Here is a 71,356-nt window from a genome sequence, read left to right as displayed (position 1 = left end):
TACTTTTCACTTGCTAATATAATGAACATATATCATTAATAGTTTTCTTCTTTAGCTTCTTAAATAAAGATCTTAAGGTTATGTTTTGTATAGCATTTTCCTACATATTATAGAGTAGCACGACCTTGCATAGTTAGTTGCATGTGATCCACTCGCTAGTTCGTATCCAGGCCAATTTACCATGCATGTGAGTTGATGCAGAAATAAATACTCCCTCCGTCCCTAAACGACCCATTTGGTCTAATTTTAGTCCTAAAAAGAATGACCGATTTGTTTTTCCCAACATCTATTAAAATCACAAAATTACCAATATATCCTCAAATATTTTTGTAATGTAGCTCCTTCTCTCTATTTTATCCTTGTATTTTTTTAGGATCTTTGTGCCATCTTCTCTCTAAATTTCTAAACTTTTTTTCTCTCTTTTGCCACCATTAATTTTTTTGTCCCCCTCTTTCTCTCTCTTCATTTTTTCTGAGGTTTGGGTATTTTCTCCGGAAAAACCCTAGTTCATCTTCTTCTCTTTCCTTAATTCATCCTTTTTCATAGACAATTTGGAGCAAAAAAATACAGATCGGCGGTCTAAGTGTGTTTGCGAATCAAAGCCTTCCAAAAAAAATCGAAAGTGAAAGATTTGCTGCACTTGGTATGCGTATCTTACCATTTTTTTATTTTATTTTTTTATTTTTTTTATTTTTTTTATTTTTTTTTTGTATTTGTAAACTATTATGCTTAGTTTGTGTGATTTGTAATTTGTGATTGTATAACTTTGATCGATGATGATTTTCGTTTTATCTTGATTATTATAGTGTTTTCCATTTCAATTATACGAGTTTGGAATTTGCCTTGAAAATTTGTTTGATGTTATGTGTATAATACGGATTATATGTTAGGGTGATTAACTCATGTTAGGGATTGACATGTTTATTTGGGTGATTAACTCATGTTATGGTATGATTACTTTGGGTGATTAGCTCATCTTAGGGTTTGATTATGTCGGGTTAATTCATGTTATGGACTTATGTATTTGGGTGATTAATTCCTATTATGGTATGATTACTTTGGGTGATTAATTCCTGTTATATATAGAGAGATGAATTTGGGTGATTAATTTATGTTAGATGTGATTAATATGGGTTTTATTATTCCTATTATGTTCTGATTAATTCCTGTAATGGTTTTGATTCATTTGGGTAATTCTTTCATGTAATTGTATGAGTAAGTTTGCTTAATTCATGATAGTGTTTGATTAACTATGCACATGGTTTGATTAAATCTGTTTAATGCACATGGTTTGAAAAAATTGTAGTACATGCAGAGTAGCAAAAGACTAAAGTAAGCTTAATTAGTCCATTAAGTAAAAAAATACATGTAAAAGCCCAATAAATTACAAACATCTGAATTCTTTTTTATTTACTTACTAGAAAACTCAATTCCAATTCCCAATTAAAGCCTGACACTCTTCCCTCTTTACTTTTACTATGCTCACAAGTCACATAATATTTTTGTCCACTTATCCCAAATTTCCATTCAAGTGATTTAATTATCAATTACAAACTTTTAAAAAAATTGGGTGTACAATAATTATTGTACATTAATTATAAAGATATTATAAAGTGATTAAAAGTTACCCTTGAAATGAATAAAAGTTACCCAAATATGCATAAAAGTAACCCAATATAAATAAAAATTATCTACGCTTTATTAGTAAAGAATCACATTTTAAATGACTAAAAATCAATTATAGTGATTGAATGTAATTAAATTACCTTTATAAAACTTTTCTTATTGTCTATTTATATAAAAATTGTATTATGTTTAAAGTTACTCAAAAAAGGCAAAATGTTACCATAAAATTAGCTAAAAGTTACCCTCATACTGCTCGATGTACACTAATATTAGTGTAAATTGGGTGTATACAAAAGTTTTCCTTATCAATTAACAGCAAATCAATTCTGTATAGTTTAATTAAAAGTTTTTTTTTCAACATTGTTTCAATTCATGTTATTTTTTTTATTGTATGAAATTGCAACAAGATTGGTATACAAGTTTGCACACTTAAAAAGTTTAAAAGAAATTTGATAATTGCACGTCATAAGAAGTAATCAATATTAATCATGCAATATCTAACATAAAAGTATATAGTTTTGTGTTGTTTGTATGTCTTGTTTTTGTTTTTCGTAATATATAACAATTGCCGATTTCTTTTTACTCTTTCATTACTCATGAATCGTGACACAATGATGGTAAATAAATTAAGTTTCTAATGATTAATGAACGCATGAACTTAGGACAAATTCATTGGATTTTTTTTATATGTTATTATGTTAAAAATTATTGGCCCCGAAAGAAAAACTTTCAAGGTCCGCCACTAGTTATATACACAAATAAGTAATTTAGTAGAATTAGGCCAGTTGTTGATTTTCACGAATGAGGTGATAGAGAATGTGCAAATATTCTCTGTATATACAATACACATTTTGTTATTATTTTGTAATTATGTAAACCTAGATATACAATAATATTCTTTACATATATATTCTGTTATATTATTATGTAACCCCTAGGTGTACAATAATACAGAGAATATTTAATAAAACATGTTGTTTCAAGAGTTGTGTGATGCTCTTAGACCCAGATCGGGCTGCGGCTATGGTGGCTGTTATTTAAGATTAATGGACATCACGTGATATAATACACCTAAAATTGGGTTAAGAGGTTGTTATGAGTATAATCAAGTGAGCCATGAGTTTTAATAAAGGTAATGTTTGGGTCCAATTTAGTCCAATTGGGCCTAGTCGTTAAATGATCCAATTAAAAGCCCAAGGTCAAGGTTCGACTCTCCAATTGTGCTAAAGTCAAGATCAGTCAACAAGGCAAGTTAATTGGGCCAAGGCCCACTTCTCCCATATATGCAAAGGTATAAAAGCCATCAATATCACATTTGTACATTCATTCACACAAAGCCTCAAACAATTAATTCTCTTGCATAGCTTTCTCTCTCTACACATTGTACTGACTTTAGCATCGGAGGGGCCTTCCTCGGCAACACCCCCGAGGCTAGTTTACGTGTGTTTGCTGTGCAGGAAACCCTCGGCCTAGCATCACTTGGACCGAGCCCAGTCTTCACCACTTCATAGGACCTTCGGCAAGGTCCCATTGTTTTTATCCGAAACAATTTGGCGCCGTCTGTGGGGAAGACTTTCAAAAAAAATCTTTAAGCCAATTTCAATCGTTCTACCTCAATCTTACTTCCAATGGCTAAGAATCGCAAGAACAAGAGCAACGGTGCTTCTCCTCCGAGAAAGCGCCGAAAATCACTAGGAGGGGGTCCCTTAGAACGCCCCACTCCTAGTCCATCTCCTCCTCGGGATAGGAGCCCCTCCGCGGGACCCGACTCTCATGGGGAGCCTAGGGAGAGATCCGAATCTCCTATAATCCAGTCCAATCATCCACCGAGTCCACCTCGGTCAAATGAGGACAACCGGTCCACTCAAAGGACCCAATCTCATGCCCGGAGTCAATCCCGGAGCATTCACACCCATTCTCGCTCTCAGCCGAGGACACCCTTGACGGGGCCTAACTCGGAAGAGGTAGTGAGAGCTCTAGCGGTCCTCATGGAAGCCATGAAGGCCCAAAATATGCCGCATCCACGCGACCGAACCCCTCCGCAAACCAGGAATCAACGGAGGAACCTCGGCCAGGAGGGGGGAAACCCTCCTCTTTCAAGGAGCTCGGCGAATGGGAGGAGGACACCTGGAGAACCGAGAGGGAGAGAAACAGGAACTCTCACTTCTTCAGGGAGCCTTCCACTCAGCTCACTACGAGTAGAGCCCATAAAAGCAGCAGTTCTGCCTCTCGGCCAGAAACTGTTCGCCGAAGCGTTCACGACCGTCTCGGCGATAGGGAACGGAGCGTGCACAGCCGCCTCTCCTACCCTGTGGCCGAGGCCCAGACCTCCCAGCCAGGGACGAAAACCATTTCTACCTCTCTAAGAGGGCGGAGCGCGGTCCCTTCGGCTAGGAATAAGGGCAAGGCCGTGATGCTGCCTTCCAGTTCTCCATTCGAGCAGTGGATACTAGAATCCCATGTGACGACGGTTAAAATCCCGTCGCACATTACTTATAATGGAACTTCGGATCCGAAGGACCATATTGCCTCATACGAGGCCCACATGCATCTTTGCCCCAGGTCCGAAGCGACTTGGTGCAAATATTTTCCAACCACTCTCAAGGGGGTCGCGCAAGCGTGGATCTCCAAGGGAGTGAAAGAAGGCTCAATCACCGGGTGGGACGATCTGTCCTCCAAATTTAAGAGCAAGTTTTCTACGGAAAATCGCCGGGAGAAGACTACTGCAGAGCTTATGGGTCTGCAGCAAGGGGAGGCTGAAAGCCTCCGAGACTATTTGACTCGCTTCAGCAACGAGTCGTCCAGCATTTCTCAGTTGGATCAAGGGCTGGCAGTTTTCGCCCTTCAGCACGGTCTCAGAACTTGGCCGTTCTCCGACTTCATGGTCATGAATTCACCCAGGACCTTGGAGGAGGCATTGAATGCCTCGGATAAGTTCATCCGAGCTGAAGAGTGGAACAAAACAAAAACCCAACCTCAATCTGGGGGAGGGAAACAAAAACAAGCACCCTCGTCTGAAGGCCAAGGCCAGAAGGCAAAGGGAAAGGCGAAAGCCTCGGAACAATCTTCGGCCAACGAGTCGAAGAAGGAAAAATCTGCTCCTTTTGCGGGCAGATATGAATCCTACACTCCGCTCTCTCTTCCGCGCGCTAAGATTTACAGCGTGACGAGGGAGGAGCAGAGTTACAGAAAGCCGAGACCACTCCCAGAGTGGTATCAGCGAAAGAATAAAAATCAGTGGTGTGAGTTCCATGAATCACCGGGACACAACACTGAAGAGTGTATCCAGCTGAAGGACCAAATCGAGGATATGGTCCAGAAGGGGTACTTGAAAAAATATATCGCGGATCACCGCGAGAAAAAAGAGGTTGAGAAGTCCGAAAGGGACTCTCGGCAAGAAATTGACTTCCCCCGAAAGAACAGCAAAACTGCGGAAGGAAAATTCCCTCCAATCCATGTAATTTCGGGAGGAGCATGCTCTCGGAGGGAGCACAAGCTTCACCTCAGGGCTCTGACCCATCAGGTGAACCATGCTGACATTCAGCCGCCCCAGTCACCGGTGCCGAACATGACGTTCACAGCCGCTGACTGCCGGGGGGTGACGTACCCTCATGAGAACCCGCTGGTGATCATCGCCACGGTGGCCAACCACGACGTCAGCAAAGTTCTAATTGACGGTGGTAGCGGAGCAAATATTTTGTTCCGAAAGGCCTATAATCAAATCAAGCTGAAGCCCAAGCACCTCACGCCGGTATCCTACCTAATATCCGGATTCAATGGGGCTTCAACTTATCCTGATGGGAAGGTTCTGCTTCCTGTCACTATCGGCTGTGATGAAGCAGCTAGGAACGTCATGACTGAATTTTTGGTCATCGACGCGCCTTCAGTGTACAACGTGATTTTGGGGAGACCCATAATTCACGAGATCCAAGGGGTTGTCTCAACTTATCATCAGCTGATGATCTATGTTTCAGACGCCGGCTTCCCCGAAAGGATCCAGGGCAGCCAAAAGGAGGCCTGAAGGTGCAACTACCTCAAGCCATCCACTAGTCTCCCAGATGACGACGATGAGGATGAGGAGGAGAAAGAAAAAGAAAGATAGCCAAGCACAAAAAAGCCAAAAGGTCTAAGTGCTTCGGCCCAAGGTTCTGTGCCCAAAGAAAAAGGGCCAGAAAAAGAAAAGGCTAGCTCTTCATCTGAGCTGAAAGACTCAGAGAGCCAACCGAAGAAGAAAAAGTCTGGGACGCCTGCTGATATAGAAAGCAGGCCAGATTGTGAAGAGTCCAACCCATCAACAATGGACTTGGACCAGCAGACTAAAACGGTCGAGTTGACCGAAGGAGATGCTGAGAAATGTGTAACAATCGGGATGGATCTTGATCCGAGCACCCGTTGTGAACTTATTCAACTCCTCCGGGACAACAGAGATGTGTTTGCTTTCTCGGCAGCTGATATGCCTGGGATAAGTCCAGACCTCATCTCCCATAAGCTTAACGCCGACCCAACGTGTCGGCCAGTTAAGCAAAAGAAGCGGAATTACTCCGCAAATAAGAACCGAGAAATCGCAGCCGAGGTCAAAAAATTGCTGGATGCAGGCTTCATCGAGCCTTGTCAGTATCCAGAATGGCTGGCAAATGTGGTGATGGTTCAGAAGGCCAATGGTACCTGGAGAATGTGCGTTGACTTCACGGTCCTAAATAAGGCTTGTCCGAAGGATTTATATCCCTTGTCGAGGATCGATCAGCTAGTCGACTCGACGAGTGGTCATGCCTTGCTTAGTTTCATGGACGCATTCTCGGGGTATCATCAGATCTTCATGCACCCCGACGACCGAGCAAAGACGGCATTCGTCACGAACGCCGGGGTGTACAATTACAAAATGATGCCCTTCGGATTGAAAAATGCGGGGGCAACTTATCAAAGGCTAGTGGATCAAGTTTTTGCCGATCAAAAAGGCCGAAACGTGGAAGTTTATGTTGACGATTCAATCGTCAAAAGCAAAAAATTTGAAGACCATGTTAAGGACCTGGCTGAAACCTTCGCCACCTTAAGAAAACATCAAATGAAGCTGAATCCGAAGAAGTGTGTCTTCGGCGTGAAGTCAGGGAAATTCCTTGGGTTCATGGTCAGCAAGAGGGGGATTGATGCCAATCCCTCCAAAGTCAAAGCAGCGCTCGATCTTCCTGAGCCGAAAACAAAGAGGGACGTTCAGCGGCTCACCGGAAGAATGGCAGCCCTCTCGAGGTTCATTTCCAGAGCTTCGGACAAGGGGTTACCTTTCTTCAAAGCCCTGAAACTCCCAAAAACAAAAGAGCTCGTTTGGGAAGAAGAGCAGAAAGAAGCCTTCAAGCAGCTTCGGGAGCATCTGGCTCAACTCCCAACACTGGCTAGCCCAGTAGAGGGAGAAACTTTGTATCTGTACGTGGCTGTCAGTCCAACCACCATCAGTGCAGTGCTGCTGAGGGAAGAAAATAAAATTCAGCAACTGATCTACTTCGTCAGTCACACTCTGACGGACGCCGAGACTCGCTATCCTCTACTCGAGAAAGTTGCCTTTGCAGTAGTGGTAGCTGCTCGGAAGTTGAGGCCCTACTTTGATTGCCATTAAATAGTGGTCTTAACTGATCAGCCGCTGGAAAAAGTTCTCGGCAAAGTCGAAAAATCTGGTAGGCTGGCCAAGTGGGCTTTCGAGCTCACCGAATTCAGCATCAGCTACCAGCCGAGAGCAGCCATCAAGGCTCAAGCTCTAGCGGACTTCTTGGCCGAATGCTCGTACCAAGAGACGCTAGACGATGAAAACAAAATCTGGACCGTTTTTACGGATGGATCCTCCACCGTAAATGGTTCAGGGGCAGGGGTAGTGATAACCTCTCCTGAAGGCAAATCCTTTGAGTATGCACTCAAATTTTCTTTCAAGGCTTCGAACAACGAAGCTGAGTATGAGGCAGCAATCGCTGGCCTAGAATTGTGCATCTCTCTGGAAGCCGAGCATGTCTGTCTGAAGACAGACTCTCAACTAGTTGCATATCAGATCGGTGGCAGCTACGAGGCCAAAGAGCCCTCCATGATAGCTTATCTTGCTAAGATCAAATCAGTTATTGCAAAGCTGAGAACTTTTGAAGTTCAGCTAATCCCAAGGGGTCAGAATGATCAAGCCGACGCACTCTCCAAACTTGTCAGTTCAACTCTCACTGAGCTGAACAGATCTGTATATGTGAAAGTGCGCCGAGAAAGAAGTGTCGACGAAGCACCTGAAGTGTGCTGTGCTGACCCAGAACCCAGCTGGATGGACCCCATCCTAGCTTTCAAGCTTCGGGGAGAAATTTCCGAAGACAGAATTTTGGCCTCCAAACTGAAGAGAACTAGCTCAAGGTTCATCGTCTTCAGGGGAGAGCTTCTGAAAAAGTCCTTCTCAGCCCCATTGCTGAAATGCGTGGGTCCAACGGATGCAGATTACATCCTTCGAGAGATTCACCTCGGCATCTGTGGAAACCACATTGGGGGAAGGACCCTAGCCCACAAGGCATTGAGGGCCGGATATTACTGGCCCACCATGATCTCAGACGCTAAGGAGCTGGTCCGAAAATGCGAAAAATGTCAAAAATTCGCACCAGTCATCCATCAGCCAGCTAGAGACCTTCAGCCGATCCTTAATCCGCTTCCGTTTGCCCAATGGAGGCTGGATATTTTGGGACCCTTTCCAGATGCACCTTACTAAAAAAGATGGTTAATAGTCGGCATCGACTATTTCAGCAAATGGATTGAGGCTGAAGCAGCTTCGAATATCACAGAGCAAACTGTCAGGAAATTTATCTGGCAGAACATTATCATTCGCTTCGGTATTCCGAAGGTTTTTGTCTTTGATCATGGGAGGCAATTTGATAATCTACCGCTGAGGCGGTACACAGATCAGTTCGGCATCAAATTGGCATATTCAGCAGTGTGTCATCCACAAAGTAATAGCCAAGCCGAAGCTGCAAATAAACAAATCCTCAATGCTTTGAAGAAAAGGGTTGAAGATCAAAAGTCCAAGTGGATAGAGGAACTTCCAGGAACCCTTTGGTCACTTCGGACAACTGAAAAAGAGGCAACGGGCTATTCACCTTTTGAGCTGGTGTATGGTGCCGAAGCCGTTCTTCTAGTGGAAATCGGCTCTGAAAGTTTACGAGTGCACAACTTCTCGGCTGAGAATGAGCATCTTATGAAGGAATCCCTCGATTTCTTCGATGAAGTAAGAGACTCAGCCCGAGACAGAATGGCTGCTTATAAGCAGAGAATCAGCAAATTTTACAACCAAAGGGTCCATGCAAGGCCTCTCAAAATTGGAGACCTTGTCCTTCGGAATGCTGCTGCAGTTCAGAAAGGCCGAATCCATGGGAAACTCTCAGCTGCATGAGAGGGACCCTATGAAATTTATGATGAGCTTCAGCCAGGGACATACCGACTTCGTCAGTTAGATGGAACTGAGCTGAAAAATCACTGGAATGCTGATGTACTTAAGAAATATCATGTGTAAACCCTTCGGGGCAGAACAATCTTTGTAAGTACATTTTGAATTATTAATGAAAGGCCTCAGAGCCACCATTTCTATAAGTATTTGCAACTTTTTATTCTTTCAAGTTTTCTTTATTCTATATACTCTTTAAGGGTTTTTATTCAGCCTTGTCTGAAACCTTCGCCTTCGGGTAACTGGGTTTCAGATTACTGACAAACTCGTCTTTTTAAAGAACTCTGGTCTTTCAGCTAAAGTTAAACTTCAGTAAGACTTGTTCTCCAAAGACATGAGTCCATGGCCAAGTCTGGGATATTGCCTTAACTGAGCCTTGTATCCCAGAAAGCCATTATCTGAAACATTGCCTTCAGTTGGCCTTGTGTTTCAGATATCCATTTTTAAAGATAGACAGAAAATCAAGGATAACAGCAACTATTAGAAATTTTTTATTCAGCTTCGTCTGAAAGTTAAAGAAACCCAACTCAGTAATCCAAAGACTTGAGTCTTCAGATTACTGGGGGGGGCAAGAAGCACTATCAGTGCAAGTTTATCTTCAGCAGAATTCTTCAAGCTGAAAGTTTTGTACTTAGCAAATTTTTGCGAAATTTCTCAAGTTCAGAAACAGTAAAGCATTCAGAATGAAGAAAATAAGACAAAGGAATTGAAGAAAATGCATCAGATTAATGAGAGAAATGCTCAGAAAACGAGCTACAAAGTTCAAATGTTCTAAGGACATAATAAAGTATCGGCAGCCGCCCACAAGCGGAAAATTACAGCTGTCGAGGTACATACAAAAACAGATAAAGCAGTTTGTACATCAAGGCAAGCTGAAGCAAAAAACAAGGCAAAAAATTCAGAAGCGGTAAGTCTAAAGTTGAGTGCACGATGAACCGCAAGATTCTGAAGACGACTGCCCGAGTTCCTATGCTTCAGCCCGAGGATCAAACTGATCAGCATTACTGGGTCCCATTGTGGCCTCAAACTGATCTGCTGAGCCTCCCTTTCTCTCTGTTCAGCCTCCATCTCCCTTCTTTCAGCTTCTTCTTCGGCTTCTTCAGCCTCAAGGATTTCAGCTTCAATTGGAGTTGGATACTGCATGTGAGGGTCTTCGGGATCCTGGATCCATTCAGCACACTTGGACCAGTCCAGCTTCGGCTCAGCATGTAGGAAGACTCTTCGGCACACCCTAACCCCGTTCTTGAAACCCATGTTGTATTCTTCCTGGGTGTAGATACGGACCTTGAGTAGGGCCTCAGCATCAGCCAACTTCTTTTGTGCCTCCTCCAAGTCCTTCTTGGATTCGTTCAGCTCGTCAGCAAGCTTGGAGGAGGAATCTCTCTGCTCGTTCAGCTCTTGCTGAACTTGGGAAGCTTCAGTCTTTACTTGGGGCCAGTTCATCATTTTTGACCCTCAGCTGATCCTCAGCCTCTTGGAGCTTAACTCTCTGAGCTTCAGCAGCAGCAGCAGCTTCTGAGAGTTGGACATTTTGAGCTTGGAGCATCTCTTCAGCAGCCATTCTACTGGCTTCAAGAGCTTCTAGCTTTTGTTGCACCTCAGCTTGTGCAACAGCTCCTTCTCTGATTCTGCTCTCAATAGCAGCTTTGAATTTGGAGATGTCCACTCCCATATGCTCCCGAAGGAATTTCTCCCCTTCTATCAGTGGGGGAAAAACCTCCTTCTCCATAGCAGCACTGAAGGTCTGAAGGGCTTCAGCAGCTTTTTTCTCGTATTCCTCACCCTTCTGCTGCTTCTCTTCAGCTGCTGCTTGCTTCAGCTTAGCAAGCTTCAGCTCCTCATCTGCCACCTTCTTCTCATACTCGGCAACATCAACCCTATCTTGTAGGGAGTCTATCAGCTCTACAGTGAGAGTCTGATTGTGCACAAACTGGTAACAGAGGCACAAATCAGTAAAAAAAAAAACTAAAAAACTAAACTGAAGAGCTGAATTGAAAAAGAGATAAAGGCAAGGAAGTTTACCTGCATCATCAGCAGTTGATTAGACCTTGCTGGGTCTGGAACTGATCTGCTGGATTCACCCATCCCAGCAGTGGCCTTCAGCGACCAGATCCTCGCCCTATCTACTTCGGTCAGGCCAGCAAAGTTGCCGAAGTAGGCTGCAGCACCTTATCGGTTCTGGCCCCATATGAGATCCCAGATGTGATCTGGAATTGGAATGCGGGGGGCCGAGAAACCCATTTCTCCAGACTGCAGCGTTTGGAATGAAGGAAAGGAAGATGAGGGAGCTTCCTGAGCCTTGGATGGCTCAGCTTCTTCTGGATCTTCTTCCTCCTTCTTCTCAGCAGAGTCAATGATTATGACCTCTGCTTCTTCTTCAGGGGTGAGGACGAAGGCCTCAACCTCTCTCGCAATATCAGCTGTGAAACCCTCAGCATCGGGCTTCACAGCATCTTCAGCATTGTGCTCAGCAGCACTCTCTTGGACTTCCTCCTCTTGGACCCCTCCCTTGGGATCGGGAGTTTTCTGATCCACCTCCATCTCAGGAGGTGGTGAAGGGGTCTTCGGCGGAGACTGGGGTGGTGGCTGGGGAACCCTCGGCAATCCACCGCCTTCCTCAGGTTCCCTGATGTTGATGCCGACGGGCCTCGGCCTCGTCTGAAAATCGTGAGGGCCGATGATGGCCATCCTTCGTCTTCTTTTGAGAAGAGGCTGCTCGTCCATATCAGATTCTTCAGATTCCTCTGATATTTGGTCTTCGGGACGAGCAGGGGCTTTCCCTTCTCTCTGTCTCTTGCTCTCTTTAGACTGCAAAAGACAGGAGGGCAGGAAGAGTGTGAGCAAAAAAAAAAAAAAAAAAAAAGAAGCTGAAAAGCTAAGTCTAAAACTCACCGAGGTCTTCAGCAAAGCCTCGTCTTCTTCCTCAGCGGCCCTGGCTGCTGCCGCCGCTTCTTCAGCTGCTTTGGAGGAGCCTTCTCCTCCTTCACAAGCTTCAATAGCCCGCGCAACCTCCTCGGCTGTACGAGCAGCTTCGAGTTCCTCGGCCAACAGTTGAAGCCAGGGATCTCTCTTCTTCCACCAAGGCTTCTGCTTCTAATACAGAGCAACAGCCTCAATTTGGAGATGGGAATGATCTAGATGAACTTCCCTATGCTTCGGATCAGTGATAGAAGGGGCCCGATCGATTATGACTCTTTCTCAGTTGACGCCGAGACGGTTGTAGTCAATGCCGACGTTAGTCTCGTCTCGCTCTGAGTATAAGAAAAAAGGAGCAAAGACCAGTTCAGCAAAATAGAAGATGCTGGATTGACTCAGTAGAAAAGTGCGAAACAAAAACAGAGAAAAATAAATAGTAAAAGCCTCGGCCCTAGCCGAAGAAGCTTACCATCCCTAAACTTTCGGCTGAGGCCGACAACTGCTAACATGTTCTCTTGGAAAATGTAATGTGTATCCGGGAGCCAAGTCTCCGGGATATACTTCATTCGGCCGCCGCCCCCAGGGTTCAGCATTCTGCCGAAGATATTCTGCTGATTAAGGTTCAGATATGGGTCGTTATCTTCGGGAGGGCCCAGACTTCCCATTTCAGGATCAGGCTCAGCTAGATACTTAGGAGCGCTGAAGACATAAGGGTGGTTAGGATCTGTGGGCGCCTTAACCCAGATCCATTGACCTCTCCATTCCTTGTCTGAAGAGTCGTTCGACCACATTGTTAAATACTGGGGCCGAGACTCAATCCGGTACCACCTAGGACCGTGGTCTCCGTGCCCACTTTGAGTGTTTGGCACTAGCCGATGGAGCTTTTTGAAGCAGTGCAGGTTCGGCACATATCTGAAGAACTTACAGACCCACAAATACGTCATCACCCTTCAGATGCTGACAGGAGTTAGCTGGCACAGGGAGACCCTGTAGTGGATCAGCAAGTCTCGAATGAATACGTCCAAAGGAAACCTCAGCCCATACTGAAGCTGTCTTGTGTACACCCCCACGTACCCCGGGGGTGGACGATGGATTCTATCGGATGCTAGGGGCATTCTACACCAATACCCATCGGCTTCCATGATGCCGTAGTGCAGCTCAATCTGCTCGGCAAATCGATATACATCAGCGTGCTCTACCCACCATGAGTAGGGGCAGTTCTTTATCATAGCTGAGGCTACCTCAACATCCTCCCACTCTACAAATCCAGGGAGGACATCCCAAAGGTTGGCGGGGACTTCTTCGTCCCGCCCAGAAACACTTGGCCCCTCCGATCCTTCAGGAGGCGCCGACGAAATTGGGGTCGCCCTGATTCCTTCAGCAGGGTCAGGCCCTACTCTTTGTCCATTCCAAGTCCCAGTCCTGTTCCTAGGATCGGGAGTTTGCCTTGCCCTAATGGGAGCACGGGCCCTACCTCTAACTCCTCTCACCATGATTGTGTTCGAAGAAAAACTCGAAAAAAGGGGGAAAGAGTTCGAATTCGAAGAAAAATAAACTAAAATCGAAGGAAATTACCTTAATCTGAAGCGGAATTTGCCGATCTACAAGTTGGTAGTGACGAATTTCGATTTCTAAGCTTAATGCTCGGGGAATTTGCGAAGTTTTGATGCGGGTTCTTGGGTTTTCTCAAGAGCTTTGGGTTCGTGTTTGTGAAGAAGTGAGGAGAGATAGTGCGCTTCTTTGATTTTATTTCCAGAAATGGGAATTCTAGGAGTCCGCGCTTTAATTTCTCTTAAATACCTCACTAAGTAACCGTTAAACACACGTCCCCTTGATTAACCGCCCATTATCCGTCCAACTTCCACAAATTATCCATCCAGCCGCCGTTATTTCATTAATTGCGGTTTAAATTCAAATTTTTGGATTAATTAAATCATTTACTTCCCTCCTTTTTCTGATTAATTAAACCCGACCCGTCATCCTTCCAAATCGGGTCTGGGGGCAAGTTGTTTGGGTCCAATTTAGTCCAATTGGGCCTAGTCGTTAAATGATCCAATTAAAAGCCCAAGGTCAAGGTTCGACTCTCCAATTGTGTTAAAGTCAAGATCAGTCAACAAGGCAAGTTAATTGGGCCAAGGCCCACTTCTCCCATATATGCAAAGGTATAAAAGCCATCAATATCACATTTGTACATTCATTCACACAAAGCCTCAAGCAATTAATTCTCTTGCATAGCTTTCTCTCTCTACACATTGTACTGACTTTAGCATCGGAGGGGCCTTCCTCGGCAACACCCCCGAGGCTAGTTTACGTGTGTTTGCTGTGCAGGAAACCCTCGACCCAGCATCACTTGGACCGAGCCCAGTCTTCACCACTTCATAGGACCTTCGGCAAAATCCCATTGTTTTTATCCGAAACAGGTAATAATATAATTTTTCACCATAAACCTTCCTTTTAATTATAGGATGACGGATGCACCTTATACCAAGTGTATTGATCGTATTCATCTAAAAAACGAATGAAGTATTGATCAGGCTAAGGCTAACTACTTCTTCATAGTCTAAATAAAACAGAATCAGATTTTTACTTTACGATTGAAAACAACACGTAGCATTGTGTCATTGTTGCACAAAATAGACAAAGCTCCAAATTTAATACAGAATAGCAGTTTTTTTTTGAAAAAAAAAATAAATAAATAAAAAAAAACAATCTCATTAGATGGCTAAAAAAGTATAATTACAATTACTGATTCTTTAATTAATATACTTAAATATCTAATAATGACGATTAAAACAAAGAAGTACCATATGATATAAAATCAACTCAATCATTACTTAGGTTCCTAAATCTTGCCTGATAAAAACAAAATACTCTTAATACTAATGTACTACTAGGTTTACAACAAATAATAATATGATTAAATTTAAAACTGCATGCGACGGATGAGATCGATAGCATTGGTAGCAAGATGATTAAGTGGTGTCGTAGATTCTTGAACTCTGCTTAAGACAACATTTCTAGCCCTCAATCCTTGTAAATTCTTAAGGCAAGTGTCAATGGCGGTAAACACGGGTCTGATGTTATTAATCATGCTTGTCCTCTTTGACTCCTTGTCACTCTTACTACCGCCACCCAAGTGGTCCGTGGCGTCAATTGCTGCGTTCAATCCCTTGACCGAGCTAGCAATTGAGGTACTGCAATCATTGAGGGAGTTGGCTTCACGGGTCCAAACTTGAGGTTGTTTCGAGAGTTGTGTGATGCTCTTAGACCCGGATTGGGCTGCGGCTATGGTGGCTGCTATTGCAAGGCGAGTGGACTTCTTTGGGGTGCTGTTGATGCGGTCAACATCGGGGAGGAGGGTTTGGAGGCATTGGGTTGAGTACGTGGCGTCGTCGCACGTGGATATGAGGTATGATGTGGCTGGGGAGTATCTTGCTAAGGAGCCTGTTACACAAAGGAAAAGAAGGGATGCTACGAGAAAGAATCGTTGCGCCATTGTAATTGTTTTTTTTGTTGTTGAATTAATGGATGTTTTGATTTGATTAAAAAATTGAAGGTTGCATGAAATAATTATAGGTTTTTTTTTTTTTTTTTTTTTTTGAGTCGGTTAAAGAGTTTTAACATCAATGGAATTTTATGTCAACTATAACTCTATGTAATTCATGCAAAAGTAATTAGATAAGATTAATAGACATTTTTTTTTTTGAAAGCACGTTTAGTACCAATTTTATTAATCAATGGATAATTTGCCCATTAGAACATAAGGAGAAATGTCAGGAGGGCACAAACTCTCCCAAACTTGTTCGACACCAAAAGGTACTAAACTAGCAAGGTGATGGGCAACGAAATTTCCATCCCTTTTAACATGAGACTACACTACATAATCAAAATAGGAGCAAATAGAAAAAATGTCAATCCGAGAAGAAAGAAGCAGCCTTTGAGAGACGGTTCACGACTAGCTGGCAATCCGACTCCATCACCACACTCTTGTATCCATAACGCTGCGCAAGCTTAACACCTAAATGCAGAGCCTTGCACTCAGCCACCTCGGGGGGCCAATAGCCACGAACATGACGCACCCTTGCGAACACAACATCACCAGCCGCGTCCCTAGCCACAGCACTAATACCAATCCACCCATCATCCTTCAAGCTGGCATCACAATTGACCTTGATGAAATTGGTAAGGGGAGGGAGCCACTTTTTGGGGCTGTTGCATCGAGTCCTTCTAGCAGGGCCATAGATTTTTGCAGCGTATTTTCCACAGTCCTCCACCAAACGCACCACACGCTCTTTCACCACTAAATGTGGCACATCATTGTTGTTGAAAATCTTCTGATTTCTTCGATACCAAATCTGCCATAAAAGAGCAACCCCAATTTGGCATTTCTTTGCACTGTTTTTCATCCAATCTAGCAGGGTGCTTTTGAAGTCGAAATCAGCATTATCAATTAGAAGCTCAGGGACATCACATTCATACCAGAGGTCATGTACAGCAGGGCAACTAAACAGAGCATGGTGAGGCGTTTCAGCAACATTCGGGCACCAAGGGCACGCATCAGAATCCTTCATATGTCTGTAGTGAAGCAGGGAGCATGTTGGCAGGGAGTTCGTACATAGACGCCACAGAAAATGCTTGACCTTTGGTATAGTGTCGAGACTCCAAATCAAAACCCAGACTTGATGAAATGCATCCAAGTCGCATGACTTCCCTAGCATATAAGCCGACTTGACTGAGTACATACCATCCATAGAGAACGCCCATGTCAGCAGGTCTTCCGGGCTCCGGGGACTAAGAGGAATTGCCAAAATACATCGGACATCCCTCTCAACGAAGGAGTTCGATAGAAACTCATAATTCCATTCCTTAGAATGCTCATCAATCAAGTCCTTCACCTTAAAAATACCAGTAACAGCAGGAGAGGTAGTAAATCTGCCATTTTCATCTGCAAGCCAAGGGTCCTCAAAAATTCGAATTTTCGAACCATCCCCAACTCGCCAAATAAGACCCTCTTTCACAAGGGACTTTGCCCCCCAGATGCTACGCCATGAATAGCTACAATTCAATCCCAGAGAAGAGTCAAGGAAATCAGAATTTGGGTAGTACTTACCCTTCATCACACGCCCAAGAAGTGAATTTAGCTTAGAGATCAATCTCCACGCCTGTTTTCCCAAGAGAGCCTCATTGAAAACCCCCAAATCTCTAAAACCCATTCCACCCAAACATTTCGGTCTACAAAGAGCATCCCAATTCATCCAGTGCACCCGTCTCCTGTTATCCGAGTTACCCCAAAAAAATTTTGCCGTAAGTGAACGCAACTCATCAATTACACTCGTAGGCAACTTATAAACACCCATTAAATACATCGGGATAGCTTGAATAACAGATTTAATAAGAACCTCTTTCCCTGCTCTCGACAAGAGTTTCTCTTTGTAGCCCTGCAACTTCTTCCATATCCTATCTTTCAAGGCCGTAAAAACCATTCTCTTCGATCTTCCGATAACAGAGGGAATACCAAGATACTTGTCATGCTTATTGACAAGTCGCATTTTTAATAAGTCAATCAACTCTTCCTGCTTCGACACTACAACGCCTTTGCTAAAAGAGACCTCCGACTTTTCATAATTAATTTTCTGCCCGAAAGCTACTTCATAAATGTTGAGAATTTCAACTATCTTTGAGCATTCCTCTCGGTTGGCCCTTGCAAAAAGCAAACTGTCATCTGCAAAAAAGAGGTGAGAAACTTTTGGTCCCCTTCGACTAGCTCCAGCACCATGAACTAGCCTGTGGTCCGAAGCTTTTTCAATAAGGGCGGAAAAAGCATCAGCCACCATAATAAAGAGATACGGGGAGAGAGGGTCACCCTGTCTCAACCCCCTGGAAGGAAACACCGAACCAGTCACACACCGGTTTATAATAAATGAGTAAGAAACAGTCGATACACAATCCATCACAAGTCTAACCCACTGATCAGCAAAACCCATTTTTAGAAGAAGTTTCTCTAGAAAATACCATTCAACTCTGTCATATGCTTTGCTCATATCAAGCTTCAAAGCTATAGTACCTTTCCTCCCTTACTCTGTTTTTTCATCGTATGAAAGATCTCCATTGCAATCAAGGCATTATCAGAAATAAGTCTCCCCGGAACAAAAGCACTTTGATTTTCCGAGATGACTTTCGGTAGTATGGTCTTAAGGCGCATAACAATAGCCTTTGAAGCAATTTTATACAAGATATTACACAAAGCAATAGGGCGGTACTCAGACATATACATAGGGGACTTGACTTTCGGAATCAAAGCAATATTAGTGTTGTTAACCGATTCAGAGGAGTGCATACCATGGAGAATGCCGCTAACAAAAGTAAACACTTCATCCCCAATCACGTGCCAAAATTTCTGGTAAAATATGGCATGAAGTCCGTCAGGTCCCGGAGCTTTACAGGGATGCATGGCACATATTGCAGCATATATTTCATCCTTTGAGTACGGCTGGAGCAGAGCAGCATTGTCCTCTTCAGAAATTTTTGGTGAAACAGCCTCCGACACTCTCTCGACATCTGTCAAACACGGCCCTGAGGATGTGAACAGGTTAGTGTAAAAATTTTGAGCAATATCCTCAAAGTCCTCTTCTTCTTCCTTCCATTCCCGTGCCTCATTAAAGAGCCCCTTTATTTCATTCTTCCCCCGACGCTGAGAAGCCTTGTGGTGAAAATATTTTGTGTTGCGGTCCCCGTCCTTAATCTCCGAGACTCTAGAGCGTAAGTACCAATAAGCCTCTTGTTTTTCCCCTAGCTCATCTATTTTTGCTTCCAAAGTAGAGCAAAGCTTGATATTATCCTCTGAGATCACACCCCCCTGCACTTCTTTTAAAGCATTCTCAGTTTCAATGATTTGCTTATCAATATTATCAAAATTCTTTCCACTCCATACTCTAAGAGCAACCATCAGAACCTCCAATCTCTCAGCCATCGAACACCCAGCAGACCCCAACCACGCCTCTCTGACAGCAGCTTCACAAGAGGCATCAAGGAGCCACGCTGTTTCAAACTTGAAGTTCTTCTTACCCCTCTTGCGCTTCTTCTTTGGTCTCTTTAGCCTAGCAAGAATTGCGAAATGATCCGATTTAACTCGGACTAAGTGCTCGACCGAAGCTTCTGGAAACAAATTGAACCACTCCTCAGTCCCACAAAATCTGTCCAAACGTTCTCGAATCATAGTTCTCTTAGTCAATCCTTTCTCCCAAGTGTACCATTGCCCCACGAAGCCAAGGTCACGCAAATTACAATCATCCAAGGCTGCACGAAACTCATTAATCTCCCTCCTTACCGAATCAGCTCCACCTTCTTTCTCTTCGTAGGATAAAATCTCATTATAGTCACCCCCTATTAACATAGGACCCTCAAAACAAGAGCACAATTCTCTAAGAAGTTGCCAAGTTTTCCACTTGTTTCCCGATTCCGGCCACCCATACAAGCCAACAAACCGCCAAGAGCTACCATTTAGCTCCCTAACATCCCCACAAATGTGATTTTGAGACATAGAAACTAAAGTAAAAGTGATTGAATCACTCCTCCAATACAAGCATAAACCTCCTGCCAATCCAATACTACTAACACCTATTACACTATCAAAGCCAAGTCTATCTTTAAGTTTTTCAGACTCTAATTTATTAATTTTAGTTTCACAAATAAAAAGTACCTCCGGGGCATAATACGAGCACCATCGTTTGAGTGCTTTAACTGCCTGAGGGTTGCCCACCCCTCGGCAATTCCAACAAAGAAGATTCATTGTTGTTCGCGGGGCTGGGACACTCCAACACCCGCTACTTCGTTGGTAGCCAATGCACTATGTACACGAGCTTTTTTCGAAACTTCATCGACTTCCATCTCATCATCCTTCGAACACTCCTTCCTCTTGCCACATTTAATTTCCCCACCAGAACCTATCCTTTCGAAAGTCACTCTATCCTCTTTCCTAAGCTTCACTCCCTTCTTTGCCATACCCTTCTTTGAAGTTGCTGCTGTTGTGAAAGAGAATAAAGAATTATGCTGAGTATCTGCAGGCTTTGCTCGTAGGTCCTCAGTTTCATCACTACTTTGACCTTCAACACCATTAGGAGAGTCCACGACTAGGTGGTTTTTAGTAACACCCCCTACTGTTCTACACTCCAGTTCAGCAAGCTTCGTGAGAGGCAGAGGCATATCCTCACGAAGTATGGTGCTTACAGACTGCTCCTCCACACCTTGCATCTCACTGATCTCTTTGCTTACTTGCCCAGGTTTTTGGACAAACAAAACCCTCCTACCAGCCTTCACCTCTTCAAACTCATCAACATCCTTTTGTCTGCCCTTTCGTGGGGTAGCTCTAAGGCGTAGACTCCAGCCAAGGCTCTGGTTCTGCTCCTCATCATCACAATTGAGACAATCTTTCTCACTATTACCAATAACCCCGCACATTAAACAAAAGAACGGAAGTCGCTCATATTTCAGGTTAATGCGGAAAATTCGATCATCCTTGCCTCTCATGTTGATGAATCTTCTCAGCGGTTTGGATATGTCAAGGTTAATTCTCACACGCCTGTATTTGTCCAAGCCAAGGTCATCCTGTTCAATTTCCATAACTTCCCCCATAGAAGCAGTGATAGCCCTAACAATATTATCAGAGCGTTTGTTAAAGGGTAAGTTCTCCAATCGCACCCAAAAAGGAGAGTGAGATGGCATAACATCAGTAGGTTGTTCATCCCCTGCTACTTCACTCAAGGCCAATAAGTTATTCTCGAAGCACCATGGACGACCCTCTAAAACTTTCTCGCGATCCTTCCAGTGAAAAAACTGGAAGGCAAACAAGTTTGTACCAATTACTCGTATCACTACTCTCTTTGAAACAGACCAAGATTGAGACATGGTTCGTTTAAAAGCATCAAAATTGTAACTTCGATCCGTAATCAATTTACCCACCAGCATTAGGGCAACACGTTCCTCCGACTCCTCATCCTCACAAACATCCACAATTTCGTTTTCAGGATCATTAATTCGCAAATTAGAGCATTGATTCGCTAGTTCGTCCGCCATTGATAGCCTAGGAAAGCCTCTCTCACAAGGTAGGGCAACCTCTCTCGCAAGGTAGAATCGCCCCTCTCTTTCAAGGGAGTTTTTAAGAATATTTAATTTATAAGATTAATAGACATAAATTTAGAAGTTTCTACACCAAAAAAAATTGTTAGCTATGAGCCTATGATAATTTTAGAATTTTCTACTCGTGTGATATTAGAGATAAAATTTAAAGTATAATGATAGAATTTTGTTTTGTTAAATATTCGCGTGAAATTATACATCAAAACCGTATAGATTGTTTTATTAGGCTAAGGCCTTGTTTATCCAAGCCTGATATTCATTAGATGTTTTGGGCCCAAAGCCCATTCAAATATGTCAATTATGTTTGTGGGCTGCAGTTCAGACTTTGATTAACAAAACAAAAAACACAACAACAGATCAGCCTACCTAAGATGTAAACATATGGAGGATATAAGCCTCATTATAACTAAGATATATGGGCATTTCATCTTCAATATAATTAGGATATATGGACACTTCATCCAACTGCCGTGTTCGTGTCGGACACTGTGTCATACACCGACACTCGTGGGATACACAAAGATACGTCTGGGACCGTATCCTACAATAACTTTGGTAATTGTTAAATAATATGGGTGACTTCATATATAGCTCATTGTTCATATGATATAATATGATCTAATGAGAAGACGAAATGAAAAATATATGTTCAATTTCTTTTTTTAAAATATATTATATGAATTTTAACATCCCATACTCGTATCTGTTATATTAAGAGAGACGTTTTTCCGTATCTGTGTCAGTTTCTGTTCTTATGCAACATAGCATTATAGAAACTAATAGCAAAAAATAGGATGAAATTAAAGAAGAAAGGTCGGGAATAGCCAAATTTATGAAGAAAAAAAAAATGTTACCAACACTTATCCAATTTAGTATCATAGATTACTGCATAGACAGGGACCATAACTTTGATTTATAAATGGACAAGGCAAAATATTACACACATAAATGACATATTGACATTTTTGCTTGTTAGCCCACACTCATACAATATATAGTTTGAATAAAAAAATCATTGATATGATTAATAAAAGAGGAGTTAAGTATAATACAAGGACCTAACTTTTACAATTTTTCACGCTTAAGGACCTCACACTTTTTTTTTCACCTTTAAGGACCTAGGGTTAACATTCCGGCAACTTAACTCACCTGAGCTTCGACCGAAATGTTAATCTCTTCATTATGAAATATTAAGTCCTTCAAAGCATTAATATTACGAAAAAATAATATATAAATTAGTGCATTACCAAAAAAACGAGGAATAGGGGATGATTTTCCCATGGATGATGGAAATGCATAATTTCTCTCATGAGTAAGAACAAGATGCAAATCAACGAGGAACAAGATGATTTACATAAACCTATGTTATTCATCTTATCAACAAAAATTCCCAAAATATACCCACAAATCAAATTTTTAGGAATAAAATCAATCGAAATTTGGAAGAAAAAAAAAGGAATTATACTACTAGAATTTGCGTCAATTGATAGTCGACTGAAAGTTAATAGAGAAATATAACATCCTTGTCCATGGGAAATACGTCAAAAAAAAATCTACAATCTATTGAGCACCAACAACCAAAAATTGCTGCAACAGTGACCATGATGAAAGAGAATCGGAGGAATAATTGCAACATACAATAGCATAGGAAATCAGAGGTCAAGAAGTGGAAAATAAAGAGATAGAATTAGCCAATTATCTTTCATAGGAAATAGGGATTTGAAGTAAAATTTGGAGCCATGGTTTTTCTTCAAACAATGGTGAAATAAACAGGGGAGGAAGAATTGAAGATGGGTTATTTTTTTGTACAACTTGCACGCTTACCCATGCCACTTCAGCCTCCTCATTATGATTTATGTTAGCTAAACTCTTGTTTAACTCAACTTGAGTTAAGAAATATAAATCATCACCGGAAAGCAAATGTTAAGTCCTTAAAGATGAAAAAAAAAGTGTGAGGTCCTTAAAAGTGAAAAATTGTAAAAGTGAGGTCCTTGTGTTATACTTAACTCATAAAAGAGAGATAGAAGTACGGAATAATATTAGAAACCATCAAAATAAATTAAATGATGATGTTCTCCAATTCATTCACTAATTCCCTATTTCTTTAAGATAGCAACATTAGCAAGTAATTTGAAGGAAAAGTTGTTGAAAAAGAGTAGTGTAGAATCCAATTCAAAATAAGCGATGAGTGGGAAGTTGATGAAGAGACTTATAAGAAAGGGAAAATGGAGAGAAATGGCCACAAAAAATGAAGTCTATGTCCAAAGGTTTAGTCAACTAATCGGATTTTAGGTTTAATGAGATAATTTCTAATAATTTTTCTATTTTTTAGAGATATTTTTAAAATAAATACTATGGAGTTGTAGTTTTATGGAAGCTCCTATTTGTGCATGTGGAATCACATATATAGGACAATGGTGTTAATATAATAAAATTCAATTCAATCCGAGGTCTTCAACCTTCATGCTTCTCTATGTAATTAAGCTACGACTAGTAGTTAACATTTGTATAGTACGTGTTTCGGGTGAAAATAATGGGACCTTCGGATGAGTCCTTTATGATGGGCTGAAGACTGAACTCGGTCAAAGTGGAGATTGGGCCGAGGGTTTCCTGCACAGCAAACACACTTAAACTGTCCTTGGGGGTGGTGCCGAGGAAGGCCCCTCCGATGCCTAAGTCAGTGCGGTGTTTAGGGAGAGAAAGCTATGCAAGAGTATTAATTGCTTGAGGCTTGAAGTGAATGAATGTAGAGAGAGAAGATTGATTTCTTTTATACCTTGACATAATAGGAGAAATGGGCCGCGAGCCAAGTAGGCTTGTCACATTGACTGGGCTGACTAACTTGACTTGGCATGGATGGAGAGTTGAACCTTGATCTTGGGCTTATTATTGAATCATTTATGGACTGGCCCAATTGGAGTGAATTGGACCCAAACAAATTGCCCCTCAGACCCGATTTGGAAGGATGACGGGTCGGGTTTTGGCTTGCAAAAAGGAGGGAAGTAAATGATTTTAATTAAAAAATTTGAATTGGACAATTATTAGTGAAATAACTGCCGTTTAAAAAGAGATTAAGGAAGTTGGAAGGTTTAGTGGGAAGTTTAATTGGAGGGAGTGTGTTTAACGGTTACTTTAAGGTGAGTTAGTGGGGATTAATGGCGCGGACTCCCAGAATTCCCATTTTCGGAAATATATAGGCCACTCGTCCTACTCTCTCTCCTCATTTTCTTGCAAACTACACTCAAACTCGCGCAAAATCCCACAGCGAAACCCAATGCTACTTCCTATTTCTGCTTATTGATTGAGATTAAGCTTCCAAAACAAAAATCCGTTGCTCCGACCTTGTAGATCGGCGAATTCCGTTTCTGATAAAGGTAATTTTCCCCGAAGCTTCTTCAGTTTTCTTTAGTTTCCAGCGCACCCTTGTTTTTTTCGAATTTATTTCTTTTTCTCGAACTCTTCGATTTTCCGACGACTGAGATGGCCGGAGACCGAGGGAAGAGGGTCGTTGGGTCACTGGAGGAAGAAGTTCCTCCACCAAGTCTTCTGCGCAACCGGCCACCGGAGGCGATGCCGCCGTTGACAGGCAGTAACCCTCGCCGGTTTGAGAGAAGGGAATCTTCTGGTGCGAGGGTGCCTATTGCAGTGGTGCCCTTGAATTCGGCGCCGCCGCGCGGCTCAAGGTCGGCTAGCACCTCTGGCCGAGGTGCGAATCCTCCATTGAGCGGAGCTTGGGAATGGCTCGCAGGAGCAACTGAATGGAGGGATGTCACGGCTAACCGAGGAATAATGAGGGCTGGCCCTTACCCTTGGTGGGTAAATAATGATGCCACTTATCGGTTTGCCGAACAAGTCGAGATCTACTATGGAATACTCGAAGAAGATGGATATTGGTGCCGAATGCCCACTGCCGAGGATCGGATTCATCATTCTCCACCCGCTTACATCAGGGTTTACATCCGCCAACTACAGGGTGGTCTTCGGTTTCCCTTGCACCCCTTCATAGTGGATGTGCTGAACTCCTACAATATCTCCCTCTGCCAGCTGATTCCTGGCAGCATCCGAAGGCTGATGACTTTCCTCTGGACCTACCTTTTTTATGGTATGAAACCAAGTCTTTAAGTTTTTCGGAAGCTCCATAACCTGGTCAGGAATAACCAGTCTGACGATAATCATGGGCTTGGCTGGTGGTGAATTGAAATTGTCCGATGCCATCTTACTTCTTGACCGAACGATACCTCGGACAAGGATTGGTGAGGCCAATGGATCTGGGTTCGGGCGCCTTATGAAGAGAGCCATCCAAACTTCTATGGCGCGTCGAGGTATTTGAGCAAACTTGATCCGAAGATGAGCAAGATTGGGGATGACGATCCTCAAGAAGGGTTCACTAGGAAAGAGAAGAAGCTGCTGGACCTCTTCGGCAAGGTTAAGAACCCCGGGGAAAGAGGAATGAGGGCCCAAGTACCCGAGACCTGGTTGCCTTGCTACCATTATGCGTTCAAGGAGAAGATGCTCGCTGTCGTCGGACTCAGCCGAAAGTACCAAGGAGGTAAGGATTTCGGCTATTTATTTTCATTTTAATTTCTTTTTTGCTTTGTCTTCGTTTGACTGACACTGATATTTCAACTTTTCAGTGATGACCGAGGCAACTTCTGGAATCAATTATCGTTTGCTCAGAATTAACTCTGAGAGACAAGTGACCAATCGGGCTTCGGATTTCCTAGAATCTGCAGATCGGCCAATTGCCCAGAAGGACAAAAACTCTCAATTGCCAGCTCTGCCCAATACTTGAAGCAGAAAGCTTGGTGGTAGAAGAAAGATCCATTCTTCCTCTTGGGACCTCAAGAGCTAACTATATCCAGTGCTGCGGCCGAAACTCACGCAGTTGTCGAGGCCTTAGCGGGTAGAACTGTAGAAGAGGAAGAAGAAGAAGAAGAGGAAGAGGACGAGGAAGCTGAGGACGCGCGTCTGCTAGCTTCGGTAAGCCCCCAAGATTTTTTTTTTTTAAACTGTCACTCATGCTACTCCTTGCCCCTTGTCTTTTTCTGTTGCATGAGGAAGAAGAAGAAGATAAAATAGATTCTGAAGAGGAAGAATCTTCAGAAGAGGAGATAGTCCTACGTCGAAGAAGGACAATTATCAACTCTGGGCAGTTCGTGGATGCCCCTCCTCCACCAAAAAGACCTCGGCTTGAGGAGGATGAGCTTTAGAAGCAACAAGAAGAAGTTCCTCCTCCTCCTGAAGCGCCTGCCGAAGAAGGTGAGGCTGAGAGGACTCCTCCCTCTCCCGAGAAACGTGGGGAAGAGGAAGTAATGCAACCAAATCCTCCTCCTGAGCAATCCTCCGTGGCTCGGTGCCATATCCCTTCCTCGAGAATCAGAGGCTTTTGATGCAGGTAAACTCTCGTACTTAAGTTCTATTTTCGCTTAAGTTAGTTTTTTTTTTATTTTTTATTTTAACATCCGCCTTTCTATGTTGCAGACCACTCAGAACCATTTTCTGGCCATCGCAATGTGCAACGAGTTGAAGGCTAAGCTCGAGGAAGCTGAACGCAAGAAGGCCGAGGCCGAAAAGGCCGCTATTGACGCCGAAGAAGAGTGCAAAAAGATGGATTCTGCGTTTAACGCCTTCTGCCAGGATATGGAGCAGCATGTCTTTCCCACCATTAACCAGGGCGAGGCTCTGATCAACGAGTACGGGGCTGCAGATATCCCTGGCTTCCGGGCTCGGATTGAGCAGAAGATCAAGGACGAGGTCCAGGCTCAGGTGGCTGCTCGTGAGGCTGAGGTCAAGAAGAAAGAGCGAGGGCAGGCTACCGAAATTCAGCGCCTCCAAAATGAGATAAAAGCCAGGGATGCCAAACTTGCTGATGCCGAGGTTGCAGCTGAGGCCAAGGAGAAGAAGCTGTAAGAGTTGGACACTCAGCTGAAGGACAAGGAGACTGAGTTATCTTAGGTTCAGAATGAGCTGTCTATCGTCCAAAATCAGCTGCAGAACCAAGGTGAGGAAGCTGCCAGGGTCCAGGCTGACCTCGACGCTGCCCAAGAGCTATTGCTTGTTCGGATCTACACTCAGAAGCAGTATGATGAGGGATTCGACATTGGGTACAAGGCGTCTTGGCGCCTCGCTTTCCATGTTTACCCCCAGATTAATTGGGACACAGTTAAAAAGTGGTCACTGAACTAGAATGACTACCATTTGACCACTGTTCATCCTGCTGAGAGTGAATTCTTGGCTTATTGGGACGCGAAGGTGGTCAAGGCCATTGCTGAAGTTGAAGAAGAAGAGAGGGTCTCTGCTGAAGCCAAGAAAAAAGAATCTGAAAAGGCTTTGGCTCAAACCGCCTCGTCTGAAGCTGGTGCTGAAGATCCCAAAGATCCCAGCTCTGTTCTGCCAGACCTCACTGGAGCATAGGAACTCGGGAAGTCGTCTTCAGAATCTTGCGGGTCAACGTGTGCTTAATTGTGTATTTGCCGCATTTGCTTTTGCCTTAAGTTTATTTTGCTTCATCTTGCCTTGATTGTACAAACTCTAACTTTACTTCTGTTTTTGAGTAGTTGTACTTAGTTCGGCAGCTGTAATTTTCCGCTTGTGGGCAGCTGCCGATTTAATATTTGCTATGTTCACACTTGAAACATTTAATTTGATGTAGCTCGGTATCCGAGCATATTTTCTCATGATATGCACTGTTCTTTTCTTTCCATTGCCTTGTTCTTGTAGCTTAGCCTTTCTTTGCTTTTTTCTGCTTTTCTGAAGGTAATCTTAGTACTCCTTGCCCCCCCCCCCCCCACAGAAATCTGAAGTGATTGTCTTCAGATTTCTAAGGTGATTGCTAGTTATTTGATATAGACGAAGCTCTTGCCTTAGCAAAATTTCTGAGTAAAATTTTTCCGTAGTTTCTGATATTTTTCTTGTTTCTTCTTAGCTTTTCTTTTCATCCTAGGGAATGGATGTTTGAGACACATGGCCGTTGCTTTGGCAATATCTCAAACAACGACTATCCGAGGTACAGGGCCAGCTTAAGGCAATACCTCGAACTCATCCACAGTCTCTTTGCCCCCAAGAACTGATCTATCCGAAGTATAGTGCCTCTAAGGGGCAATACTTTGGTGGTGAGATCATTGTTCCATTTTAGGCTAATTCAGCGGCCATCCGAAACATAATGCCTCTGGGGGGCGATGTTTCGGACAGTGCCGAAGGAGAACCCTTTTTGAAAAATGAGAAAGGTAGAGAAATAAAGCATCAAACTTACAAAATTTTGTAGAAATGGTGGCTCTAAGGCTTTTCATTAATTATTGAAAGTGCACTTACTTAGACTATTCAGCCCCGAAGGGTTTTCACGTGATATTTCTTAAGTATATCAGCATTTCAATGATTTTTCAGCTCAGTTCCATCCAACTGCTGAAGTCGGTATGTTCTAGGCTGAAGCTCATCATAAATTTCATAAGGTCCCTCCCAAGTGGCTGAGAGTTTCCCATGAATTCGGTTCTTCTACACCGCTGCAGCCTTTCGAAGGACGAGGTCTCCGATTTTAAGAGGCCTCACATGAACTCTTCAGTTGTAGAACTTGCTGATTCTCTACTTGTATGCAACCATTTTGTCTCGGGCTAAGTCTCCGACCTCATCTGGGAAGTTGAGGGATTCTTTCATGAGTTGTTCATTTTCGGCCGAGAAGTGGTGCACCCGTAGACTCTCAAAGCCGATTTCCACTAGAAGAACGACTTCGGCCCCATAAACCAGCTCAAATGGTGAATGACCCGTAACCTCTTTTTCAGCCGTCCGAAGTGACCAGAGGATTCCTGGGTGTTCCTCTATCCACTTGGAATTTTGATCTTCAACCCTCTTCTTGAGAGCATTGAGGATCTGCTTATTAGCAGCTTTTGCTTGTCTGTTGCTTTGCGGATGACACACTGCTGAGTATGCCAATTTGATTCTGAACTGATCGGTGTACCGTCTCAGCGGCAAATTATCGAATTTCCCCCCATGATCAAAGACAAAAACCTTTAAAATTCCGAAGCGGGTGATAATATTCTGCCAAATGAACTTTCTGACTATTTACTCTGTAATGTTCGAGGCTGTCTCGGCCTCGATCCATTTGCTGAAATAGTCTATGTCGACTATCAGCCATCTTTTCTGATATGGAGCATCGGGAAAGGGACCCAAGATGTCCAGACCCCATTGGGCAAATGGAAGAGGACTCAAGATCGACTGGAGATCTCGGGTCGGCTGATGGATGACTGGAGCGAATTTTTGACATTTCTCACATTTTCTGACCAACTCCTTAGCATCTGAGACCATGGTGGGCCAATAATACCCTGCCCTTAATGCCTTGTGGGCCAGAGTCCTTCCCTCGATGTGGTTCCCGCAGATGACGAGGTGGATCTCCCGAATAATGTAATCAGCATTTGTTGGTCCCACGCATTTCAACAATGGGGTTGAGAAGGATTTTTTCAGTAGCTCCTCTCTAAAGATGAGGAACCTTGAGCTAATTCGCTTCAGTTTGGAGGCCAAAACTTTGTCTTCGAGAGTTTCTCCCCGAAGTTTGTAAGCTAGGATGGGATCCATTCAGCTCGATTCGTGGTCGACACAACACATTTCAGATACTTCGTCAACACTTCTTTCTCGGCGCACCTCCACATATACAGATCAGTTAAGCTCGGTTAGAGTTGAGCTAGCGAGTTTGGAGAGTGCGCCGGCTTGTGCATTCTGACCCCTTGGGATCAGCTGAACTTCGAAAGTTCTCAGCTTCGCAATGATTGTTTTGATCTTTGCGAGATAGGCTATCATGGAGGGCTCTTTGGCCTCATATTCGCCTTAGATCTAATTTGCGACAAGCTGAGAGTCTGTTTTTAGGCAGACATGTTCGGCTTCCAGTGAGACATAATTCTAGGCCAGCTATTACTGCCTCATATTCAGCTTTGTTGTTCGAAGATTTGAAAGAAAACTTGAGTGCATACTCAAAGGACTTGCCTTCGGGGGAGGTTATCACTACCCCTGCCCCCGAACCATTTACAGTGGAGGATCCGTCCATAAAAACTGTCCAGATTTTCTTTTCTTCATCTAACGTTTCTTGGTACGAGCACTCGGCTAGGAAATCCGCCAGAGCTTGAGCCTTTATGGCTGCACTCGGCTGGTAGCTGATGCTGAACTCTGTGAGCTCGAATACCCATTTCGCTAGCCTATCAGATTTTTCAACTTTGTCGATGACTTTTTCCAGCGGCAGATCAGTTAAGACCACTATTTGATGTCAATCAAAGTATGTCCTCAACTTCCAAGCGGCTACCACTACTACATATGCAACTTTCTCAAGTAGGGGGTAGCAAGTCTCGGCATCAGTCAGAGTGTGGCTGACGAATTAGATCAACTGCTGAACTTTTTCTTCCTCCCTCAGCAGCATTGCGCTTATAAAGGCTGGGCTGACCGCCACGTATAAATATAGAGTTTCTCCTTCGGTTGGACGAGCTAGCGTCGAGAGTTGAGCCAGATGCTCTCGAAGCTGCTTGAAAGCTTCTTTTTGCGCGTCATCCTAGATGAGCTATTTTGTTATTAGGAGTTTTGGGGATTTGAAGAAAGGCAACCCTTTGTTCGAGGCTCTAGAGATGAACCTAGACAAGGCGGTCATTCTCCTGGTGAGCCGCTGAATATCCCTCTTTGTTTTCGGCTCAGGAAGATCGAGCGCTACTTGCACCTTTGCGGGATTGGCATTAATCCCTCTTTTGCTGACCATGAAACCCATAAATTTTCCTGACCTCACGCCAAAGACACACTTCTTCGGATTCAGCTTCATTTGGTGCTTTCTTAAGGTGTCGAAGGTTTCGGCCAAATCCGTGACATGGTCTTTCGCTTCTTTGCTTCAGACAATAGAATCGTCAACGTAGACTTTCATGTTACGGCCTTTTTGCTCGGCAAAGACCTTATCAACTAGCCTTTGGTACATTGCCCCTGCATTTTTCAATCCGAAGGGCATCATTTTATAGTTGTACACCCCGACGTTCATAATGAATGTCGTTTTTGCTCGGTCGTCGGGGTGCATGAAGATCTGATGGTACGCCGAGAATGTGTCCATGAAACTAAGCAGAGCATGCCCACTCGTCGAGTCGACTAGTTGATTGATCCTCGGCAAGGGGTAGAAGTCCTTCGGACAAGCCCTATTTAGGTCCGTGAAGTCAACGCACATCCTCCAGGTGTCATTTGCCTTCTAAACCATTACAACATTAGCCAGCCACTCTGAATATTGGTAGGGTTCGACGAAACCTACGTCCAGCAACTTTATGACCTCGGCTGCGATGTCTCGGTTCTTGCTTGCGGAGTAATTTCGCTTCTTTTGCTTAATGGGTCGACATGTAAGATCGACATTAAGCTTGTGAGAGATGAGGTTCGGGTCAATTCCAGGCATGTTTGCGGTCGAGAAAGCGAACACATCTTTGTTGTCCCGAAGGAGTTGTATGAGTTCCACACGGAAGTTCGGATCGAGATCCAATCCGATGGTGACGTATTTTTCAGGGTCTCCTTCGGTCAACTCTATTGATTTAGTCTGCTGATCCAAATTCATTTCTTTGGGGCCAGATTCTTCTCAATCGGTCCTACTGTCAATATTGACAGGTCTCCCAGACTTCGGCTGGTTTTCTGAGTCTTTCGGCTCAGATGAGGAACCATCTCTTTCCTTTTCTGGCGGGCTTTCTCTTGCTAGGGCTTCTTGGGCCAAAGCACTTAGGCCTTTTGGCTTCTTTACGCTCCGTTCCATGTCTTTTTCTTTTTCCTCCTCATCCTCGTCGTCTTCAGAACGACTTGTGGATGGCTTGAGGTAGTTACATCGGGCAGCTTCCTTTTGGCTGCCTTGAATTCTTTCGGGGTAGCCGACGTTTGAAACGTATATTATCATCTGATGATACGTGGAGACTACCCCTTGGATGTCGTGGATCATAGGTCTCCCCATGATCACGTTGTATACCGATGGAACGTCCATAACCAAAAATTCGGCCATGACGTTCATGGCTGCTTCATTGCGGCCGATGGTGACAGGAAGAGTGATTTTCCTATCAGGATATGATGAAAACCCGTTGAATCCTGATACTGGGTAGGGTACCGGGGTTATAGGTTGAACGAAACAGAATGTTCACGCCGCTACTACCGTCGACGAGGGTTCGCCAAACGTTGTGGTTAGCTACTGTTGTGATTATAACTAGTGGATCTTCGTGGGGGAATATCACCCCCTGGAAATATTTGGCTGTGAACGTCATGTGGCACCGGAGACTGAGGCGCTTGGATGTCAGCATTGTTTACTTGATGGGTTAGTGCCCTCAAGTGGCGTTTTCGCTCTATCTGAGAATTTGTCCCTCCTGAAATAGCAAGGATTTTAGGATTCTCTTTTTCCTGGGTCTTGTACTTTCGAGGGAAATCGAGTTCTTGTCGAGGATCTTTCTCGGCCTTTTTTTCTTCGTGGCGCTTCGCGAGATATTTTTTCAAGTAACCTTTTCGGACCATATTCTCGATCTGATCTTTCAGCTCGATACAGTCTTCGGTGTGGTGTCCCGGTGACTCATGAAACTCACACCATCGGTCCTTGCATTTTTGCTGAAGCTACTGTGGAAGTGGTCTTGGCTTTCTGTATTTTTGCTCGTCCTTCCTCATGTTATAGATCTTAGCACGAGGTAGGGTGAGTTGGGTATAAGACTCGTATATGCCCGTGTACGGGGTAGGTTTGTCTTTCTTCGGCTCAGAGGCAGAAGACGTTTCTGAGGCTTTTGCCTTCCCTTTCTTCTTGTCTTGGCCTTCGGATCGCTGTTATGGTTTTTTCCCAGCCCTAGATTGAGGCTGAGTTTTAGCTTTATTCCATTCTTCGGCTCGGATAAATTTATCCGAGGCATCCAAAGCTTCCTCTAAGGTCTGCGAGGGATGCATGACCATGAAGTCTAGGAACTTGTTGCCTTCTCGTAGTCCGTTTTACAGAGAAAAAACGGCTAGCCCCTGGTCCAGACTTGTGATTCTGGACGACTCGTTACTGAAGCAAGTCAGATAGTCTCGGAGGCTTTCGTCCTCCGCTTGCTGCAGACCCATAAGCTCTGCGGTTGTTTTTTCTCGGCGGTTTGTCGCGGAGAATTTGCTCTTGAACTTGTTGGAAAGGTCTTTCCAACCAGTTATCGAGCTTTCCTTCACACCCTTGGTGATCCACGCTTGTGCAACACCTTTTATGGTCGTCGGGAAGTATTTGCACCAAGTAGCCTCGGACCTGAGATTCAGATACATATGCCCCTCGTAGGAGGCAATATGATCCTTTGGATCCGAAGTACCGTCGTAAATGATATGTACCGGGATTTTCACCGTAGGCACATGCTCTTCCAAAATTCAGTTCTGAAAAGGAGAACTGGTAGGGACTATGACGGCCTTGCCCCTTCGTCTAGCCGTTGGGACCTCGCTCCTCCCTTTTAGAGAGGTTGAAGTGGATTTCGTCCTCGGCTAAGACGATTCGGGCTGAGGTTCAATCCCCTCAGGGTAGGAGAGACGGCTATACATGCTCAACTCCCTCGTGCCTAAGAGTTCGTGGACGCTTCGGCGGACATGCTCACCCCGCGCAGAGGCGGAGTTGCTGCTTTTGTAGCTGCGGGAGTTCGGCTGGGTAGACTCCCCGAAGAACTGAGGGTTCTTTTTCCTCTCTCTCTCAATCCTCCAAGTATCTTCCTCCCATTTTCTCCCCAACTCTCGGGAGGATAGAGGCTTTTCCTACTACCCTTGACCGGTTCTCCTTCTCAAGTTCCTCAGCGGAAGGGGTGAACGGTCACAGGTCGGCGGGAGATTTTCGGCCTGGGCCTTCATGACCTCCATGAGGACAGTGACCGCTCTCGCTACCTCCTCCGTGGAAGGCCCCGATTGAGGGGTCATCCCCGGCTGAGAACGAGAATGAACGCTTAGAGGTGGGCTCTTAGCGTCGGACCGACTCGGGTGGTGTGACCTGGTCGGCGGTCTAGAATTATTTGACGGAGATGATGAACTCTCCGAATGTGCCCTCTCCGAGCTGACCCTCTCTGAGGAATGTCTGCTCGTCGGGGACGATGAGTGAGGTGCAGACAGGGATGGCGCTAAAAGAGGTCCTTTCCCCGGGGCCAATGGGCTCCTTCTCAAGGAGGAAGGAGCGCCATTTTTGGAACTTTTTCCGTTCTTACGGTTCTTAGCCATGTTACCAAGAAAGAAAGTGTAGAACGATTGAAATTGGCTTGCTTTTCGAAAGTCGTCCCCACAAACGGCGCCAAATTATTTCGGGTGAAAAGAATAGGATTTTCGGATGAGTCCTTTATGGTGGGCTGAAGACTGAACTCGATCAAAGTGGAGACTGGGCCGAGGGTTTCCTGCACATCAAACACACGTAAACTGGCCTCGAGGTGGTGTCGAGGAAGGCCCCTCCGATGCCTAAGTCGGTGTGGTGTTTAGGGAGAGAAAGCTATGCAAGGGTATTAATTGCTTGAGGCTTGAAGTGGATGAATGTAGAGAGAGAAGATTGATTGCTTTTATACCTTGACATAATAGGAGAAATGGGCCACGAGCCAAGTGGGCTTGTCACATTAACTGGGCCGACTGACTTGACTTGGCATAGATGGAGAGTTGAACCTTGACCTTGAGCTTATTATTGAATCATTTATGGACTGGCCCAATTAGAGTGAATTGGACCCAAACAGTACGGAGTAATGTAATTGTACATATAAATTTGAAACATATAAGTAGTCTTCAAAATTATCTATTGTTCTAAAAGATATCAAAGTTAAGATTATAATTAAGATGTAACTAGTGGGGCATTATTAGGATCAACTAGATACCCCCATTATTAGTTGATGAGATACTGTGTATTAGCTAGCTGGTCTTGACTCTTGATATAAGAATAAGCTGTCCACCGTAATTGGAGTTCATTATCACGACTTATCGCCTTTTTAAGCTTCAAAAACCAACTTGATGAAAATGAAGGTCTTTTGGTCCCAATTCCCAAACGCGGTTAGACACTAGACACTAACATTTATGGTGTACATGTATGTATGCTAACTTGTTTGATCAACTTGAACCACATTTCTATAATATCTTAGGTTCAAGAATAGGGCATTTACCTTACACCTAACATCATCCTTATGTCAAGTAGACGCATGCTTAATTGCTTACGGTATCTTAACTTTCACATGCATCCGGACACTTGAACAATGTTTTTGCCGTTACAATTTTTGTTGCACATAAAAGGGAGACAAATCACGCCATTACCTCACCTTGCACTTTCAATTGTCATAAACTTGCATGAAGACATGCATGCACTAGACTGGGAGCTTCATTTTATTCTTGGTACTTGATGCATCACATAAGTTTTGGTGTATGAAACTAAACAAGTTAGGATATGTCATAAAGAAAATAATAATCTTAACATGTTATTTACCAAAAAAAAAAAAAAAAAAAAAAAAAAGGGATTATACTATAATTAGTAGAAAACAAAAATTTAAGGTTATAAATGGAAGTTTGAAAATCCTCAAGAATAAAATAAAGAATTACATAATTATCAAATATTGTCACTTATCGAATTGAAAATAATGTCGATTATTCTTAATAAGTAATCAATTTTTAACGTCGGACCACTTAATAAATCATAAAAACATCCATGATAGACCTAATACGTGACTAGTTGTTTTATTTTGGTGGATATTTGTCCTGTCTTTTTCATAAATACTTTTATTAGTAATTTAGTATTATTAATTTCAATTGAAAGGTCTTTTTCATTTATACTTGAAAGAAGCCTTTATAGCTTGAAACTACTGAGAAATGATAACAGGTCGGTCGGTTAAACAACTAGTATTTGATTGTTGGGTTGATTTGGTGGGCCACAGCTGGGCTTCATTGGGTTTCCTTCTGGACTTGGACTATCCGTGTGTACCCCATGAAATTGACCTTTTTATGTATCCACTTTCATTATATTTGGCAGCGATTTTGACATATTACGGTCCACGTTATTATATTTATTATTTTTTCAATTAAGACAAGATATAAATTTGGCTCATTAATTAATAATGTCTTCAGACATTGGATAACCCTTTTAAATATTTTTATAATGATACTCGTATGAAGTATTAATTTAAAATGCATGTCAAAATCACACGTTAATAGGTCTAATTAATGTTTATTTATTTTAAATTAATATTTCTACTTTTAATTATTACGGTTTACTATTATCTTATGATTAAGGTTTAATATTAAGCTAGGATATTTATTTCACATTAAACATTATTATTAAATTGAAATAAATAAAGATTTGGCCAAGCGCGTTATACACGTCTCAGTTTCATTGGTTCATGTTGATTAGTTACTTCCTAAACATTTTTCCGACGTTCATACACACAAGCTACCGAACCAATGGACAGCTTCCACGTCTTTGATGGGTCTTATGCTAAGGAAAAGTTAGTTATTTCCGGTAGTTAAATAATACGAGTACTAAGTACAAATCCATATAGGTAACTATCATGTGTTTTTTGAATGTGTGTTGTATGAATTTAATTAGGAGACAATTCATGTTGTGCGAATCATAGAAAGCCACGAGATGTTTGAATTGGAATTTGCTTATATTAATTTACAATATTTGAATAGCGATTGATTAAGAGCTAGTACTACATAGTAGTCAAAGAATAATGTATGGACGTATGGTTGATGGTTATGATCTTTATATCGACTCGTTAAGGATGCATTTTATTCATCTGATTTTTATTTATTTAAATTTATCTGAACTTATTAGAATTTATTTTAGTTATAAATTGAACTTGGATAGCTTTGATTAACCCTTATCACAACTGATCTGAACTTATTTTTCCTAAACTTATCTTATCTGAACTTATTAATACCGATCTGAACTTATTTTTCTTAAAATAAGTGAAAAGAAGGTAAACAGAATAGGTCTAAGTCTAATGGTTTTGTATCCCACATTTGTATCACAGAAATTTCTTGTAATATAAGATTATTGGTGTGAATCAATTATATTTTGTAGATTTTATTCTATAAGAAAATAGATTCATATTGTAGATTAGCTTATAAAATCTATACTACTTGTTTAGGAAAAGCATTGATTAAAATATAGTAGGGAATGTAATAATAGTTATATGAGATTAATAGATTTATAATGTATAACTAGACATATCTTACAAAATTTTATGTGACTATATGAACAATTCAAATATACTGTGATAGGTGTGAATAATTATGTTAAAGACATATTGTATATATATACAATATGTTAATAAGCATAGAACATTTACAGGAGGTAGTAACATACTAACACTATTCCATATTATATTAGCCTTAATTTTTGCATGTGGTATATAAATACACCTAATTATATATATGATTGAATTTGATCAACTTTAGCTATACCTAATCAATTTTAAAACTTATTTTTATTAAGGTGAATAAGTCACACCCTTGACTTAATAAAAAAAGAAAAAATAAAAGAACAAAAAAATATTAATGTCAGATGTCCAGATTAGATCAGATAAGACACTTCTAGCATGTGTACTCCTAAGAATAGATCCAGATTGCAAGTTAAGCAATTTGTCGAATCTTCTCTTTCTCTCACGTGCATATAAAAAGAAATAAATATTTGAAAATAATAATATTATGCTAAATTAATCGTATAATTCTAGCAACTCCTTACTTTAATCTAGGGGCATGCAATAGTATAAGGTAGGTGGCTCATAAATAAGCAATAACTATATCCTTGAAAATAATATGCAACTAGTTAATTGGCGGCCAAAGCTGTGATGACCAAACCTGATCTTCTCAACCATTTTATAGCATAGATTGTCAAATCTTTTCATATACATTATTTTTTAGGGTTTTAAAGTTGTTTAGGATATGTAATTATTTAGGTTTACAACTAATATTGGTTTTAGTTAACCATAATAATTATATGAGAATAACGCATACAAATGCAATAACCATATACTCCGTATTAAAAGCATTGCATGTCATATGTAGTGACAAACGACATCTATTTTTTTACTCTATTTAAGAAAAACAACATTTATTTTTGTACATTTCAAAATAAGTTAATGCATGCTACAACCATTTAGCTAGGGCAATTGGCTTATTACTTTAATTTGATCCAATATTGTACTCCTACTCCGTACTATATATTTGATAAAATAATGTTTCTGAATATATTATTCTGTACTTAAATTATGAGGATTATGTAATGCATAGATTTCGTATTTCTTTATTATTATTATTTCTATGTATTAATTCATATTTAATTAGTTTGTGATGAATGATTTTTTCAATTTATCATATTGTTTAAAACGCAAAAAATCTCAAAACTCGATCTTAAGCAAAAAGAAGCTAGAGAACAATAATATATCCATCAATTTAATTGCTCTTACCACCTCATAGGGCTTTCCATCTCAATTACAAAATTTAGAATAACATTTAATCATGGGAAAAATATCTAATAAAAATAAGGGGTGATGACTGATGAAACTTAAAATCGATTAGTCCGTGCCAATAAAATAGAAAGCATTGATTATAACTAATCCAAAAAATCCTTAATTGACTATAGGTAGATTTATACATGAATTTTTTCAAACTGTCAATTGCCAACAAAATACTACTCCCTCCATTTCTAAATTACATTCCTACTTTTAGCATGTATTCCTCACATAATAGAAAGAAATTAGAAAGTAATTTAGGGATGGATGGGGTAATTTTTTTTGTCTCTAAAATATTTCTCCGTTCACTTCTTTTGTACGTTATAATATGCTCTCTTGCATCTACCATCTTTCTATATTTTATTTCCTATATCAGGCTATCACACATGCAAAAGTGCAAAATTTTTATTTTAAATGCGTTTCGAGCAACTGCGAGTCGGACAATATCATCAATTATGCAAAAATCAATTTAGAAGGATGAAATTTAAAGAGGGTGATGCGTCAAACAGATCACACAGAAAAATTGCAGTAGTGTATTCATTATTCAACATAGTCACAGTGGTTAAGATATCTCAGCTCTCTTGTCTTTTTCATTTTTCCATATAATTTTAATATGTTTTAGATATCACCCTTGTCTTTAGGCAATTGCATACGTAGGGCCTGTTCTGATTGACTGAAATGAGCTAAACTGAACTGAACTTATTAGAGCTGAACTGAACTGAATTGAATATTTTATAAGAGAAGGATATTAGAGTAAGAACTGAACTGAACTTATTGAAGCTGAATTAAACTGAACTGAAAATAAGCTGAAGAGAACAGCTCGTAGTATTTTTTTTCTTTTATTTTATTTCTTTCTTTATTTTTTTTGAAACCTCATTTTATTTCTTTATGATTTATGCATGGTGCGTTAGATCTACTGTAACTTTAAAGCCATGTCGTATTTGATATGTCGGCTGGCAATTAATAACATAGAATTACTCCATTATAAGATTTACAACTTTTATAAGTACAACTCCCAAAAGAGTAAAAGAATGTGTAATATTGTTTGGTGGATAAAATTAAATAAAAAATAGAAGTAGAATTTAAATTTGCAGGAAGCATTTTGTAAAAATTAAAATTACTAATGGATCAGAGTGTTCATTAGCTCCTTTTTGTTTTCATTTTTATTATTTTTTTATTATTATTATTTTTTTTTATATATATATATATGGTAAAAAAACTATACAAATGGAATAGTTTCTTTGATGCTGTCATTTAAAATCAACATGTTAGCATTAATATGGAATACATTGCACAATGATATCGAACAAGCTCTAAAGTCTAACTACTTCGTATTATTTAACACTTATAAAAAAAATAAATGAATCCTCTCCAATGGTTTTCTTCATATTAAATTAAATTAACAAAGTACATAAGATGCATACGACATACTATCACCCTTCATGTATAGTTTCCCATCACGAACAGGCCAGTCACAAGACTTACAACTCACTAGTGACCATATAATAACGTACGATCGATTTATTAACAATTCAACACAAGTCTCTGAAAATAGCAATTATCTAGCAAAGTGTGAAAACCAACCGAAAGAGCACATAAATGGATAACATTGGATTCATTGGTACCAATAAAGCGTGCCTTCAAAGAAACTTGTCTCACCAAAGACAATTTACAAGTACGAATACTAATTAAGTACAATTATATAAGTAATGTGCACCTTTATATTGATGTTGGCATACTAATAGACAAATTATGTTAAAGCTTAATCTAGCTTGTCTTGTTTGAACATTGTCCTGTGTCCACCAACATGGTATGTCCTGATAATTTCTGCAGATAATTAGAACCTTATTGTACGTAATTAGTAAATTAATTTTATACTTGAAAAAGTATCCAATGAAATCCTCTTAGATTGTGTTTTCTGTGAAATGTACTGAAATCGAACCATATTCCTTAGTTTTTTAGTTAAATCTGTACAATTTGACAAATCCCATGAATATAAAAGCATTTGCTTATGGTACTAAACTTACCAACGGCTTGACAGGCACATGTGTAGTGATTAATTAAGCTAGTGATTAAGGCTTTATTTTTGGCTGATTTGGAATCTCCTCTTTTCATAGGTCTGATTTAGCTAGATCTGATCTAATTTATACAGTTAATTAAGTTAATTCAGAATTTTCTTAACTTTTTTAGGTATTGTTTGCTGCATTAATTAATTCATTTAGTCTTATTTAGGAACATTGCGTAAAAATCACTTCCTAAAACTGTGTGCTTAAAGGTTGTGTCGCAAGTAATAGAAAACGGATGAAGTATATATCATTTGATTTATGAGGTAAAAAAACATACAACTAATTAATTGCTCCATAATCAAGCATGATTACAAGTGTGAGACGTACTATTATATACGAAGTAAAACAATCATGGTTTGTTCAAATGTGAAGACATTAAATAATCAACATTTGCAATTCAATTAACAATAATACAGGCTGTTTTCTATAAAGATATATAGCGAATAATACAACAAGTGAATGGATAGGAACTAACATTCAAACTAAGTATGCCGAGCCATATACAACATTGCATATTCAAAGTACTTTGTATTCGATAGTAGAAAAAAATATAATAAAACTTCAAACGATATGATAGCAACATGTATGGCCAAATTCAAACATTAGAACACTTAACATATAAGTCTAATTGTTTGACATCCAATAGTAGACTACCACACATTCTGATTACGCAATTAATTATTTAATCACAATTAAGTTTATAACCCAAGCTTCCTCTAAGCTTCTTCCCATCACTCTTTTCTTGTTCATTATTGCATAACATCATCAATTATGCAATTTTATGCACCTAGTCCCTTTTTTTAATTTTTTAATTTTTCATTGAGGTTTCTTCCAACGAAACACCCATGCTACTTGTCATCTTCTTAATCCTCCACGTGTCATAGTCGGTTTTGTGGTCCCTACTTCCTATTCCACCCACATCAGCATAACATTTTCACCTAGTAAAACGGCATCGTTTACGTGATCCGAGAATTAAATCTCCCCGCCAACCTCACCTCCCCACGTGTCCACCCACACGTGTCAGTACATTCTCAGCGTGTAAGCCGCATTGTCGGCTGCCACGTGTCCTACGAAATATCCTTCGTAATTTTCTGTTAATTTTTTTTTTACCCAACACTAAAATGGACAACTAAAATACCGCCAATACTAGATTCTTTTCTGTTATGATTTTTTTACCAAAGTTTTTTTGCCTTATCATATTCCTATCTATATTAGTAGCACAAAAAGAAACAGAGCAACTCTGTTCTTCTTTCTCCTACCCTTTCACCCTTCATTTTCCATCCACAATTTCCACCAATGATCCGTAAAATCGATCCCGATAATCGTCGGGTTCTTAAATTCCCCGCGGTTAGGCCGTGTGAATCGATATCCCCGTCGATTCTTCTCACTTCTTTGATCACAATCTCTAATGATGTTACAAAATTCAAAGCCAAATTTTTTCCCTCTCAGAAAAAATTTGCCCGGGAAGTAATTCGACAAGTCGAAATCCTCCTTATATTTTTCAAGGATATCCGTGAATATCAACCAAATTTTACCAAATCCCTCATTTTATGCCTTTCAGAGCTTCATTTTATACTCCAAAAGATTCAATTTTTACTACAAGATTGTACGCGAGAAGGGTCTAGACTCTTTATTTTGATGAAATCACAGTTCATAGCTAATCAATTCCGGGTTTTGATTAGCTCAATTGCTACTGCTCTTGATATACTTTATCTAAATTCACTTCAAATCAGTTCTGAAGTGAAGGAATTAGTTTTATTACTTGGAAAACAAGCACAAAAATCGAAGCTTGATGTAAGTCTGAATGATCAATGTGCCATGGAGAGGGTGATATTGATATCAAACCAATTCGAAAACGCATTCGAACCTGAAAGAGGGTTGATCAAACGGGTTCTCGATTATTTAGGGATTTATAATTGGGAAGATTGCAATAAAGAGGTAAAGTTTTTGGAAGATGAAATGAGTAATATTGAAGAAGATGCAAGAGAAATTCCCTTAATTAGTAATTTGTTGGGATTGATGTGCTACTGCAGGGCAGTAATTTTCGATTCATTGGATGAAAATGATGAGCAAATTATTGTCGAAATTGAAGTGAAATCACCAGGAGAGATGCTTAATTGCTTGAATCCCGAGGATTTTCGATGCCCGATTTCATTGGAATTGATGATGGATCCTGTTACTATATCCACCGGCCAAACATATGATCGAGCATCAATTCAAAAATGGTTGAATTCAGGGCATTTACTCTGTCCCAAGACAGGGGAGAGGCTGGAAAGTACAGAATTAGTACCAAATTCTGCTCTGAAGAGGCTGATACAACAGTTTTGTTCGGAGAATGGGATTTCGATATCGAAATCAGGTAGAAGAAGCAAGGAATCATCAAAGATGGTTGTATCCCCGACTCCGGCTTCGAGGGAGGCTGTGAGATTTTTAGCTGGGTTTCTTGCTGGGAGGCTGACTTATGGAACTGATGAGCAGAGGAATAAGGCTGCTTATGAGATAAGGTTGTTAACAAAATCGAGTATCTTTAATCGTTCGATTTTGATTGAAGTTGGGAATGTTCCTCCTTTATTGGATCTTCTTACTTCAGATGATCCTAGCACACAAGAGAATGCAATTGCTGCTCTTTTGAAGCTGGCAAAACATTCAAAAGGGCAGAAATCGATCATCGAAGAAGGTGGTTTATCGTTGATAATCTCAGTCCTTCGAAGAGGGATGAAGCTCGAATCGAGACAGATTGCAGCAGCCACCATTTTTTACCTATCTTCTGTGGAGATGTACAGGAAAATGATTGGCTCAACAAGACAGGCTATTCCTGGTCTTATTGAGCTCCTTAAAGATGGGACTATTTGTGGGAAGAAGAACGCGATTGCTGCAATTTTCGGGCTTCTTTTGTATCATAGAAATCATGAAAGAGTACTTGAAGCTGGAATTGTACCAGAACTACTTGATCTGATCTCTTCCATTGAGAGATCAGACCTTTTAGCTGATTCTTTGGCTATTTTAGCTTGTTTGGCTGAGAGGATTGATGGGTGTATCGCGATTCTACAAACATCGGCTATGGCTTTGATCATGGGATTGTTGAAATCCTCCATTTCAAGGGCAGGAAAAGAATATTGTGTGTCAATCTTAGCATCATTGTGCACGAATGGTGGGGATGAGGTTGTCGCGATTTTGGCTAAGGAACCGGCGATCATGCCTTCACTGTATGCTCTCACTACTGATGGAAGCTCACATGGTAGCATGAAAGCGCGAATGCTAATCAATATGCTGCAGAAGTTTCAGGAATCGAGCTCTTCGAGCTTAACTGCTGCTTCTAAACTTCATAAGGAAAGGTTTGTTCATGCAATTTAGGGGTAATACATAGTAATTAAGCTATAATCATATTATGTAAATATGTAGGATTTACCAAATTGGAATCCATAGAGTTATTTTTGAGCAATCAGCTAGGTTTTTCAAAGAGCTGAAACAATATGTTAGGCTTAGGTTCTTTGCAATTGGTTATTATTGTATACTGTATAAATTTACACTTAGCATTCTTTTCAGTAGAGGATATAATGTGGCTCAATGCCATAGAAGTGAAACATTATCACAGATTTAAGTTCTGTATTTTGATAATTAGGTGAATAAAGACTAAAGATTGTGGTCTTATTAGTATTGTTATCTATGCAAATGATTTAGTGACCTGAGTTCTTGGAATACATTGTTCAGTTTTTGGCACTTGTTTACAATTCACCTTTAGTACATTGACTGATTGACATAGACAAGATTTCACCACAATTGTCACACTAATAAATATTAGAGTACAAAGTTATAACGAGTAAAATTACCCCAATAATCACAATTGTTGTTGTTTCATTGAACTTCCAAGTAATTTTACAATATAAATTCTTTATTATTTTTTTTGGCAGTTCACTCTTGTAAAAGAAACCTCATAGTTTGATAATGTACATTATACATCATACGCAGTTGGTCAAAATCATAAATATTCAATTTGATAATGTACATTATACATCATACACAGTTGGTCAAAACGAAAAATATTCAATTGAAAAGTCAACATGTGATTCACTAACTTCAAGAGTATAAAAACCCTTTACTCACCTTAATATGCAACCATGTAAAAAAATCATCCGTACGAATAAATTTAAGTATCATAAGTTATTGTAGGTATTTTGTAAATTGGTCATTTGCTCTATGATTAGGTGCACAAACTAGGAAGAATGAATGATTAAATTTGATACTTCAAAGCTCAATTGAAAAGTGATCATTAAATTTAGAAAGGTAGAAATCATAGGTAATTTCAATGCATTTATTTGTGGTTGTGCTTTTCCATTGGTAGGCATTAGTGTAAGTGTCCATTTGAGATCCACCACAAAAGTAGGTATGAGCAAATAAATAAAATTTAACTTGTATTTTACCTACTACAATCGTTTAATTTCTTGTTGTTGGTTGATTTTGTGTAGCCTAACAATCTAACAATGTTCTTTTGTCCCACCCTTTTTTTTATAGGAAGATAAGAAATCCAAATATGTTGACATGTAAAATACAAAACTATGTTAATAAATAAAAGTAAGGTCTCATTGATCATGTTTCAATGTTTTATGAGTCACCATATTGCCATTTTTTGTATGATCAACTTATTGATAGAAGAAGTTCTAACAACATACAAACAATATGTGATAAGCTAATCACAATCCGACTACGTTGCTTTTTAAGGTATTTTGTGCATTTTAGGTAGTAACTTTATGTTTCAATTAGTTAGAGATTAGTCTTTACTCTTTACAGAAAAATACCCTCATTTGTATGCATCTTCTTCCTTTTTCTTTTTAAGAGAATACTTTCTACTATGAGGAAAAAAAAAAAAAAAAAAAAAAGAAAAAAAAATCCATTACAATCTTTATAAATCATAAGTGGCACAATGCAAACCTTAAAATATTTTAGTGTTGTTAACTTTCTTCAAAAATTCTTAACCCCTCTTTTTCCTTAGGGGTCGAATTCTCCCCATATCACAAGATTTTCTATAATTGTATATACTTGTATCATTTAACAATTTCTTATATACAACCGGCATTACTTTGTCATTTATCAGTTTTTGTGGTTGTATCTTATGCGCATATTGCCTTAAAAAAAAACTTTAGTTTGTCTTTAAAAGGTACAACCCACTGTATAGTGATGTTCTTTGAAGCCTTTTTTTTTTTTTTTTTTGTTAAACTCGAAACTTTCTGGCTACTAAGTTTCCATAACCAATAAGAGTTGGCTCAAGTGGTAAGTATCTTGATGTCGATTAAGAGAGGTATCGAGTTTGAGCCTCACCAAATGCTGAAAACTCTTATTGAAAGACTCATTCATCATAAGTCAGGTGTGTAATTTGGGGTGGCATTTGGGTGGGGAAAACTCAAAAAATTACCAGGCTCCCATAAATATATCAAAGAGAGGTCACAGCCCAAAACACAAATTCTACAAGCCACTAGGCCGAAGGAGGCCCAATAATTGTGAGTAACCAAGATCCTTTTCTTGCTTTCTAGTCTATACTACTTCTTTTAGTTCCCGCTTTAAAATAAGAAGTGTATTGCTTTCACAAATTTTACACTCTCTTCGCTCCAAATCTTCAGTTCTTCCCCAATTTGTTTCTGGTGAGTAATTTGGCCGTTTAATTTCTTCTTTATCTTCAATTTCTTCTAATTATACGAATATCAATTGCGTTTTTGTTGATTGAATTTTGCGCCCTGTTTTCCGAAAATTAGGGTTTTTACAGTGTGTTTTAGATTGAACATTTTAGGTGATGGCGACGAACGAGGCTAAACCAGTTTCTGAAGAAGCTAAGATGGATCTGTTTGAAGACGATGATGAATTTGAGGAGTTCGAAATCGATCTTGGTAATAATTTTGAAACTATTGTCTTTGTTACATTGATTTTTAGCTTATTTTTTCTTCGCTGTAATTTGATTTCATTGAATTGTGAAATGTGGTACAATTTGCTAGGTTTTGATTTACGCTGTGTTTTTTTTTTTAGTTGTTGAATTCTAGGGTTTATGGTTGTCTCTTTGATCATAATTTAGTATATGACTATATGCATGTATCTTAATCTCGATTTGAGAAAAAAGTTGTGATTTCTGTCCATTTTTGAATTGAAATGCAAGTTTACCTTATTACTTTATTTGAGATGCTCAATTTTCTTAAATTGTAATGTGGTTATACAATCCTCTATTACCCTGATTATTACTTGTATGAGTTTAGGAACATTGCATACAGTTTTATGCAGTGAACACCATGTTTAGATTGATAATAACCTCCATTTCTGTTGGAGGTCGGATGCATTGTGTTTTTAGCCTCTAGAATCTTAAGCTGCTTTATCGCTTAAAAGAAGTTATGAAGATGGTTTGGCTGATAATTGAAAAGGTGTGTATAAGGAGAGTACACCACGTAGTCTGTTAGCTGTTTCCACCACAAATGGCCTTGGATAGGTTGGCGACCCCCTCTCATGCTCTTGTCTTTGAGAGGTAATAGCGTAGTATGTGTTGAACCCTTAAACAGGATGCAACTCTGAAAGCATACTTGAGGGTTTTGAAATCAAGACACTCTATTCTAGCCATTGATGACTTATATACCTGTCTGACAGACCAATATCCATGTGATGCGAGTCAATCAATTGCAGGCTAAATTGAGTTTTTTATGAGTTGGGATATAAGAATTTTCAGTTGGTTGTCTATTGAGCCACTAGTAATTTAGCTGTTTTTGACTATCAACCTCTAGTGGTCTAAGAAATTACTTAATCGACCGGTGACCTCTTTAAGTTGTTTGGTTTTATTTTTGGAATGGGTTATATAATTCATAATAGAATAGATTGTGAGTCTTAGGGAGGGAGGTGGGTATGGGATTCTATGGGCATGGGGGGGAGTTAGAACCCCTTGGGTATGGGATTTCATACTTAAAAAGCTCCACCAAACAAAAAATTAGATGGAATGAAATTCTAACTCCATTCCATAATCCATTCCAACCCATTCCAAGTGATCCAACCAAACAACCCCTAATTAACAATAGTCCCCATCTATCCTTTCCTCCTTTTTCACCATTTTCTACTTGTATAGATAGTTGCGGTGAATAAATGGTTATGAGTTCTTTCTATGATGACAAAGGAGGATGTTGTTTATACCTTGTGGGATAGAGGGTATATGTATGTATGAATCTTAGACCCCTCCTCTCCTTTGATTTTGAAGGCTTGCCTGTGGCATGCCTAACTGTGGGGAGCTTACTTCTAGGAGGCACACCTCCTTTTTCACCATTTTCTACTTGTATATATAGTTGCGGTGAATAAATGGTTATGAGTTCTTTCTATGATGACAAATGAGGATGTTGTTTATACCTTGTGAGATAGAGGGTATACGTAATTATGTATATATGAATCTTAGATCCTTCCTCTCCCTTGATTTTGAAGGCTTGCCTGTGGCATGCCTAACTTTGGGGAGCTTACTTCTAGGAGGCACACTCCTCAAGCCACCACAGTTGTTTTTGTGTCATTGTGTGGCAAAGCTTCTTTTGTAACCCCATGTCTCCTAAGGATAGCAAAGGAATAGGGGAAACACGAAAATTTGTCTCCCATTTTTCCTTAATTACTTAAATCACCCTTCAAACTTCCATCTTGAGCGTTTACACTTTGTTTGGATCGAAGGAAATGGAGGGAAAGGAAGGGAAGGGAAATGGAAGGGATGAATTTTTTATTTTATTTTATTTTTATTTTAAATTTAAAGAAGGATATTTAATGTTTATTGAGTTCATTAGATAGCTTGCTATAATGAGATCTGTTGGATAACCCACACTAAGTGAATTTCATTGTAGTTTGCTAGGCCCTGTAGAGAAACTAAAGAAAGCATACATTTTACCAAAATAGTTCGATTTTGGGTTGAGTGAGAATAAGCATGTTGGATAAATTTAACTAGATTATGTCAAGTTGAGGTGTGCATCCATCACCAAAATGCCCGATTCTGGTTTATTATTGTTTACTCTGATAGGATTATGTAGCTTATGCTAACAAGAGTCCATCCACTCCAAAGAGAAGAATTTCATTTTAATTTGTGGGGCCTGGTAGAGAAACTAAAGAAAACATACATTTTACCAAAATGGTTTGATTATTGGGTGAGTGAGAATAAGCATTTTTGATACATTTAACTATAGTTGAGTTTGGAAGTAGCAAGAAGCTAGGTGTCATCCATCGCCAAATGTCCATGTGTGGTTTACACACTCATTTCATTGATTTTATTGGCTAGTTGCATCTCAACTATTTTGTAGCTTTTAAGACCTGATTGAACTCGATCTTGCAATAAATAGATGGAGTGTCTAATTTTTGTCATTTATATGTAACATTTGCATTCTCTTTACCATCATCTTTGGAGCACATGCTTTTAAGCTGGTGCTGAGGTTACACAGAGTTGGTATTATATCTAAGAGAGAATCAGTACTTTTGCAATTAGACATTTCAGTAAGCAGTAGAGTGAGCTTTGCATTTGAACTTGGGAGAATGTGATGGACACAGGGATTCCATAGTGACATAGTCTGAGGACTTGTGATTTGTATTTTCAGCACTTGTCTCATTGTCTGCACCTATTAAGGCTTAACTATCAGTGTGCATAACCCCCCCCCCCCCCCCCCCCCCAAAAAAAACTATATTCTGTCGAACTCATCAAGTCTGTACTGTGTTTCAACATGTTTGGACAACTTTCTTTGAATTTAGGCAGATGAGGACAAAATAATTGTAACCTTGCAAATGGATAATTTATGCTTTCAGTGTGGATTTATAATTGCTTTGTTTCACAATTAATTTTTTATTACTACTACAGAGTGGGACAGTAAGGAAGAAGGCAAGGAGGTGACGCAGCAGTGGGAAGACGATTGGGATGATGATGACGTCAACGATGACTTCTCTCTGCAACTAAGGAGGGAGCTTGAGATTAATGTTGCTGAAAAGAAATGAATCAGATGCTGATGGCTATTGGTTAATTTCAATCCAATTATCGTCTTTCTCGAAATTCAAGTTGAGGTGCCTTTTAACCCTGTGGTAGTTTTCCAAATGTCTCAAATTTTCTATTACGGGCGATGTGAAATTCTATTAGTGGAAATGGAAATTGAAGAAGATAGTTGGTCATGACTCATGATAAACTTTTAGTTGGTATCTTAGGAACATCTATGGATTCTATGGACCATTATGATTAGTTGAACCTATTTTCTTTGTACTGTTTATTATTCGACAGTGTTTGGCAAGGCTTTCAGCTTTTGCTTTCCAATATTCTACTCTGTATATTGATATTATGCGTTGACCATATATTTTCCTAAAAATATTCATGAAGTTTTTTTTATTACAGATTTGACTTTTTTTTTCCATTGAAATTAATATGGTTTAGTAGATTTGATTTTGAAAAGATTATGTAGTAAACATAGTAATACAGCTTCTCCTTACCTGTACAAATTTTTAACTTGCTGTTATAGAATATAGATTTCGAAAGCCAATTCAGGATAATACTCTGTATATGTTTAAAAAAAAAAAAAAAAAAAAAAAATCCCCTTTATTGCGCTATTTAACAATAAAGAAGGAAAAAAAAAAAAAAAAAAAAAAACTACGAGGTACCTATTAAGCTGTTACTACGTTAATCAATTTTGGGCTTTTGGCCACTTTACAAGCTAGTTTAGACAATGCTTTCAAGTTTCAATACCTTTGTTTGTGGCTTTTTAATTTTCATTCGGATTTAATATCAATTGGCTTTTCAGTATTTTCGCCTGATTTTGCTGAGTAGCTTTTCCTTTCAGGAAGGACTTGTTAAGACCCCAACTTCAAAAGTCCTCGTTATGATTTTGAAAGCTAATTATATGAAATGACACCACAAGCCCCAAAAATTAAAAAAAGAAAAAAATGGGGACACATAAATGATTGTTCCACCATTGTATGTGCCCGTTACTATTGATAACAACAATTTTAAAGAGAATTTTACTAATTAAGACCCTTTGGATTATTGATAAGGTCATAATATTTGTTTTTCAGGTAATAATGTATGTAGCTCTTAGTGTTATAAATAAACATTAAGGTCTATTAGTATATTAATATTTTATGTCATTTATTATTTTTAATTTTAGTTCCTTATATGTAGATATTAAGGCTTTATATCTTTTTTTCTTTTCTTTTCAAAAAGAGCCATGATATATGTGAATAATATTCGATTTTATAGGTAACTTGTGAATTTTATAATTGAACGAGTTGTCAATGATGGGTATAATTTATAAGTAATAGTTGAACGAGTTGTCTATAATTTATAGGTAACTTTTTTTCTTTCCATGCATGGTAATTGAGATTAGAAGAATCATCAAAATCTACTCTTTGATACTCGTGAATATCAAAGTTGCTCTTAGGTATTGAATTGTATGATAAGCGATTTTTTTTTTCTTTGGCTGTTTAGATATATTCATAGTCAAAGATGGGTATAATCGATGATGGTTTCTATTCTGAGTGAAGCTAAATTTTGATACCAAACTTCAAACTATTTCAGAAGCATAAAACTACAAGTGTCAAATGAGGTGCTACCTAGATTTGAATCTAGTAGTCACCTTACAAGACTATTTTTATTACATTATCAATTCATCAATGGTAAGAATGAGCAAGAAATGATACACTTGTCCTAATTGAGATTGTTACTACACGTTTGTAAAACAGTTTTTAATAGCATTGTTGGGACCCATATGACTAACACATGACTCATCAAAAGATGAAAAGATCCATCTTATCGATATCTTAATCATAAAGAAAAATATCTGCAAATTAAAGCACTCAATTCTATATCATCAAGAGGACCAGCTGCAAGATTTGTCCTGTTAATTGGCTTGTACAGCTATTTTTCTATGTTGTTTGGAACGGTTACAAAATTGCATTTAGCTAGAGCCATTTTCAAGAACATAACCAATCAATGTGAAGAAATATCTTATCACCCAATGTTAGTATAAGGTCACTAAATAAGAAATTGATGTATCATGTTACACGTAATGTTGTTCAAGTATCATCTACCTAATTTGCTATTTGCATACTAATTAGTTATATACTGGACTTTCGATTTTTAAAGACTAGGGAGAACTAGGTACTCCATCATCTATTGAAACAAAAACGCAACGCTTTGGCCTCTGATTGTGTACATCTTAACCTCCCTAAACTCGGCCCTGGCCTAGTAGGATTTATACAAGGAATTTTTGGCAGAAATACTCGCTAAAAAACCCGAATCGAATGTATAACTTATAGCAGCATATAATGCCATACAAAGACAACCTATATGTACAAGTATCATCAGGCTCACAATATCCTCATCCCAACCAAATAAATTTACAAGCCTGTGAATTTTAAACTAGACATACAATAACAGAACATGAAATCTAATACTACAACTTTATTACACCAATTGTTTATGATGAATAGGAAAGATAACCCAACAGACAAAGCCTAACTGAAGGGCTTTCGTCTGCAACTTTCAATGTGCGACAAACATACTCACACTTGTACCTAACACAGATCAACCGCGACATTGGCTGATGTAGCATTGCGTCCTGCATCGCCTACACTGGAGACAACTTTAGGCGACAGCTTGATGACAGTGCAGGTTCGACAAACCGGACAGAATGGTGATTTGGTAAGCCAAACATCAACACACTGAACATGAAAGTAATGGTGACAATTAGGCAGACTTCTGCAGTAATCACCAACCTCGAAACTGTCTAAACAAACCGCACAATCAAGGATTGCAGCATCAGTATTAGCAGCCTCAGCAGCAGCAGCAGAAGTTTCTTTCTCTGAAACTGTCTGTTGTTTGCTGTACTCGAAACACGGCAGTTTCTTAAGGTCTTGCAGAGTCATGCCTGCACCCTTAATGTAAGGGACACCATCTGCTCCAAAACCTCTACTAAATGCCCTCCCAACAATACAAATATGAATTATTACCAAAATTGCAATTCCACAAAATAACAAGAATACAGATATGATAATCTCCATTACCATATATATTCTATATTCTGTCTTGTCAAAACAGGATTTACCAAAAAAATTTTGAGGAGGGCTTCAAATATGATCATTCATGATGGTGTATGATGATTGATGATAATCTCTCCTCGGTCAAATTTCGCCCAAAATTTGTTTAATTTGATTGATTTCCCTCCTAATTCTCCAAGATTTGATGAAATAATCATATTTATGCATCATAATTGTTCTTCTAATTGGGTTTTGTTTTGTTTTTAGGAAGAAAGAATGAATAAAAATGGAAGCATAAAGGAAGGGTTTTTTGTAGTAGTAGTTGTTTTTTTTTTTTTTTTTTTGAGAGGTGGCTAATATAAATCGAGAGAATTGATGAAAGAGGGATGAAAAATGAGAATGTTTTGGATGTGATTTTTGTAGGCTAATGACATAATATATTTGTAGGAAGAGTAGAAATCTAAAAGGTGGTCCACTTGACGTGGAACTAAATTCTTTATTTGGTGCTTATATATATTCTTTAATGCACTTATTTAGAATCACCAATTAGACTTGTTTTTAATGATAGTGTGAATAAATTATTGATTTTATAAGTACTACGGCCCAAGTAGTGTCCAAGTACGAATTTACTTCTTGTGAAAATCTTATTTAAACTACCAAACAGGTAATGTCCACTCGTCCCACAATATAATGTCTACTTTTGATATTGAGATTAAAAAAAATATTTACATTTGAATTAGAAACACATTACTTGTATATTACTCTGTATTAATTTTTTTAAAATTTAAATTGAAGACACATTTTCTATCATTCGAAAATAGTTGACTTGAAATATAACTCTGGAATTAAAATGGTATTTAAATAATCATGAAATTGTCCTATTTACTAAATTTATCTATTGTTTTTTTTTATTAGGAATATCTATTGATTAATTAAAATGTCATAGATAATACATTAATTTGAAAAACATATATACTTCAATAAATTGTCATAAAGTATAAAAATTCTTCTTATATAATTAATTTAAATGTCGTAAAGTATGAAAAACCATATAACTTTTAATAGAAAATTTTGATTTCAATTTCATTTTAATTTAATTTCCAAAGAAGGAAAAAGGGCTCTAACTAAGATAACCAAACTTGATTAATCTAACAAGAAGCACTACACTCAAAGGAAAAAGGCAATTGATGGCCAGCTATTGGTAAAGGATATTGTCACCATCTTTTTGCTTAAAATAATAATGTAACGACGCGTATAAAGCATATATTGAGTTGCTTGATCAACATCATTATCATTTTCTCTAATGAATGAGATGAAAGGGGCTATTAAATAATCATTATCATTCTTCAAAATAACTTTTACACAATTTGTCCTAGGCAAAAATGTCAACTTACCAACTTGCAAGATAATAATATGAAAGCTTGATTTATCTTTTGCTACGTTGGATCAATTACAAATTCTTAAATGGACCTGGTTCACACTAATTTATTGTGGACCGCTAACATTAGAGAAACTATGGTTGTTTTATTAATAAAAAATAAAGTCACTATAATAAAATGAAGGTCACTATGTTGAAAAAAAAAGTCATTTTGGTAATATGAGGCTATAGGAAGTTAATTTTTTTAATGAAATATTTTATAAGGTCAATATAAATAATAAAAGTCACTATGTTAAAATTAGGGTCATAACGCCGTACTTCAAGTTCACAATAGTATTAAACGTTATACAACTTTTAATAAAGGTCACTATGTTAAAAATAAGGGTCACTATGTTAAAAATAAGGGTCATTATGTTCAATATAATGCCAGTTGCGTGTGTATAAACCTCGGGTCCACAATAATATTATTGTGGACCAGGTCCACGCAAGTATTTCTGTGGATCAATAATTTCATTCAAACACAAATCATCAAATAAGTCACTTATATGAACATCTTTTCTAAAACAAGAAACTTTTATGTATCCACAGTTCACTACCATAGACCACACGAACCATCCTAAATGAAAAACCACGGAAATTACTTACATATGTGCTTGAGGACGAGGAAACAGAGTCACATGAGAAAGATAAGGGTTTTTTTTTTTTTTTTTTTTTTTTTTTTTTTTTTTTTTTTTTTTTTTTTTTTTTTTTTACATTATGTATCAACAACAAAAGGAATTATTATATATATGGAGCACTAGTAACGGAGAACAAAGGATGCTTGATTTGCATATTCTGTTCTCAAAAATTAAATAAAATGCAATATCCAAATTGATGTGTATTAGCATATTCATATACACCATCTCAAGATGGTCATCAAGTCAACATTAAAAAGCTCACGACTCATAATATCCAGGTAGAAGGAATCCTTGGGAAAAAATGAAGAAGAAATTAAATTAAATAAGTCTTTTGAAGTCATTAATTAATCCAATTTCCTTCCCAAATATATATATATATATATATATATATATATATATATATATATATATATATATATATATATATATATATATATATATATATAAGGAGTACGAATCCAATAATCCCAAAACCTAAAATCCAAAATCTAAAATGAGCAAGATATAATCCCAAGATGGATGATAACTCTAGGAATATGAAAGATACTAACTTTGTAATACTTATAATAGATACTCCTATGATATGTGTGTTCGGTGTTCCTATCTTCTTATTCCATATATTAATTATAAAAAAAAAAAAAAAATCTTTCCGATTTTGTTATAAATTGTTTAATTATATTAGTGGTCAATTAGTAAGGTATGTACACATTCGCAGCTTGGTTTCAGAAAAAAAAAATAAATAAATAAATAAAAATGGTAAGGTACGTACAAATGTACAATTGTACATGGAAGATTTTGGATTTTGCAATTCAAATAGAGAATGCGAAATTAGCTACGTACTCCGTACATGGTATGAAGGGATTTTGTTATAAATTGTTTAATTAGTGGTCAATTATGAAGGGATTCTTTCCAAAAAAAAAAAAAAAAAAAAAAAAATGAACTATGAAGGGATTGCTCACCAAGCGCTCCCTAGGTCATTACACAATACTACAATAGCATATGTAAAGTTTCCTCAAACAAAAATATAAAATTAATTATTACTCCGTAATTATATATATATATATATATATATATATATATATATATATATATATATATATATATATAAAAGATAGGAATATAGAATAAGGAATAGATATACTTTGTACAGAGTACGTAATTATTTATTGATTACATATATGTACGGAGTATTTAATATGGAAAGCTATCAATTACTAGCATAATACAAAATCAATTAACATAGACTATTTACAAAATTAATAACGACAGCTCATGAAATTCTTAGCTAATTACATCGTAATTAGGATTAAGATGCAATAAATCATTGACCTCCCTTGATCAACAAGTTAAGGATAAGATATATCTTCTTGAATTACGAAAATCTTGACCTTCTATTTGTAGAGTTCTATTGAAGGGCCACGGATTGACTATTTACTTGCCCTACTTAATTGGTAAAGATCTTAATTAATTAAATTCCTGTTTGAAGATAGTATAGGCCAGGGAATAATAAATAATACGGAGTATAAAGAAAAAATTAATACCGAGTAATGGCGTGTCACGTACCTAATAAAGATAACCTAACTAGACTACTACTATGTAGACTGACAAGTAACTGTCGGATCCTAAGAGACTATGGTTCAACTAATTAATTAGACTCAAGTAACTACTAAGCAAGTAACCAAATCAAATAAGTGAGAATTAATAACTAATTAACAAAGAAGAACAATTAAACTGAATAATATGATAGATCAAATACTAAAAACATCCAAGATCAAGAATCACCATGAATACAATTAATGCAATAGTCGTTTTCAAGTGATCCCTAAATAGTACCAATGGTCTCTCCCGAGTTATCAATGGCTTCCCTAATCACAATGAAGCCTACTTCCGTGGATTCATGTAAATTAAAGACTTTGAGCACATTACTCTAACTTCCTAATCATCCATTCAACTACTTACGTGATGAACTTCAAACCCTTAATTGATCTATTTAAACCCGTCAAAACCCAACTCCCGTTGCGATTAAAACAATGAATTAATAACAATACTAATTATCCCTAATCTAGTAATCAACTGTTATGAATTAATTTTATTTTTTTTTCCTTCAAAAAAAAAAAAACTGTTATGAATTATAATTACAATAAATATTTATGGGCTCCTAGATAAAAATGTTACGAGTACTGTACAAAATTTAAATTGATTAAGGCGTTACTTGCCTTGACAACGACAAAAAACTAAATTTAAAACTCAAATAATTTTGGCAGTTCATAATTAAAGGGAATAAGTATAAATAGATAGTGTAATGTACAATCATAGAAATGGATGACTCGAAGACTTAAGTATTGACCAAACCTTGATATGTTATTGACTTGACGTTAAACCATGTATTATCTTATTTTATTACGAGTACCTTTTACATCAAATCTTAGCTTATAAACTTAACTTTTTGAACATGCAAAATAGATTATTTTTTTAATACATTTTTTTTGGTACAACATGCAAATAGATTATTGTATGCACTATGTAGTTGTTAAATAAAATTAGCACCAACAGTTCAAATAACTTCGAAAACTAATAAGGTTTAAAAAAGAATATAATTAGTAAGTATGATAATAGTAATAATAATAATTTGGTTGTTAAATAAAATTAGCACCAACAGTTCAAATAACTTCGAAAACTAATAAGGTTTAAAAAAGAATATAATTAGTAAGTATGATAATAGTAATAATAATTTGGTTCTTAATATTCGTTTGAAAGGAACTATTGACACAAATTACTAGAATTACGATATATATAGCATCATAAGAATTTAGGTATACAAGTTAAAAAAAAAAAAGTGATTTAAATAAAAATTAAATTTTACTAACACAATGATACAAATTTATTATCATAAACTTCTCATACACAATTAAGATTTCATGTTAGAAAATAAATAAAAATTTAAAAAGTTCAAACAAAGTTGATAAGGATAATTTGTCTTAGTTTTATATGATATTTTTTAAGAAAACCAAAATTTCCATATTTATAAAATTAAAATTATTAAAGCCAAACAATATCGCCAGGCCAACAAACTAATCCTCCAAGAAGTTGTATTTGATTAAATATCATAATCCTACACCGGAAAGAATAATAATTATCCTATTTTAGAGTGAAAATAAATATCATCATACGAATTTAACCAATTATTACAATGTATAAAAAAATCTGTTTCAATACCAGATAATTAAGGTAATTTGATTAGCAATATAAAACGTGTTTCCTAAGCCAATTTAACTTAGGTATGACTTGTAAAACAAATTAACTTCACCAAAATTGTGTCATCCAAAGCTCTATAAATACTTAATACTCATCGACCATAAGTCCATAATCTAAACACAAAAATTTTCAAACTTCGTAATTCAGAAATTCTCAAAAAACAATTCGTAGAGTCTGGTAAGGTCTCTTTTCTCTCATTCAAATTATGTAATTGCAACTTCTCTTTTTGTTCTTCATCACTTAGAACTTTCGATAATGTTATTAGTTATTATGTAGTGTAGTATTTCCTCTTAATCCTTCATAAGAATTATGTTTTCTTGTTTCAATATTGTAATTACAAATTGTAGAGTTTTCTCTCAATTCTTAAAAAAACTTATATTTGAGTTTGACCTTAAAAAGACTAATGGCTTTTTCATGCTATCAACGTAAGAAAATTTTGATGTAGTTTGTGGTTTGTGTGCAAGTATAGTAAAAGCATATTCTTGTAATTAATCTTGGTAATTTTGTTTTTAATTTGATTCTTTCGCATAGGATAATCATCATAACGTTATTATGAATAATATTATGAATTAATGATACAAAGAGGAATCACGGGTAATTAACGTTTTTAATTTTGTTTATCTGTTACAAAAATAATATTATGAATTATGTGGGTTTTTTTTTTTAATGCAATATACTTATGAATTAATGATACAAAGAGGAATGACGGGTAATTAGTACTCTTAAAAAGAATTAGTTTATCTTTTTTCACTTTTGAAGAAACATATATCCATTAAAAAGAATTGGTTTGTTATTAATTTATTATTCTTATTGACTTGACCTAATTGAAACTTGAAATTGGACGAATTTGACTTGTTCACAATCAGAAAGATATATTTTCTTCCTATTTTCTTTCTTAAAAACAATTGTAATTTATAATTATGTTTGAGTGATACTTGTCTAGTAATACCTTGTACAATCCGATGAAAAAGCCACTATACTGGGATTTAAAGAGAATAACAAGTGGCTATGCTACCTCGTACTTAACGGATCCCAAGATTAAATATTTACATTAACCTATTTTAAATTAATAATTTTCCTACTAATTCTTGCTACGGAGTATAATCTTCACTTAACTGCCTACCCCATTAATCACTCACAAACATAACCCAAATAAGTTCTTTATTAGATACATTGCAGAGTCATAATTCACTTCTAATTCACTGATCTTATCAGTTTTACCATAATCAATTCTATGATTTATTTCTTGATACGTGAAAAGTCTCAATACAATTGATATTTTCTAATCCACAAAAGTGAAATAAATACAATTGAACCCCTTTTTTTTTTTATCATAAAATCCTCTCTAATTGTGATTTTGATTCAGAGCAAGTGCTGAAATTACAACAACATGGTGAGCCCTAACGCAATCAGAAACACCCTTGGAATTATAGGTACATATAATTATTTACCTTTTTGCCTTATATTTCATTCAACAATTATACAAAAATTACTTGATTTTTTTTTTTTTTTTACCAAATTATTGTGTTTCACTTAAATTTAACGCAACAACATTTATCTACTTTGTGTTACAGGAAATGTCATCTCTTTTGGATTGTTCCTTTCTCCTGTGTAAGTATTTATGTTTCACACTTCAGAAACTCGCGGTGTAATTTAGATCTTAATTAATTTTAAAACTTTTTTTTTCGTCAAAATTTTTATTATACTTGTATAATATTTATATGTGTTTGAATTACTAATTACAGGCCTACATTTTTGCGAATTATCAAGAACAAGTCTGTGGAAGAGTTCAAGCCGGATCCATACCTATGCACGGTCATAAACTGTTTATTTTGGTGTCTTTATGGTCTTCCCTTTGTCCATCCAAATAACATCCTTGTGACTACTATCAATGGCATTGGCTTGGGCATTGAGCTCATCTACCTTGCCATCTTTCTCACTTATGCCTCTAATTCTAAAAGGGTAATACTTCGTATATTTCTTTTTCCATTCGATTAACATCATGAATTTGAACTAGTAATGTGATTATATAATTTGTACATAGAATATAATGTGAATATTAATGTATTGTAACATTTTTGTATGTTGCAGAAATTTATCGCTTGGGTTTTGCTTGGAGAGGTCGTCTTCTTTGTGGCAGCATTGATTTTAACATTATTTATATTCCACAACACCTATAAGAGGACCATCTTTGTTGGAGCTTTCTGCGTCATCTTTAATGTTTCTATGTATTTCTCACCATTGACAGTCATGGTACGTTTTCTAAACCATCTTATAAGATTTATTATGTTTTCAAATATCTAAAGTATTTCAAGATTTATGTAAGACTTATGAAACGAGATTAATACATGATCTTTTTAATTACAGAGAAAAGTGGTGAGAACTAAAAGTGTGGAATACATGCCATTCTTTCTAACTCTTGCGGGATTCTTGAATGGTGTTTGCTGGACCGCTTATGCATTCATTCACATCGATCTTTGGATGGTGGTACGTAACTAGCTTTTCTTCGTCTTTTATTAAAATTTTGTAATACCCCATATTTTTATAGGCGATAACGTTCAAATTCATAAATTTTATTAGTATACACGATAATTACTATACTCCATAATTAATTACTTTCGCGGTTATGATGGCAGGTTCCTAATGGTTTGGGAGCAATTTCTGGAATAATTCAGCTAATCTTGTATGGAACTTACTACAAGACTACACCAAAATCCAGCAAATTGGATGCAATGAAGCCTTCACAAGTTGAACTCCCACCAAGCAAGCCTGTTGAAGAAGTTTAATGTCATCATTTTTCTTCTCAAGTTTACTGCTTTAGAAATACAATTGTAGTTTATTAGGAAAGAGTTTTGCAAAGGTTGTTTTAGTGAATTCTTAAATTTATGCAAGTTTTCAATACAATTTATTTTAGTAATCAATTTTGTTTTTATTATTCAAGCGTTTGTTATTTATGCATGAGATGTTTTAAGGATACAACGAGAAAAATTAGTTATTGTTATTTTTGGTACCACACTAGTAAGTAGTAACACATAAATTTAATAAATTAGAGAAGTTAAAGGATGCATTATATTTTTAAAGTTGGGCCGGCCTTGTCCTCAAAAAAAAGTTCATTCAAAGCCTTTGAAAAAAAAAAAAGTTTACAAAGCTGGATAAGTAAAGGAGAAATATAAAGACTACTCAAGCCAATTTACCACTATTTTTTTTTTTTAAAAGTATTATCCTTTTAATTTTTGAAATTGATCATGATAGAAAATCTTTTTTTTTTCAATCAATAATAAATTGGGAAATTTTAATCTCCATAAAGAGGTTTTTCCGTCAAACTTAAAGGTCATAACTCATAAGTAGGTATTAGTATGTTAAAATTATTAAGATAGTAAAATTTCAAAAGCTTGTAAAAATAGAAGTTAGTAAAACCTTGTATAAAGTTATGAAGACAGTCCTTTCAAAAAAAAAAAAGTGATGAAGATAGTAAACTATTAAAACCTTGTATAATTGTAATTTAAAGTGTGAAACTTAAAGATTATACGTGTATTTTTAAAGAAAATTTTCTAGTACAAAGTAGAGAACTTCGATTTTAAAACTTTGTATAATTGTTCCTATGGCAGAGGGGGAAAAAACACCTTAAAATCTTCTTGTTATTTAAGATAGATTGTGTTTTAATTTTTTTTCTAAATTTCAAATGTTGAGACCTGTGAGTGTTTGATTAGAATTCCAGTTACAAACTCCTCACAGATTGTAATTATATGCAACTGTAAAAAAAGAGGAAAATGAGTGACAATTGGAAATTGGAGAAATTGATTTACAAGTCTGGCTACAACTAATGCAGACTTTTAAATTGGAACAACCAATAAGTAGAATGTTTTTCCCATTTGTAAATGCTCACATTACCTTTACTTTTTCACCATAATTACAAGTTGGATGGTATCTCCCGCAAAAGCCAAAGCAATAATCAATAATCCAGACATTATAGTCTGGTTGCTTCGAAAAGTTTTAAAAGCCACCATCGTCTAAGGTCCTCGACGTCTTTGGAAGCAGAAACAACTTTGCTGCTGATCAACAGGGATCATTCCCCCACCTTTCGATGTGTCAATCGCCTCCAACAAGGAAACTACTTCGTCCATTTCGGGGCGCCTATCGGGATTAGCATCCCAACATTTCTTCATTACATTAGCCAATGCACTAGGGCAACATCTTGGAATTTCTGGCCTTAGATTCTGTGGATCCCAAGACGAACTAAATCAGTACCCAGTAAAAGGGCAGAAGGGAGAAACATGATTAAATTTTCATGACAAGCAAAATATCATAATGCATACCTGGCGAACCACTGCAGAAGTCACCTCTGAAAAACTGAGGTCAGGATAAGGCATGTCGCAGCAATATATTTCCCACAAACAGATGCCAAAGCTATACACATCACATTTTCTGTTATATGGATCCCCATTTAGAACCTGAAATAAATCAATGTCACAAGCTGTTATTTATACGTCACAAATTTTCAAGCCTTTTAGTCGTTGAAGATCTTTTTTTAGGGACTTTTTGGCTCTTCAGTGCTGCTTTCATTAACAGCGCCTAATCTAAATGTTCAATGCTCTATTCAGATTTTGTTCTATCCATCAGAGGTTACAGAATAAAGAAACGATTTTGGGTGAATCAAAAAGGAATTCTTCCCTGATATCGCTCATCTTGTAAACCATCAATCAACAATACTCCAAAATTACATAACAAAAAGGATACAAAAAGTAAAACCCAATCTCTGGGAATGGTAGCTTGGTCAGAGCTGTATTTATTTGTTCTGATTTGGGGCTTGTACAACAATAACACCAAACAAACAATCTACACATAAACATTCCAGCTTTTCCCTTCTAAAGATAGTCATTGAATTGAGTTATTTTAGGTGATCATCAAGCTTAGCCACTGTTTGGGCAAACAGAAACAGTAGAATACAAAAACCAGGGAAAGGCACCGGAGCAAACAGTTAAGTTGCATCCCAAACTCCCATAACCCAAAGCTGCTCAAAATTGAAATTGGTAAGGGTGAGAGACTCACCTCAGGGGCCATATAACCAAGCGTTCCTGTTTCTCCAGTCATATCACTCGGATTTGAAGCCTCAACCCGAGCTACACCAAAATCTGCTATTTTCAGAGTCCTTGATTTATCTAGTAGCATGTTCTCTGTCTTTACATCTCTATGAACAATCTTTTCAGAGTGGAGATAGCTCAACCTGTTGAAAATACAATGGATTAGGTTGGATGAGTTTGCCAAAACATTTGTCATTACAGAATTTATGTGGGAGTTACATATAATTACCCTCTAGCAAGATCAAGTGCCAACTGGTGGACAACCTTAAAAGCTAGCTTCTTTCTTCGGTTCTTTATGAGATAATTCTTCAGGGCACCTCCAGGAAGATATTCCACAACAACACAGCAGATATTAGTTGGCATGCTGATTAGACCACTTTCTGTTTGTATTTGCAATCCTGATGCACCCATCTTTGCCCCAATAAACTGCAGTATGCATAAGGATCTATATGACTAAGAGCTCTGATAATAACGACATAATAATTCATCATGTATTGGATTAAAAGTAAAAAGTTGCAAAAAACTGGCAGTCTGTTCTTGTAAGAGTTGTAACCAAGTCACTTAGATGATACAGATCATTTTCACTACACATAATACAAATTAATAAAATATTGTATACTTAGTATAATATACACTGTATAGTTTTTCTCATAACTTTGGGCATAAGGTTGGACTTTGGACTCCATCAGTCTTCACTAGATTGAAACCAGGAACTTCACAAGTCCACTTACGCCCTTGAGCTGGAGTCAAAGGTAAACTTCGAATTCAAAGATTTTAAGAGCTTAATAGCTACTTAGCTAGTCTAGTAGCGATGACCTTTTTCCAAAATCTAGATTAAAAAAAATTATTTAAAAAAAAAAGGTTCCAAGTTGTACAATAATTTATTATTGCACTCATTGAGTTTATTTTTGCAATTATAGGGAAAATGTTGCAAACATCTATATCTGCTGAATAACCCCTCTCCCCACCCCCCTCAACACACAAGCACACACACACAAATGAGACATCTCTTCTGGCATTGGCGATTTTGGTACGATATGGTATATTGCAGTTGTAGAGTAGCCAACTGCCGAGATCAGGAAATGATGTCAAGATAACAGAACAGACAAATGCCTAATTCACTAAACTCATTCTGTTAAAGGATTTGATGGTTCTGACTTAGACCCTACTCCCAAAATATAAAATTTGGAAGAAATAAAAAATCAAGCAATAACGTGGAGCATGAAACAAATGATCACAGTTACTAAAATTAATGGAATGTCAGGTAAAAACTGTCCATCTCAACAAAAAAAAAGCCATCAACTTTGCCTTTTAAGGCGGGCCCAACTTTCTCAAATTTTATTATTATTTTTTTAATCTACAGATTTTTAAAATGAGATGCAAATGTTTAGAAATGAAGTAAAGTTATCCACAGAATTAACTACCAAACCATGGAAACATAATGTGTGAAAAATTATATACGAAGTATAATTGATTGATTTTATTAATACTATATACTTATAGTGAAGATAAAACATGAAATGGTTTAACAAGAACTACACATCTACACTTCAAGCAAGATGAGCCATCTTGAGCTGAATCAAATGTCAAGGAGCCAAGTACCCATGTTATATAATCCTATGTTATGAAATAGGACCTTTTTGGGACTTTGAATTTGATTGAGGAACAATGCAAAGCTAAATGAGAAAGCAATTAAAAATGAACAAAATAAAAACACACAAGATTTATAGTGGTTCACTCAAAATGAGCTACATCCACTTTTGGGGAGATTGGAGCTTGTATTACTCTTCAATGGAGGAAGAAATTACAATGGAGAAAGATGGTGTTCTTGGTGAGCTAATTTAAGGTCTAAATCTCACTTGTGTTTCTCTCTCTTACTCTCTACAATGAAAAACAAGAGTATATATAGTACAAGATGAATCAACGGTTAAGATTACATCCCAAGCGAAATAAGAAGAAATCGCAGCGCTGGAACAGGGGCTCGAAGGTTCGACCGAACCTACCCAGAGTTCGGTCGAACTTATGGTGGTTCGGTCAAACCTCTCTTAGGTTCGACCGCACCTACTCTAGAAATCAAAAGAGCATCAGTTCTGCCAAAAAGGTTCGACCGAACCTCTAAATGGTTCGGTCGAACTCTCCCTGCGCGGACAACACTTCTTAAAACAGTCATAACTCCCTCAATTCTTAACCAAATCAAGCTTATGACCACTCGTTGGAAAGCTCTTGAGAAGAGCTATCACCTCCAACTTGAATCATCTCAATATCACTTCTAGATCTTGAGATATGCTCATTTGAAGTCAGCCCTTGCCATGCTTCTTTGCTTAAAGCTCCAAACACCATAATACTAAAGCATATATCAACATGGAGAATTCGAAGCACACATATAACATCCTAATATCCCGAATTATGAAATATATAATGCATCAATATATGTATTGACTATTGAGCTATAATGAAGTACTAATAAAATATTAGTGTTCAAGGAGCTCTTCTGAAATTACCACTTATCCAACTTTGACTATTCCCTCTGTTACATATAGTGATATAGGTGTTCATGTTTGGAATCTGAGGAGAAACCGATGCAACCCTTACAAGCTAAACTCATTCCTAGAATTCCAGTAATACTCTCTTTTAGAATTCTATTTGGAGTAACCACCATGTGCCACTCTCCTAAAAAATGATGGTAGTGGTCATATGTAGGGATACATAGAGGAAATATTTATCAAAAGTGGTAAAAGATTCGCAACAAGAACATGTCTTTAAAACACACAGGGAAAGTCAATATGAAATGGACGAAGTAATGACTACCAAAAACTTTTTTTTTTAAAACCTCTGATCTGTTTGTTTTTTTTTTGAGTTGTCAAAAAAAAAAAAAAAAAAAAAAAAAAAAAAAAAAAAAACAAGACAAAAAATCTAAAATAGCCTACTTTTAAAAGTTTAATAGCTTTGACCTTTATTTTAAAAAAGAAGACGAGGTTTGATAGCTTTGACCTCAAACAATGTGGCCTTTATTATGGCTAAGGATTAGATAGGTGATCTGCAATGCTTTCATCATGAATATCATTTTGGGTATTGATTCAAGCAAATAGATAAGGCTTCTTGCATAGGTTCACATACATAACAAGTTAGGCACGTACACTGGCAATAAAGAATAAGAATATTTTGATAATTGATAGAAATTCAGTATGTTTTCAGACTATCACAAAAATACGAAGCTGGTAGAAATCATAATTACAATTCATTTGGCTAAGCTTATAGGGGGGAGGAGAACTCATAATTACAATTCATTTAGCTAAGCTTATAGGGGGGAGGGGGGTGGAACAACTTAAAAACACTTCTCCAGAAACTTAAGGTTGTTTGGCACTGTATCCTAGAAGGCTAGAAGTGCATTTGAGAAATAGAAACTATTTGGTGAGTTTGGCCCGATCCTCAATTTTGCACACTTTTTTTTATAATTGTTTTGACTTTAATAAAGAACCGTAATCTTAATCAATTCAAGCTAAGTATATAATATTAAACATTGCAGTCTCCCTGTCTTCCAAATTCCATCCCCTTCCTGCTGGCCAACCACCACCACAACATTCATATGTTTTTCAGCTTTTGCTTTCTGGTCTTTAGCGCCCCACTCCTAGAAACTTGACCAAACACTACTTTAAGAGCCTAGATATCTTAATCATCATCTACACTTTCAAAATGATATACCTTCCACAACCTTAATCAATCAATCAAAGCCTTAATCCCATAAGTGGGGGTTGGCTACATGAACCAAAATTGATGCGGTACATCCCCCGTACTTGTCCACACACAAAATGACAGTAGATTTGACATAATTAGATATAATCCAGACAAAGGCTCCCCAGATTGATAACGGGCATTTAATAGTTATAATGCTTTGAGCTTAGAGTTTCCATAAATTTAAACATGTTGCTAGAGTGATTTACCCTCATCCAGTAGTACCAGCACTATTATCTGCTTGTTCAATACATATGCCTAGCAGCCTATCTAAATAAAAAGAAGCCTTATTACTCATGCAATTGAAAGAACATAATTCAATAAGGAAAACAGCAGAGATTACGAACAATTAAAGAATCCAAACATACATGACTTGCCAATCATGGACACAGCCTTGAGCAACTTCATCCACATCTAATAATTGAAAACGAAATCATTTAACTTGAAAGTATCTACGAATAAAGCTTTCCAATATGCAAGAACAGTGAGATTTTGTCCATACAGAAAGATTCAGTACACTCTCTCCAAAGATTTTTTTTTTCCCCTTTTATTAAATTCTTGTTCTAGTTCAGGTGATACCACAAATATGTGAAAAGCAAGATAAAGGAAATTTAAGTTATTTTCATCCACATTAAGAAGGCGAAGAAAATTCATGAATAAAGACCTTAGTCACATTCGGATGGTTAAGCTTATGCCACACTGCAACTTCCTGTGTAAAGGCTGCCCTGAGTGAAGCTATCTCAGCTGCTGTTCTCTGGCCTTCTTCACCCCAGTCAAGCAACTTAACTGTAGATAAGAGAAGTATTAAGTCCATAATCTCATGATAAAAACTACACAAACACAGACGATTTATCCACGGGCACGAGCATAAAGGGCTTAAATTCGATAAACATAAAGAAATTTTACTAAAACAATTAACCAATCTGACATCAATAAAAGATTCAACATGGCCAAGTTGGCTTATAATGCATCACCCAACAGTTTGCATTAACTTCCAAGTCCTCTATTAATTTCATGTTACAGCTGATATCACGTGAAAGATTGAAATTTGTCATCAAAAGTTCAAGCTAAACCCGTGCTTTTAACTCACAGATTTCTCAGAAAATACCCTCACAACGGTCCATCGCCATCTTCCCAATACGATTTACAACCAATCAAAGGCAGAAAAACTTGCCACAAGTAGATAAAAAACTCCAACCAAATAAATTTAAAAATACAAAGGAAGCAATGGAAAATGATATTAGCATTATACATAAGAGTATACAAGAAAAAAGCCAAGTCATTTACAGGACCACCTAATGCATTATTCACAATGCCTAATGTAATAACAGACCGACCAAATCTCAGTGGACCTCATCAGGATTCTGGAAAACCAAACCAAATTCAGTATCTTCTAACTTGAACATAAACATCAAACTATCAAAGCTAATAAAAAGTAAATCAAACAATTAATTTCTCTAATTATATACTCCGTATTTAATTATAATAGTACGGCGTAATACAGTTATGATATACGCAACCCTAATGACTAATAAATTGCCAAAACCCCATCTTGATTTAAGTATGAAATTGACAGTAGCAAAAAATAAAAGGGTAAAAAAGAGCAGTGAAAATTTTCAGTCAGGCATTACAACAAACAGTTGGTGAGCAAGACCCAAAACAGAGACAAAAGCATCGGAAAACGCTCACCGGCGACATCTAAACTGTCGTAAATCCCACGATGGACGGTCCCAAAAGTGCCACGTGCAATGACAGCCTTGATGATGAGTTTAGAAGCGTCGATCTCCCACTCAGGTTTAGCATCACTACTAGTTTGATTATTACTATCACCCAAATCATCTTTTTTCTTGCTTTTTTCCATAGTTAATGCTCTACTAAGATGCCTTTCAAGCTGTTCATCTAAGCTCTTCAGATCAATCTGATCTGCTCTCACAAACCCACCATCTCCACTTTCCTTCATCTTTTCTTACAATTCAAGCTCAAAAAGATGAAAAAATGAAAAAGGGTATTCAAAAAAAGATAGAAATGACAAAGTTTGAAACTTTTTTTCTGGTGATTTGGGTATTTCTGGGAAAGCTCTGGTTTTTGGAATTAGAGTTTGAAAATTAAAAAGATAGATTAAAAAAGGTAATTGAATGGAAAATGATGGGAAAAAAAGAAAAGGGTGTATAATAATTGTGGAAAAATTGGGAGAATTGAAATGAATTGATTTGGTTGAATTGGGGTTGAATGAATAAGCTGGGGTTTCTCTCTCTCTCTCCAATTTCAGAGTATCGTCAACCATGAGAGCACATGGAACTGCCTCATATTTGACTTCATGTCTTTTAGACTTACACCTGCTTTACTCTCTGCCTCCTTTCCAGTTTCCACCCCTCATTTATTGCCATGTTTTTTTTATTCATTTATCTTTTTACCATTATGTTATATTCATCTGATTTTCATTTAGGAGTACGTATACATCTATTTAATGAGACTTTGATTTTTATCATAACTTTAACTTATCTAATTTGACATAAAAAAGAAATAAAATAAAATAAAAACTTATCTAATCATGTCGGTTTTCTAAATTAAATACTCTCTATGTATATGGTTATCTAAATCACAAATCCTTATTCGTGTTTAGATTGTTTGAAATTATACAATCTCAACTTAATAGTGTATAGAATAATGAGCTAGTCACAAATTCTTGAATAAAGTAAATTTTCATTAATTTATTATAAGACGAGATTACTCCTTAAAATATTTAAAGTTACCCTTGTATACTACTCTCTTCGTCCCTTAATACAAAGCTCATTTCTACCATTTATTACTCAAATAATAAAGGTAAGGAGACTTTTAATACATGGACGGAGGGAGTACTATAAAGGTCACTATTTTTTTAATATATTGTTTTAACTTTTAAAAATACTTATAATGTATTATATTAATCTTATTAATCTTTATAACAGGTATTTATTAGAAAATACAAATAAAATACAATCAAACTCATTGCAAATTAAAAGTTACTCTTAGATGGTTAAAGTTACCATAAACATTGTTAAATTTACCTTCATATTGGTCGATTTTCAAACAAAGTCAACGAAAGTCTGTCCTATTCAAGAATTACTAAAAGTTACTACTGTTAACCATTTTTTTGGTGTTTAAAGAGCCACAAATCCCACAAGGTTGAGTGATGAGAATCGATCCCATAATTACCTAGAATCGAGAGGGGAGTCTTTTAACTATTATTCATTCACATGTATATTCTACTACAATGAAACTAAGTTATGATAATATAAGAACATATTATAGAAGTTCACATAACATAATTAATATCAAACAACATATGACTAATGAGTAATGACTAATTGAAGCTAAACTTTTTTTTTTACTGTAAACAGAGTTGAACAACCTTATAAATACCCTTGTTCTGATTTATTGAAAACAATTGAACTGAATTGAACTGATTGGAGTTGAACTGAACTGAGCTGAAATGAATCGTTTATGAGAGAAGAAATTAGGAAATGAACTGATTGTAGCTGAACTGAACTGAAATTAAGCTGAAGAGAATAAGTCCTACTGTTTTTTTGTTTTTATTAAAATGATTTCAATAAAAAGAACAATAAACAGAAACTCAAGTACTTTTTAATTTCCTAATGTTATATTTTCAAAATATACATGACAATGTATATATTTCATTAAAAAAATCATTATACAACTTACTTGTTTTTTATACAAATTTCAAATTCTCAAAAACTAAAAATGTAAAACATATGCGTAGTACTTATACTTGATAAACCATTAAACCTTAATGTGTATTTTTAAAGTTAACAATTTAAAGTGTGGATATATTTTGTTTCTCAAGCAAAGAAATGAACATGATCGAAAAACATAAAAGGCACCATTGTATTGGTTTAGAATTATTCATTAATCATTACCTAATTAATATTCCTCATTATGGTACTAGTATTATTTTAATACATTATTAGCCTTTCATAATTGTTAGGGTACGGTGTTTTTATATTTTCATTTTTTTTAATTGTTTTTTTTCTTATTCATATTTTGAATCTATCAAAGTCAAAGCTAAACATGGGTAATTTCACTAATCTGTAACTTCCATCAGTTTGAGTAAGTGGAGAGGTGTCAATAAAAGAGAGGGGTTGTCATGGACCCATGGTTGCACGATTTAGTGAAAGAAGATAATTCACGAAGTAATAACATTATAGTAATAACATTATAGTTTTTTTAAACTATATGTAATTTGTCTTAATGAGATAGAAAGAATAGCTAGTAAAATTATATATCCACATTTTAAACAATATCCTCTACAAGAGATGCATTAGATGGAGAAACTCAAACGATGAACAAATTTGTTTTCAATTTCAAGTACAATGAGTCTCTATGTGCAAGCTCGCTTGTTTTTAACTATTGAAACTTGAATCAACTAGTTCACACATAGGATTACACGACAACCTTGCATATGCCCAACTCTAAGATACCCCTATATTATAGGAATTTAATGCAGTATTAGCCACGAACGTACGGTTAGTACTATAGTAACGCACCGGCCAAATTCTAAGAAGCATAAGTTTATAATCAATTCATCACATCCATCCTACGTCGAGTCCACATTATTTA

At 37.6% G+C, this 71,356-nt stretch overlaps 7 protein-coding genes across 8 annotated transcripts; 3 read left to right on the top strand and 4 right to left on the bottom strand.

Moving 5' to 3' along the window:
* Positions 1-14,912: 14,912 nt before the first annotated feature.
* Positions 14,913-15,485, bottom strand: LOC145566134 (pectinesterase inhibitor 10-like). The gene has a single exon (XM_081625663.1). The coding sequence runs from the start codon at positions 15,483-15,485 to the stop codon at positions 14,913-14,915; it is 573 nt and encodes a 190-aa protein (XP_081481789.1).
* A 13,217-nt stretch (positions 15,486-28,702) lies between these two features.
* LOC145566132 (uncharacterized) lies at positions 28,703-29,689 on the bottom strand. Its single transcript, XM_081625662.1, has 2 exons — positions 29,184-29,689; positions 28,703-29,012 (listed from the first exon to the last, which is right to left on the bottom strand). Exons 1-2 carry the CDS (start codon positions 29,687-29,689, stop codon positions 28,703-28,705), a joined length of 816 nt encoding a protein of 271 aa, XP_081481788.1.
* A 12,049-nt stretch (positions 29,690-41,738) lies between these two features.
* LOC145568353 (U-box domain-containing protein 19-like) lies at positions 41,739-44,290 on the top strand. The gene has a single exon (XM_081627785.1). It carries the CDS (start codon positions 41,919-41,921, stop codon positions 43,974-43,976), a length of 2,058 nt encoding a protein of 685 aa, XP_081483911.1. The 5' UTR covers positions 41,739-41,918; the 3' UTR covers positions 43,977-44,290.
* Positions 44,291-46,181: 1,891 nt separating this feature from the next.
* Positions 46,182-49,943, top strand: LOC145568352 (protein DELETION OF SUV3 SUPPRESSOR 1(I)-like). 2 transcript variants are annotated; one of them, XM_081627783.1, is made up of 3 exons: positions 46,182-46,258; positions 46,391-46,501; positions 49,459-49,943. In XM_081627783.1, the coding sequence occupies exons 2-3, from the start codon at positions 46,408-46,410 to the stop codon at positions 49,590-49,592; spliced, it is 228 nt and encodes a 75-aa protein (XP_081483909.1). In that variant the 5' UTR covers positions 46,182-46,258; positions 46,391-46,407; the 3' UTR covers positions 49,593-49,943. The 2 variants fall into 2 exon arrangements, with proteins under 2 accessions (XP_081483909.1, XP_081483910.1); XM_081627784.1 differs by having other exon boundaries at positions 46,200-46,258; positions 46,405-46,501.
* A 2,211-nt stretch (positions 49,944-52,154) lies between these two features.
* On the bottom strand, positions 52,155-52,640 carry LOC145566131 (RING-H2 finger protein ATL65-like). Its single transcript, XM_081625661.1, has one exon. The coding sequence runs from the start codon at positions 52,638-52,640 to the stop codon at positions 52,155-52,157; it is 486 nt and encodes a 161-aa protein (XP_081481787.1).
* Positions 52,641-59,316: 6,676 nt separating this feature from the next.
* LOC145566130 (bidirectional sugar transporter SWEET6b-like) lies at positions 59,317-60,712 on the top strand. Its single transcript, XM_081625660.1, has 6 exons — positions 59,317-59,359; positions 59,501-59,537; positions 59,672-59,888; positions 60,018-60,179; positions 60,294-60,413; positions 60,563-60,712. Exons 1-6 carry the CDS (start codon positions 59,317-59,319, stop codon positions 60,710-60,712), a joined length of 729 nt encoding a protein of 242 aa, XP_081481786.1.
* Positions 60,713-61,686: 974 nt separating this feature from the next.
* LOC145567234 (serine/threonine-protein kinase 52-like) lies at positions 61,687-69,094 on the bottom strand. Its single transcript, XM_081626491.1, has 6 exons — positions 68,429-69,094; positions 67,404-67,525; positions 63,237-63,433; positions 62,976-63,150; positions 62,243-62,377; positions 61,687-62,143 (listed from the first exon to the last, which is right to left on the bottom strand). The coding sequence occupies exons 1-6, from the start codon at positions 68,697-68,699 to the stop codon at positions 61,937-61,939; spliced, it is 1,107 nt and encodes a 368-aa protein (XP_081482617.1). The 5' UTR covers positions 68,700-69,094; the 3' UTR covers positions 61,687-61,936.
* Between the last annotated feature and the right edge of the window lie 2,262 nt (positions 69,095-71,356).

The sequence above is a fragment of the Chenopodium album genome, chromosome 11 (genome assembly GCF_948465745.1).
Source record: "Chenopodium album chromosome 11, dcCheAlbu1.1, whole genome shotgun sequence".
In the NCBI taxonomy this organism is placed as follows: Eukaryota; Viridiplantae; Streptophyta; class Magnoliopsida; order Caryophyllales; family Amaranthaceae; genus Chenopodium; species Chenopodium album.
The sequence above is the reverse complement of the archived record's forward strand: the minus strand, read 5'-3'. Positions and strand labels throughout refer to the sequence as shown.

Excerpts from the sequence above, each read along its gene's own strand:
- LOC145566134 (XM_081625663.1), bottom strand. The coding sequence starts at position 15,485 with ATGGCGCAACGATTCTTTCTCGTAGCATCCCTTCTTTTCCTTTGTGTA.
- LOC145566132 (XM_081625662.1), bottom strand. The coding sequence starts at position 29,689 with ATGGATCCCATCCTAGCTTACAAACTTCGGGGAGAAACTCTCGAAGAC. Across the intron at positions 29,013-29,183 it reads ACAGCCTCGAACATTACAGA|ACAAGCAAAAGCTGCTAATA; the intron begins GTAAATAGTCAG and ends GCAAAGCAACAG.
- LOC145568353 (XM_081627785.1), top strand. The coding sequence starts at position 41,919 with ATGATCCGTAAAATCGATCCCGATAATCGTCGGGTTCTTAAATTCCCC.
- LOC145568352 (XM_081627783.1), top strand. The coding sequence starts at position 46,408 with ATGGCGACGAACGAGGCTAAACCAGTTTCTGAAGAAGCTAAGATGGAT. Across the intron at positions 46,502-49,458 it reads GGAGTTCGAAATCGATCTTG|AGTGGGACAGTAAGGAAGAA; the intron begins GTAATAATTTTG and ends TTACTACTACAG.
- LOC145566131 (XM_081625661.1), bottom strand. The coding sequence starts at position 52,640 with ATGGAGATTATCATATCTGTATTCTTGTTATTTTGTGGAATTGCAATT.
- LOC145566130 (XM_081625660.1), top strand. The coding sequence starts at position 59,317 with ATGGTGAGCCCTAACGCAATCAGAAACACCCTTGGAATTATAG. Across the intron at positions 59,889-60,017 it reads ATGCCTCTAATTCTAAAAGG|AAATTTATCGCTTGGGTTTT; the intron begins GTAATACTTCGT and ends TGTATGTTGCAG. Across the intron at positions 60,414-60,562 it reads ACATCGATCTTTGGATGGTG|GTTCCTAATGGTTTGGGAGC; the intron begins GTACGTAACTAG and ends TTATGATGGCAG.
- LOC145567234 (XM_081626491.1), bottom strand. The coding sequence starts at position 68,699 with ATGAAGGAAAGTGGAGATGGTGGGTTTGTGAGAGCAGATCAGATTGAT. Across the intron at positions 67,526-68,428 it reads CGACAGTTTAGATGTCGCCG|TTAAGTTGCTTGACTGGGGT; the intron begins GTGAGCGTTTTC and ends TCTTATCTACAG. Across the intron at positions 63,434-67,403 it reads ACCATCCGAATGTGACTAAG|TTTATTGGGGCAAAGATGGG; the intron begins GTCTTTATTCAT and ends TGCATACTGCAG.